This window comes from Salvia splendens, chromosome 18 (genome assembly GCF_004379255.2).
Source record: "Salvia splendens isolate huo1 chromosome 18, SspV2, whole genome shotgun sequence".
Lineage (NCBI taxonomy): Eukaryota > Viridiplantae > Streptophyta > Magnoliopsida > Lamiales > Lamiaceae > Salvia > Salvia splendens.
Genome location: NC_056049.1, coordinates 19,601,748 through 19,654,687, shown reverse-complemented (window position 1 = coordinate 19,654,687; position 52,940 = coordinate 19,601,748). Strand labels below are relative to the sequence as shown.

General features: G+C 35.2%; 6 protein-coding genes across 14 annotated transcripts; all 6 read left to right on the top strand.

Moving 5' to 3' along the window:
• Positions 1 to 6,848: 6,848 nt before the first annotated feature.
• On the top strand, positions 6,849 to 9,256 carry LOC121776411 (protein ZINC INDUCED FACILITATOR-LIKE 1-like). Its single transcript, XM_042173588.1, has 13 exons — positions 6,849 to 6,951; positions 7,041 to 7,143; positions 7,367 to 7,420; positions 7,625 to 7,687; positions 7,773 to 7,822; positions 7,906 to 7,981; positions 8,050 to 8,187; positions 8,254 to 8,427; positions 8,507 to 8,614; positions 8,700 to 8,744; positions 8,858 to 8,946; positions 9,030 to 9,073; positions 9,160 to 9,256. Exons 1-13 carry the CDS (start codon positions 6,860 to 6,862, stop codon positions 9,249 to 9,251), a joined length of 1,128 nt encoding a protein of 375 aa, XP_042029522.1. The 5' UTR covers positions 6,849 to 6,859; the 3' UTR covers positions 9,252 to 9,256.
• A 2,207-nt stretch (positions 9,257 to 11,463) lies between these two features.
• On the top strand, positions 11,464 to 27,056 carry LOC121776542 (exportin-7-like). Of its 5 annotated transcripts, none has more exons than XM_042173720.1 (30): positions 11,464 to 11,660; positions 11,861 to 11,937; positions 12,420 to 12,746; positions 12,989 to 13,149; positions 14,082 to 14,147; positions 14,366 to 14,483; positions 14,583 to 14,692; positions 14,885 to 14,980; positions 15,446 to 15,569; positions 16,892 to 16,959; positions 17,974 to 18,060; positions 18,227 to 18,379; positions 18,462 to 18,557; positions 18,653 to 18,712; positions 18,794 to 18,912; positions 19,005 to 19,092; positions 19,909 to 20,013; positions 20,101 to 20,205; positions 20,284 to 20,336; positions 20,422 to 20,485; positions 20,584 to 20,718; positions 21,621 to 21,733; positions 21,815 to 21,908; positions 23,131 to 23,350; positions 24,118 to 24,248; positions 24,522 to 24,668; positions 25,207 to 25,335; positions 25,934 to 26,032; positions 26,137 to 26,175; positions 26,370 to 27,056. In XM_042173720.1, exons 3-30 carry the CDS (start codon positions 12,506 to 12,508, stop codon positions 26,505 to 26,507), a joined length of 3,159 nt encoding a protein of 1,052 aa, XP_042029654.1. In that variant the 5' UTR covers positions 11,464 to 11,660; positions 11,861 to 11,937; positions 12,420 to 12,505; the 3' UTR covers positions 26,508 to 27,056. The 5 variants fall into 5 exon arrangements, with proteins under 5 accessions (XP_042029654.1, XP_042029653.1, XP_042029655.1 ...); XM_042173719.1 differs by having other exon boundaries at positions 11,464 to 11,672; XM_042173721.1 differs by lacking the exon at positions 11,861 to 11,937.
• A 1,421-nt stretch (positions 27,057 to 28,477) lies between these two features.
• Positions 28,478 to 31,623, top strand: LOC121775793. Of its 4 annotated transcripts, none has more exons than XM_042172849.1 (8): positions 28,478 to 28,726; positions 29,280 to 29,309; positions 29,434 to 29,479; positions 29,840 to 29,935; positions 30,109 to 30,162; positions 30,229 to 30,294; positions 30,544 to 30,622; positions 31,360 to 31,623. In XM_042172849.1, exons 1-8 carry the CDS (start codon positions 28,546 to 28,548, stop codon positions 31,507 to 31,509), a joined length of 702 nt encoding a protein of 233 aa, XP_042028783.1. In that variant the 5' UTR covers positions 28,478 to 28,545; the 3' UTR covers positions 31,510 to 31,623. The 4 variants fall into 4 exon arrangements, with proteins under 4 accessions (XP_042028783.1, XP_042028786.1, XP_042028784.1 ...); XM_042172852.1 differs by lacking the exon at positions 31,360 to 31,623 and adding an exon at positions 30,751 to 31,019; XM_042172850.1 differs by lacking the exon at positions 31,360 to 31,623 and adding an exon at positions 30,693 to 31,019.
• Positions 31,624 to 33,766: 2,143 nt separating this feature from the next.
• On the top strand, positions 33,767 to 34,318 carry LOC121776871 (zinc finger protein 3-like). The gene has a single exon (XM_042174026.1). It carries the CDS (start codon positions 33,767 to 33,769, stop codon positions 34,316 to 34,318), a length of 552 nt encoding a protein of 183 aa, XP_042029960.1.
• A 3,045-nt stretch (positions 34,319 to 37,363) lies between these two features.
• Positions 37,364 to 43,865, top strand: LOC121777714 (dr1-associated corepressor-like). Its single transcript, XM_042175058.1, has 6 exons — positions 37,364 to 37,766; positions 38,939 to 39,011; positions 39,110 to 39,203; positions 42,125 to 42,232; positions 42,314 to 42,371; positions 43,131 to 43,865. The coding sequence occupies exons 1-6, from the start codon at positions 37,734 to 37,736 to the stop codon at positions 43,608 to 43,610; spliced, it is 846 nt and encodes a 281-aa protein (XP_042030992.1). The 5' UTR covers positions 37,364 to 37,733; the 3' UTR covers positions 43,611 to 43,865.
• Positions 43,866 to 46,307: 2,442 nt separating this feature from the next.
• Positions 46,308 to 51,934, top strand: LOC121775939 (protein ANTI-SILENCING 1-like). 2 transcript variants are annotated; one of them, XM_042173039.1, is made up of 13 exons: positions 46,308 to 46,513; positions 47,102 to 47,503; positions 47,637 to 47,805; positions 47,884 to 47,979; positions 48,742 to 48,909; positions 48,983 to 49,599; positions 49,972 to 49,998; positions 50,269 to 50,364; positions 50,866 to 50,944; positions 51,030 to 51,120; positions 51,264 to 51,372; positions 51,463 to 51,579; positions 51,652 to 51,934. In XM_042173039.1, exons 2-13 carry the CDS (start codon positions 47,150 to 47,152, stop codon positions 51,706 to 51,708), a joined length of 1,980 nt encoding a protein of 659 aa, XP_042028973.1. In that variant the 5' UTR covers positions 46,308 to 46,513; positions 47,102 to 47,149; the 3' UTR covers positions 51,709 to 51,934. The 2 variants fall into 2 exon arrangements, with proteins under 2 accessions (XP_042028973.1, XP_042028974.1); XM_042173040.1 differs by lacking the exon at positions 46,308 to 46,513 and adding an exon at positions 46,543 to 46,705.
• Positions 51,935 to 52,940: the final 1,006 nt, after the last annotated feature.

The following is a 52,940-nucleotide window of genomic DNA, read 5'->3' as shown; positions in this document are numbered from 1 at the left end:
TTGAATGGATTAACGATAGTTACATTTTTTTTAAGTGAGTGTAAAATTTTTATTGGAATAGATTAAAAAAGGTGTGACATCCACATGGATCATGTACAAGTTTTGGATTCTTAGAGCATCCACAACTGCGAGCAGGACGGCGTTCGTCTGTCCGTGTCAGCGGTACGGAGACCTCGTCCGCCGCTGGCACAGCGCTACTCGATGCATCGAGCACGTCCGTGCCAGCGAGCAGGTAACGTGGCAGACGCTGATTGGCATTTTTTTTCTACCCACTTTTAATTATATCCGTTTTCTACCCACTTTTATTTTTTTTCCCCCCCCCCAAAAATACACATTTTCATCAATAAATACCATCACTTTCACACCCAAAAATTCACACCACACTACACAATTCTCATCTACATTCTCTCATTTCCATTCTCAATCTTTCTTCCACTCCTACAACATAACAATGTCCGGCCACGGCGATCACCCACCGGGCTCCCAAGGTTGGAACCCCGATTGGTTCGGTTCACAACTGTTTCCTAGTCCGAAAATGGAATATTCGGCCCCTCCTCAAACCCAAAGTTCGGGAGTTCCAGGTGGCTACCGGCCTTACCCGATCGACGACCAAGATGCCCCCGAAGGACTATACGGGTGGACACCCGAGCCTCGAGCGAGGTTGAGCGGCCCCTCCCAAACTCCGACTCCTCCTACTCGCGGTGTCCACACACTATACACTCCGGCTGAGATGGAGCAATTGTTCGAGGCGTTCTTATCAATCTCCGAAGATCCGGAGGTTGGCACGAACCAATCCGGCGACCATTATTGGTGGCGCATCTGTCGCCGGTACAATGAAAATCGGCCGGCGGGAACAATCGAGCGCAACGAGAGTATGGTGCGCAACGCCATATACAGAGCCAATGAAGAAATCTAAAAGTTCCAGGGGTATTACCTCAAGGAAGAGCGGACGGCAGGGAGCGGCCGGAGCGAGGTCGACATCATCAGTTCCGCCTTGTCGACCTACCAATCCATGAACTACAAGCCGTTCAAGTACCTCAACATTTGGCAGGAGACGCGGTCGCATCCGAAGTATAGGGGAGACGTAACATCCTCCTCTAGCGGCTCCTCCAAACGGTCAAGGTCGGTATCCCTATCCGACGCCGGCTTCGAAGACGTGGCTAGCCAACTTGCTGGAGCTAACTTGGGCATCTCCGACGCCGGCCCGAGCAGTTCCCAACGCCGACCGCAAGGAAGGAAGAAGGCGGTGGCCAACCGCCGTCGCGCCGCTACTCCATCCGGCGATGCTCCCGAACCCGCTCCCGTTCATGTTCCCTATGCGCCACCTCCCCCCCCACCAGCTCGTTGTGGGCGATTTTGGCCCAACTCAATATGGTCGATAGGTCAACTATGACCCCCGCGCAACTTCGATCGCATGAGGCCATGATATTGGGTCTCCAAAAACAATTGGGGGTAGTGCCGCCGGATGAATAGTCTTCCACGGGGGTATTTTTAGCCTTTAATTATGTAATTTTTAATTTTTAGGAGTTTAATTATGTAATTTTTAATTTTTAGGAGTTTAATTATGTAATTTTTAATTTGTAGAAGTTTAATTATGTAATTTTTAATTTTTATGATTTTAATTATGTAATTTTTATTTTTTAGGATTTTAATTATGTTATTTTTATTTTATTTGTAATTTGTAATATTATTTCATTTTTTTAATGAATTTTAATATTATGGAAATGTTTTTATTTAAATTGAATAATAGAATGGTGGGACCCTTGTGCTCGTCCTTGCGGAAGAGCACGGCTGTGAATGTTGTGCTCTTGCCTAAGAGCAGGCAGAAAAAATGGGGCCGGGCCCACAACCGTGCTCGTTGGCTAGAGCACGATTGTGGATACTCTTACGCATAGTTAGGCGATGTGCAATTTAATCATCGTTTTTCATCAAAAACACATTTCTAATTTATATCATCGTTTTTCTTTACAAAAACACATTTCCAATTTTTTTTAACTTCCTAACTCCACCAATATTTGATTCATTGCAGTTTTAAGAAATATAATAAAATATATATTTAAAAAAATTAATAGAATGTGGATTTTAATTTTATTTATTAGTTTTATGATAAAATCTGAATGGAATAGATTAGTGAAATGTAAGCTTAATTTCAAAAGTAATACTCCCTCCGTTCCTACAGAATACGCACTTTGGATTCGACACGGGTTTTAATGCAAAATTGATAAAGTAAGAGAGAGGTAGAGAGAAAAAGTAAATAAAGTATTATTAGTGGAGAATGAGTCTCATCTCATTAGAGAGAAAAGAGTTTCCAAAATTAGATAGTGCATATTCTTGTGGGACGGACTAAAAAGAAAAGAGTGCATAATCTTAAGGAACGGAGCGAGTAGTAAAAAGTAAATAACAAATATTGGAGGACGAATTAAAAAGAAAAATTAGTGACAAGTAATAACACATGGAAAAAGTAGCTAACTGACTAAAAAGGAAATTAGATTAGTACTCCCTCCGTCCCTTTAAATATGAAAAGTTTGCTTTTTGGCATGAGATTTTATGCAGCGTTGTTTTTTGAGTTAATGAAGAGAGAATAAAGTAAGAAAGAGGGGAAACAGAGATGATGATATTTCTATTTTATGAAACGTTTCATTTTTAATGGAACATTCGTAACCTTCTGTCAAAGCTTGACATACTTTCTTGTCTGGGCATCAAATCAGCTGACCTTGTAAAAATGATACACTGCCGCCTCTACTTGCTTAACTGCAGAATCAACATTGAGCTGAATGAGCGCCTTGAGTATCTCGAGGATTTGTTTGGATCGAAGGAACCCCAATTTTGTGGAATCCTTCTCTACTGACCTATGACTTCCACAACATGGCGATCAGGGGTGGAGCTAGGATTTCAATTTGACGGGGTAAAAATATATCTAAGAAGAAATTTTAAAAGTTTGAGGTGGGGCATTTATAAAGGAAATAATTTTTTTTAAAATTACTCCATAAAATAATACTACATGAAATATATTGAGGAGGGCAAATGCCCCTTATCTCCTCCTAGTAGATCCGCCCCTGATGGCGATGCACGAGTCGTATAAAGGAAGGCCAACCTCTTCTTATTCTGGTTGGATACTTACAAAAGTTTTCTTTTGAAATTTACTACTTCCTCCGTCCCATTCAAAATGCTCATATTCTTGAGTGGCATATGATTTTAGGAAGAATTTTTAGGTGGAATAAGTAAAGAGAAATAGGTAGTTGAAAATAGTAACCAATGACATATAGTATTGGAAATAACCATATAAAACAAAGTGAATAATGGAGTACTTACTATATAGTAGCCGGATGATCTAAAATATCTTAAAATGATCTCAAATCCGAATTTTATAAAAATGACCTAAAAACTAATTAATCATTACATTTAAGATGCATTTTTATTGACCACCAGATTTGACCTGCGTATATTAACATCAATTTTTATTCTGATAAATATTATATATTAATATAGTCAAACAACATTATATGATTTATGGATGGACAAAAATGATTTTCTATTTATTACTCATTTTTAATTTTTCTTTTATATTTTATTCACATTTTTCATATTTTATCAATACCGTAAAAAATTCGTTTTATTGGATAAGAGAGTACAAATATAACAAAAATTTGTTTGATTTTATATCATGGATTTATGGGCCAATGCACTAATTCTAACAAATGTGAGTAAACAATTCAAATAGCATCGTCAGGCCCAATGTAAATAATAAAAACGAAGAATATTCGAACTGTATAATAATCAAAAGTCTCGGAAAAATAAACAAAAAACACCCAGCTTTTGATTGGGGAAGAAAATATTGGGCTTTTGAAAAACCTTTCATGTTCCAATAAACAAATATTTTCTTCTAAATGACAAAACCACACATCACAAAAAAAATACTACTCCTATTTGTTTCCAAATTCAGTACCCGAAGAAGTGCACAGAATGACTCATTCCCAGAATTTGTAACTTCTCTCTCTAGGCTATGCATGCCAATCTTAATAGTAGTATTGCTTTATAGAATGTTTAACCATATGCTATTTTAATTTACTGTATGAGATATACATATAACCATGGAGTTTAAAACATAATTGAGGCTTTATTTGTTTTTGATTCTGTGATATTTATGACAGAGCTGAAGAAAGTCTACAATTGGAATGTGATAATTTACCAGAGTTCTTCAAGATTTACATGCCTGCTCTATCTTCCAAATTGCTGGTTAGTCCCTTTGTTTTTGCTGCTTTCATAATACTAATAATAATGCTTTGAATAATTCTATTTCTCCTTAATTTGTTTGCATGTATGATAGAGAATCCCTCCAGATTTTGTGGACAAATTTGGTGATGAAATTCCCGCAAAATGCATGATAGAAATGCGAGGGGAAAGAGACATGAGTTGGGAGGTTGATTTGAAGAAAATGAATGGTTGTTGGTTTTTGGAAAAGGGTTGGCCTAATTTTGTACAAGAAAATTCCCTACAAGATGGTGATTTTCTCACATTCTGTTATGTTGCTAAATCCCTCTTTCATGTCCACATTTTCTCACCAAATGGCTGTCCAAAACGAGGTCAAACTACTTCTCAATCTATTTGAAATTAATTTGCCTATTTAATTTATCTGAAAATAAATACAGTAATTAATATATGCAGAAAATTGTGGGATTTATAAAGAGACGAAGCCAGTGGCACATATCACCGGATTCCCTAGTTTTTCAACTGTGATAAACAAGTCACACTTAAAGAAGGGGTATTTGGTGAGCTTTTTGTATTATATTTAGAGCTCTTTAAATGTTAGGGTTATTGATCATTACAAAGCAAAGGTTAATTTTAGTTCTAAACATATGACTAATACGAATTTGGGCAAAAAGATTCACTTTTTGGAAAACGTACGGGTCCATGACAAATCAAAATGTCGCTGAAGTAGTCCTTTTTTTGGACGGTTCCGCCAGTGGCATGACCGTTAGTTTTTTTACGGAACCGTAAAAAAAAAAACTTCTCCGGCAAGGATTTCATTTGTTATGGACTTGTTTTTTAAAAAATTTTATATTTCGGATCAGATTCATATGGTGGCCATATATTTAGGACAAAAATTGACCTTTTATTCTTCATTAAATGGTTGATTAATTGATTGATTATATATGGTGCAATTGCAATGCAGTATTTACCAGCCACCTTTTGCAAGGCACACATGAATATGGAAATAAGAGCACAAATGGAGGTTACTCTTTGGGTGGAAAAGAAAGCATGGAATGTAGGAATAGTGAGATATAGTGATGGAATTCGACTTCTAAAGGGTATGCTTAAGTTTTGGAGAGAGAATTCAGCCAAAGTTGGGAATTCATGCACTGTTTTTCTCATTGATACCAAACACCTCTCTTTCATGGTCACTTTTGATTAAGGAGAGATTGGTAATTGGTTTCATTCCAAAATTTATACTCTACATTTCTTTTGATGATGGCATTAAGTTAGTTATGCAACATAACACTCTCTCTCACTGTATGTACTTTTTCAAGTTGGGATTTTGTGCACTTGTATAAATTGTTGTGGTATTATGTATTTATAATTATAAGTGATGTTAATTTCTGATCTTTCTACTTATACCCATCATGGCTCACAATAATAATTCTTTAATCGTATTGGAATTTGAAAGTTGTGTGATCTATGCTAATTGTGTTAATCAAATTTGCATACGGTATCTTAATTATGTCTTGGTATTGATTTTGCTTAGCATTGGATTATTTGATAGACTGGCGAAATTCATTAAATTTGAAGTATGTTACTATACATTACTAATCAATTTGATACCATGTTTTGTTAAAATTCAATCACCACTAATCCCCTTAATCACTTATATGGGACGTCCACATTGAGTATTGAAGGACAATAAAATCACCTTAAAACAAATTTTCAAATTTGGCAAGACTTTTGAAAGAATAAGAACGTTTCTACATCAATCTTGAGGTGAATTCAATATTTGTGGGAGATTAAAAAGAAGTAGAATGTGAAGTTGTATATAATGAAATGTGAAATAGGGATATTTATATGAGAAATGCTAGTACTAATTTTCAAATTAAAACGCCATATGCAAACATCATATGAAAACAAAGTTACAAAATATATTCAAAATTGTGTAGGAATTGAATGCCTTGGGCTAATTACGTCCAAAAATTCTAAAGGGTACAAATGCAGTGTTCTTTTAGTAATGTTTTGAAAAATTGGAAATAATTTAATCGATTGGGATTGGGAAGCATCAACCAAACAATAAATCTCACTAACTATTGTTTTGAAAGGAAAAAATAAAAAAAATATTGATCACTCACCTTTTCTCTAGGAAATTCAGTAATGGTAGCGGCAGCCTATCATAAATAAATATACTAGAATTATACCTTAATACTAATTTAATTAACCCAATCCCACTTTTCCAGCTATTTTAATACCAGATTAATGCGATTCCACTTCAGCTAATATTCTATTTTTGTATCATAAATGGCCAATTCGTTTTCAGTGAATTTATATGCTTGATTTCAGCTCAAATTCGTTCCATTTTTTTCTAATTAAATGTATGCATACGGAGTACTATTTAATTTTTTATTTTCAACATTCCGACGCTTTATATGGTATATATTCTATACCATGGATGCTCCACTAATTTAATGAATACTCCATATCTACTTGTATTTATTTTGGCAGATAAGGGATTTCCACATTGCAAAAACAGAAGAAGATATTGGTTACTATGCCGGTTTTGTTGGTAGGCTAATAATTAATTATTATTCTCAACTAATTAAGTGAAGCATGGTACTATAATATTAGTAATTAATTTCATGAATTAGGGTCTTCATACATGCTTGGAAGAGCCATGACTTCTGCGTTGTGGGGAATAATTGCTGATAGATATGGTCGAAAACCTGTCATTATAATAGGCTGTGCCACTGTGTTAGTACTACTAAATCATTTTCATTAATTAACTAATGTTAGCTTTATTTATTTCGGCATCCAAATAATTGAATAATAATTACTTGCAGGGTTGTTTTCAACACTCTGTTTGGGCTTAGTATAAATTATTGGATGGCCATTACAACCAGGTTTCTCCTTGGAAGTTTGAATGGCTTACTTGGACCAATAAAGGTACTTCTTTTTCCCCCACAAGCAACTTAACTTATGCACCACTACTACAAAGCAAATGCACAAGCACAACAATATAATCTTGTTTTTGCCCTCTTTTAAAAAAAATATACATTTTCTACATTTTTATTTGGTTACATAGAATTTTCTTATGCAGTATTGAAGAGTCCATTCAATTCAATATATACATATTTTTTTTTCTATTATGTGTATGTATGAGGTGCAGGCATATGCATGTGAAACAGTTTCTGAAGAATACCAATCTCTTGCATTGTCTGTGGTAAGCCCCTTCATTTTAATTCAATGTTAGTACTCCACTTTACTATTGTTATAGGCAGACAATAGTTACAAATTTGTTTTCAAAATCTCCAATAAATACAAAGGCTTATTTTAAGAATTATAATTGGTTAATGTTTGGTTGTAGTTCTATAATTAAATATGTAGTCCAATTCATTGGTGAAAAATGAAGTTAAAATTTTTGTAGGTGAGTGCATCATGGGGCACAGGGTTAGTTATTGGATCAGCTTTGGGAGGCTTTCTTGCTCAGGTATACATACATATGTTTGTTAATTGTTTTCACTTTTCATATATCACCACCACCAATTAATAGCTATTTATTCTTTGGATCTAAGCCTGCAGACAAATACCCTGGAATATTCACACAAGATTCTATTTTTGCAAGGTGTGGTATTACTCTTTCACGTGCATAACTGCATCAGCATACTAGTACTATTAATTAACATGTTTTTATAAACTCTACTACAGATTCCCATATTTGCTGCCCTGTCTCATAATCTCAACATTTGCAGCCATTGTAACCATTGCTTGTTTCTGGATCCCGGTATCTCTCCTTCTCTCTTTTTTATCAAACAAGATGTTGCTAGTTTTCATTTCAAGTATACATGGCAGGAAAGCCTACACACTCACAAGCAAAAGAAAAGTGATGTTTTGGAGGAAAGAAAAAAGAGCCTCTTCAAAAACTGGCCACTTATGTCATCCATCATTGTGTATTGCATTTTCAACCTTCATGATATGGCTTACACTGAGGCAAGTTATGCAGCTCCTTTATTCGCCTTTCAGCTGCGCGGCTAACTCCTTCTCGTGCATCAACAGATATTCTCGCTGTGGGCCGAGAGCCACACAAGAATTGGCGGCCTCGGATACACAACCAAGGATGTTGGAACAGTTCTCACAATCTCAGGCTTAGGCCTTCTCATCTTCCAATCTTCACTCTATCCGGTAGTGGAGCAAATCATGGGCCCCGTCCTGGTTTCCCGAGTTCTAGGAGTATGATCTTTGAAACTTAACCATATATATAGTGAACAAATTAGCAGGCTTATTTACTAAATGTTGAAATCATGTGCAGATGATTTCAATTCCTCTGTTAACAAGTTACCACTACATAGCCATGCTGTCCGGGATCACGCTGGCCGTAGTGTTGAATGCCGCGTCTCTACTGAAGAATGTCCTCTCGGTACGTAATAGTCTAGCTATGTACTATAACATGTGAATGAGCTAGAGTTGGATTTTGATCCTTGTGTTTGTTGAACTCGAAGCAGATCTCAATTGACACGGGGCTTTTCATACTACAGAATAGAGCAGTGGTAATCCTCGATCCATTCGTATTCGTGCTTAGTTTTGCACAAATTGTGTTTGTCTGTGGGGACAGCTGTCAATCTCAGAGTCAGGTCGTTATTAGATCTGATAAATGTGACAGGACCAAGACCAGAGAGGAGCAGCAAATGGTGTAGCCATGACACTCATGTCATTCTTCAAAGCCTTTGGTTCAGCAGGGGGAGGAGCCTTGTGAGTTTCTATTAAAATTACTATAAAAAATAAATGTTTAACTAATTAATTTCTTACATGTGTAACTAATTCTATTAATGCAGATTTTCTTGGGCTGAAAAACGTCAAGGTGCTGTTTTTCTTCCAGGTATATAATAGTACTACATTTGATCTACATTTTAATTATTTGAAGATGAATGGTTAGTGTAAAAAAGGTTAATTATGGTAATGCAGGAGATCAAATGGTATTCTTAATCCTCAATGTGATTGAGGCGATTGCAGTTCTGCTAACATTCAAGCCATTTTTGGTGGAACGGACCAGATGAGAGTCTCCATCGAGTTAATATCCGAATGTGATACATAATAGTTGGCCTGAATTCGAATGGGTTGATCTGATTGACATTAAAAGTAAAATAATATTGATATTTGATCACCAACTTTCCATCTACTTATTCTATTAATTAGAAATTCAAGTAATATTCTATTAATTAGAAATTCAAATAATTGTCATATTACAAAAACTTTTCTGAATGTTCACTCCGATATAAAATTGATAAGAATTTAAAAGCTAAAGAAAATGAGAAAAAAAAGCCGATTTGCCTAATTTTAAGGTGAAATAAAGCTTCCTTCATACTCAACGATAGCCGAAGTTGCCGGCAGCTCCAAACGAGCGATGAATTTCCGAGAACGACAATCATACACAATCCTTTCCGCCACAAAATCAAACCCCATAATCACGCTCCTTGAAAACCTCAAAATCATCACTCCTCCAAATACTCATATTCTCAATCAAACATTGTCTCACATTTATCATAAGAGTCCACTTGCTCACTTCCTTCAACTCTCGACTCATAAACTTTCATCATCCCATTGTATAAACCAAATAAAACAAAAGAGCATTAATCCTTTGCTAGAATCTCATGGTCTTCGAAAAACAAAGCTGCTTGATCACATGTCCGAAACACTTCATTCTTCACATCAAAACTTAGTATAACAAAACACTGAGGGTCTCCGCGCTGCTTGCCAGTGCACAAAGGAGCCTTTCTTGCACAACGACCTTATGGGGCTATAGATGAACAATAATAGTTTATCAATAGCCAACTCTCTCCAAGAATTCATCCTTTTCGAATACAGGTGGGCTTGGAGAATGTGGCGTGCGCTGCAGTCCAGCAAATGCACCACTTTGTAATCTTCGTTGAAACTAACACCGACATGGTGTTTATGAAAGGGTCTGTATTCTCAAGAGTGGATAGGGAGTGGTAGAATCTTGAATTCACGATTGCATATCCATAAGGATGGACAACTTTTATCTGAAAAACTGTTTATGCAAATTAGACCCTTAACCGCCCCAGCTACCTTTAAACCCTCATACGGATTATCCATCAGTATGTGCTCCGGCAACGGCAAGTCACGTGATTCTAATGACTCTCAGTTGTCTAGAAGCTTTGTTGATAGTCTCAACTATGTTCCATTATAAAGAAAAGTTAATTGTAGAGATGTTGCATCAGCTTTTTCGTCGTTGTTGTTTCTGTTATGTAGCTCTGATGAAGAATCGATAACCACACCAGAATTTGTAGACAGTTTTGAATTTCAAGAGGGATCGAACAGGAAGATGCAAGAGTATATCGAACACCACATCGCTGTTCATTGCAAGCAATGCATCTGAATATTGGATGAAGTTGTTGGAATTATGGCTCTTGTTGTAGGTGATCAATCATCAATGTATCAAGAGATATTATAGGGTTAGGGCTACGGTTTTTTTTCAATATTTTAGTTAGGTTTTTATTTATTGTATATGGTTGTTAGAAGTTATGATGAATGTAATTTTGGGTAATTTAATGATCGCTATTTATATCAGATTATTTTTTTCTAGGAGTATTTATTTAAGCAATGCGTATAGTTGACAAAAGATTTTGTCAAAAGAATTTTAATTTTACTTTTATATATCAATCAATTTTATAATAAAATGTGAATGAAATTAGTTAGTGGAATATAAGGTTCATTATAAAAAAAATAATAAAAAGGAAAAATGTCAATTAATTAGGGACGAACTAAAAGGAAATTAGTGTCAATTAATTAGGGTGAAGCTTAAGAGACAAAGAAAACGGTGGGGACAAATGAATTACTAATCTTCTACTAATGCATATATGATGTTATAGTTGAATGCCAAGATTCGATTCAGAGTAAATAGTACCATAATATTATAGAGTAATTAACAACTACAAATATCAACTTAAAAAAATCAAACAATTCAATTTTACGAAAATAAATCTATAAAGTCGATCATTAATATTTCCAATAATTATTTTACACCCGACAAAATTATTCTCCTATATTATTATGCTTTTAATTGATTCTTATTTTGAATCCAATTACATTCTTCAACTCTAGGTATGAAGATCATCAGGAATCTCGATACAGCTACATCTTAATCTATTTTAATTATTTAATTATATTGACAATAGTAAATAGTAAAAAAGTAACTAAGCAGTAATTAGTGAATTTTATATCAATTGGTTTATGGTTTCAACTCGAGTCTGCGTGATTTTGACTCTGATCTGTTTTGCACACCTTTTGTAGGCTTCTCTCTTTCTCACAAATTCAATACAGTTATTCTCTACTTTTTATTTCCCAAAAGATAAATATATTGGAAATAATCGCTTAGGATTCCAAGGATTTATTCGGCTCCGATCGCTGATAAATTCCTTTTCTCCAGTTGAGCTGATAACTTCGAGGTTCTTCCGCAAGTAATTTTTCATTTTTCTTTCGTGTATTATACGAAACTGAAGAATTTACAGTGGGTTTAATCAATTTGTAATCAATTAGTAATATGTATGAGCTGAATGTGCGTCTACGATTGATTTTTGCCTTTACATTGATCAAGCTCCAATTGATTTAATTTTTTTTTGTTATTTGTTGTTGGTTTTGTTGTCAGGGTTTGAGATGCTGAACAGCTATTGGCTGATTTTACTGGAGCTCTTATGATATCTGTGATAGCTGTATTTCATCCTTGTTAGGGGTTTTTTCTTTTTTCTTTTTTTACGGTTTATTATGTAGGGGATTTTTCTCCAAGGGAGAGAGAACATCTTTTGTATCTTTGTTATTGTGGATAAATATGTAACATTTGGATTTGTATTCTTTATGTGGCCTATTTTCATATTCACGTTTTGCATGCCGAACGATTTATTCTGCAATGGTATGCCATTTGATGCAAAGGGTACAGTGGCTCTGTTACTGCAGTTCGATATGCTGTATGAGAGCATTGTTGCGATGCCGTCTTGTGGAACTTAGTTAGATAGCTTTGTTGCATTTCCTGACTTAGTGTTGTATGTGCCTAAGTCGATCTCGTTTCTTATGCATAAGTTCATCTACTGTTTGATCTGTTCTCTTGATTGGTTTCCCCTGTTCATGTGTATCGTTATCTTTCACGACCACCTAACCACTGACAATGTGTATGTATTTTAACGCATTTCTGTATGTGGAACATTTTGTAGACTGATATTGGATTGGATGAGTGCTGGTCCTTGATCTGCTGGGCCTGGGATTTGTAGAAGGGCATTTTGGTGTGGATTTAGTGTCAATGGAGAGCTTAGCGCAGCTGGAACTGTTGTGTGAAAGACTTTATAACTCACAAGACTCAACAGAAAGGACACATGCTGAGAATACTCTGAAATGCTTTTCCACAAATATTGATTATATTTCACAGTGTCAGTATATTCTGGACAATGCTTTGACCCCTTATGCGTTGATGCTGGCCAGTTCAAGCTTGTTGAAGCAAGTGACTGAGCATAGTCTATCGTTGCAGCTTCGCCTTGATATCCGTAAATATATCCAACTTACATATTATGTTTGGCATGTTAAATGAATTTATTCTGTTGCTGTCTGTCTCAATTGGTCTGAAATGTTAGCAAGTCATCGTAACATTATGACAATTTTGACAATCAAGTTCCGAACTACAACTTTTTCATCACAGAATTGATTGCCTCTTTTAGGTATTTGATATTGTTATCACCACCATCTTCATTATGCAATCTAAATTCTTTGGCTTTAACTGTCTATGAAGGAAATTATCTTGTAAACTATCTGGCAAACAGAGGTCCTGAGCTGCAGCCCTTTGTCATCGGATCTTTAGTTCAACTTTTGTGTCGACTTACCAAATTTGGATGGTTCGATGATGATAGATTTAGAGATGTGGCCAAAGAATCAATTAACTTTTTGAGCCAGGTATTTTATTGTGTCCGATAAAATTATGTTATGACTTATGATGATGCAGATTCGTCTTTAGATTTGCTACATGCATCTTTAAGTTCTTGACCTCTGCATCTCCAATATGTGTGTTCTGTTAAGTTTGCAGTAAAGACATTCATTATGAGACAACAAAGTGCTTTAGTAAGTGGTTAAGTTACTTTTGTAGTAATTGATGAATTAACTATTGGTGCCAGTTTATTTCACTAGAACTTGTTTTATTTTTTCATTTAGTTGTTTGAAAGATACTGAAGAGTGTAATATGACCACATTAGTTGAACTTTATGACATTATTTGATCGAGCATATGGTTAATATGAACTGATTAGCTAATTTAAGGCACTGTATTAGAAGCTAAGTACATTACGAAGGTCATAATACAACCTTCATCTTTGCTTATACCTCTCCTAACAAGATATCTGAGAGGATCTTGAGGTGGGGACTTGAGTGTTCTACCCTAATGTTAATCAAACATGACTTTAAAACTAGAAGTGGGAACATTTTCCTAAATAGATTCAGGATTTCTTAGCTAAATGATAATGGTGAAGTACATGTCATGAGATGTATACTATATGAATATGAGTATTATTATATGCAGCTCGTTTTACCATTTTAGTTCTTATCTTGTTTCTCTGTCGTAAGCTCTCTAATTTGTTTTATAACCTCTTTAGTTAATTTTGAAGCACAATCACATATGCATAATTTAGACTCCCCTCTCTTTGTACCAGCTGTCCATTTATATAATTATAATGTCTCCATACCATTGTCCATTTTGAATGTCTCATATTAATCTTTATGGAATATGCAAATTCAACCTTCAGTATATCTTTGTTTTACTCTAGCATGTCACATTTAAAGCACTTGGTTATCCATGTTGTGGGCATTACATCTGATGGATTCTATGTTTGTCAGGCCACATCAGATCATTACGCTATTGGTTTAAAAATATTAAATCAACTTGTTTGTGAGATGAATCAGGTTTGTCTTTCTTAACACTTTTCTTAGTTTTGCGAAGTATATAAAAGTAAAATATGGGAGAAAGGAGTATTACTTGTGCCTCGTTACCCAATATACACATACTGTGTAAATGTTTCTTATTCTGTCAGTATGATAGACCTTCAATGACTTCTTCCTTTTCCTTAAAACTCTTTGCATGCTCGAATCTCATGTGGATCTTATATTCCTTGTACCCTCAGGCCAATCCTGGGTTGCCTTCATCACATCATCGAAGGGTGGCTTGTTCCTTCAGGGATCAATGCCTTTTCCAAATCTTCCAAATATCCTTAACTTCATTACATCAACTTAAAAATGATGGTATAGCACTGGCTGAACAAGCTGTTTCTATAATGTTGGTAATATATTGATTTTCCTCAGCTCGATTGAAACTAATATACTAATTTGTAATACTTGCAGCCAATAACCGGTTGCAAGAGTTGGCTCTCTCACTGTCATTAAAGTGTCTTTCTTTTGATTTTGTTGGGACATCGATTGATGAAAGCTCTGAAGAGTTTGGGACTGTCCAGGTACATGTTTGAAGATAAAAGATAGAACTGATACTTTGCTTGCATGACCTTTAAACCTACTACCATTGTCAAGGATGTGTTATTCAAGTATATGTTTTATTTATATAACATTAGAACAATATATCGTGTAAATATGACACCCAGGGATTGTTTTTGCAAGGTTTATTCTTTTGACTGAGTTTAATTCCACAGATTCCATCTTCTTGGAAACCTATATTAGAGGAATCTTCAACATTACAGATATACTTTGATTACTATGCACTCACAAAGCCCCCCATCTCCAAGGAGGTTAGTTTGCCAATTTCTTCATTTGTGAGCTATACTCTCCTGAAGGCCTCACAATTATATTTCTCCTTTGAGTTCTGTATTCAATGTAATGTTTGGTCAAGATGCGATAACAAGTGTTAAAGTTATACCAGAATAGATTTCCTTTGGTAACCAAAATTGTGTCTATTGTATGTGTTATTGAGCAGGCGCATTTAGATATCTTCTCATACATATGCACATGCACACAACTGTTGTTTTGGAACATTGGATTATTCTTTGTTACTAATATTAACTTGTAGGAATTATTTTGGGCTTCCATTTGTTGGGTTGCCATTCACTTTTCTGCTTTTGCTTATAGTAGTTTATAAATCATGTATTTTTCTTTCTTTCTGATTTGACACCCTGAGCTCAGTTTGTTTCCTCAAAATTTTTGTTTGTTTTTTAGTGTTCATTTTCTACTCATATTTATCTCCTGTTAATTTCCAGTCACTGGAGTGCTTGGTCCGATTAGCTTCTGTTAGACGTTCTCTGTTTACCAATGATGCTGCACGTTCCAAGTTCTTGGACCATCTAATGTCAGGAACCAAAGAAATTTTAAGAACTGGGCAAGGTTTGTAAACTAATGTCATCTTTAAGCGTTTTTCTTATATAATTTTACAGTTCTCTTTCATCTTTGATATTTTGTGCATTTGGTTATTTGATTTGAGTACAGGTAACATTTTTGTAGTTGTACTCAGTTTAAACTATTCTGCTAATATTCCTTTCAAGTTAGTGAACTGTGCTCAGATTTTAAAATGAGGTGTTTATTATAAATTCGTTAAATTGGGAAGGTGAACTCTTAGACCTTTATGCTATCATGTTTACTGCCTACAATGGATTCATTTCATACTATAATGAGGACTTTTGGTATCTTGTCTAGTTTAAGATCTAAAATGGTGACAGCATTTCTATTGTTGTAGCTCTGAATAACTTACGAGGTGAAAAAGTCCTTGATAACCTTTATCATTGTTTGCGGACACATTATACCCGATTTTTCTCTTGTAAGATTGTGAATGTGATTTGTTCTCATTTCAGTATGAAGTGTTGTGATGCATTGGTAATTCCAGCTATTGGCATTGCTAGATGATATTTCTCTAAACATTGGTCTTACATCGTGATGTTATAGAATATGTACTTTCTATTTTACTCACAAGCTAAGTTTTTGTATTCTACTTTAATAACACCTTATATTATGCTGCTTACAAAGAATTTCAATACTGGGCCACTTTTATGTCCAATATTTTTGACTTCTAAGATATTTGTCTGAAATTTATTTTCTGTTGGATTCATTGTGTTGTTCCACATATCAGCCAGCAGGAACTGTCACTTTTCCATGAGACTGGTGCATGCGCCATCCTTATGTCAGACTTAATATCAGAAATGCAAATCTCATGCCATTGTTTAGGATAGATGTGGGTTTGCTCATGTGATTAGAAACTTCATCTAGGTTATTCTGGCGCTAGGAATGTTTTGTTTGAAAGAGTGGAACGACCTTACATATTGGTGAAATACACAGGAATTATACTAGGAAGATTATATTTTGTGCTTACTCTTCTTTATTGTGCGTTTTCCTTCCATGAGATTTTCTAAGTAGGCCATAAGATTTAAGACTTCATCTAGGTAATTCTGGCGCTAGGAATGTTTATTAAGTTTTTTGTTTTGTTTGAAAGGGTGGAACGACCTTCTATATTGGTGAAATACACTTGAATTATGTTAGGAAGAATATATTTTGTGCTTATACCCTTCCTTATTGTGTGCTTTTCTTCCATAACAAATTTTCTTATTGTTACTTCTGCTAGTACTTTGATTCCTATCTTTCTTCATGAAATGCTGTTCAGCATTTCAGATAGCCCTATCGTTCCACATTTGAATGTTTGCTGAATTTGAAATTAGGTCTTGCTGACCATGATAATTACCATGAATTTTGTCGCCTTCTTGGAAGATTCAGAGTTAATTATCAGGTATTGTTATATTTCACCTGATCGTGGCTTAACGCGACTAGTTTTGCTCAGTCATTGAGTTCCTTATGCACATATAGCTAATTGGTTTGTGCTCTCAACTCCCTTTGGTTTAATATCAGACTAAAGTCCAAAATTGGTCATCTACATTTGTCTGAAAAAACTTTTTGGTCCTACATATCAAGTGTGCTAATTAATAGTTTCGTCAAATTTAACTATCAACTGGGTTTTGACCAGATTATTGAGTTAATTATCATTCTAATTAACTATTGTAAATTTAAGTATTTTTATCTTTTTAATTAGAATGGTAATTAACTCATAAATCTGATTAATTAGAATGATATTAAACTCAATAATTTAGTCAAAACGCGATTGACTGTTAATTTTTTTATGGAACTGTTAATTTTTTTACGGAACTGTTAATTATGGATCAAAACATACCGTCTGGGATGATGGGATCAAAAAGCTAACACACTTAATGTGTAGGAGCAAAAAGTTTTTTTGGGCAAATGCAGAAAACCAATTTTGGACTATAGTCTAAAATAATGAATCATATCACTCTCATGCATTTAGCAATAACTTAAGAGCTTTTCATGTTGTTGGTTGATGAATTAAGTTTAAGTTTGACTATCCATTGAAATCGAATCCCATATAACTTTTTTTTTACCTTTAGGGACCAGTTTTTTAGCACACTTAAACAACGTTTAAGAATTAGAATGTTTCTGATTATCACTTCAGGAAAAATTTACAACAAACTGTAAGATCATGTTATTAGTTAACAAGTTTGAGTTCATGAGAAAAATAAACTGTGCAAATTTCATGATTTTAGAAGCAATTAGAACCCTTTCTTTTATTACAAAAGTTTTGGTTTCTTATAAAAGAACGAAGGAGAAAAGAGTGCATCTCACTGGCACATGCAATTGAATATGTACCAAGAGCGTAATTATTTTCGTATGTTGTACTTGGTTTTCTTTTTCTCATCGGAACTTTCTGTTTTCACTCTCTATTCTACTGCAGTTGTCTGAGCTTGTGACAATGGAAGGATATGGAGATTGGATACGCTTAGTTGCAGAGTTTACATCAAAATCTCTGTTGTCCTGGCAGGTCTTGAATGTTGTTCATTAATTTCTTGTAATTTTGTGTTGATAACTTGATTTAACTTAAAACAGAGCTTCTTTGGCTGTTTATCTCTGACTTGTTGCAACTAGGTTATATAACAGAATGGTAGGGATATTGGTGTTAGAAACTTAAATATTTTGTTGCTTTTCAGTGGGCCAGTAGCAGTGTCTACTACCTTTTAGGGCTATGGTCTAGGTTGGTGAGTTCTGTACCCTACTTGAAGGGTGATGCACCAAGTTTGCTTGACGAATTTGTGCCCAAAATTACTGAAGGTTTCATCACTTCACGATTGGATTCTGCTCAGGTTTGGATCTTAACTAAAATCAGTCTGAGTTTCAGAATAGTCTGGTATTGTAGATTTTATGTGTTTCTCCTTGTTATTTTAGACAGGCTTACCTGACGATATTTCAGAGCATCCACTTGACAATGTTGACCTCCTTCAAGATCAGCTTGATTGTTTTCCATATCTCTGCAGATTCCAGGTTGAATGTGATTATTGATTGAGTTATCACGTTCTTTAGTTTTTTAATTACATTGTGTTTTTTTTGTACCTTACCTTGGAAGTTTCTTGTTTCAGTATGAAAACAGCAGCTTGTTCATTATCAAGATCATGGAGCCTGTTTTGCAAATTTATGTGGTATGTTGAATTTGTATTAAATGTTGTATATTGGGCTTTTGGGCACTAACTTACCGGGTGAAAATATTTCCTCTTTAATAGGAAAGAGCGCAGGTACAAGGTGGTGATAATACTGAACTTTCTGTGGTTGAAGCCAAGCTGGCTTGGATTGTACATATAATTGCTGCTATTTTAAAAATAAAGCAATCTGTAGGTTGCAGGTAATCTTGTTTCTTGGCCTCTTACAATATCTTCAGCAGCTTGGTTTCTTTCGTATTGCTGTTAACCATGTAGAGGCGTGTATGACTTACAGTGCTGAATCACAAGAAGTAATCGATGCAGAACTTGCAGCTCATGTTTTGCGATTAGTAAACGTTGCTGACAGTGGATTACATAATCAGGTATGACCAGAAGTGCATTAGTTATCAATTATTCCCTAGATGTATGAGTTCTTTGATGTTTTTTCTGTGTCGCTTTTGTATTGATTTTGACTTGTTAAAGTGAATAAGGTTGGATATCGGTGTGAGTGGAAATTCGTATGAAATTCATCTCCAGAGATCAGTTTTGAAAGCTTTTTATTTATATATTTGGCTTCAAAGTTTCCAATAAATCTGATATAATTCCGAAACACTATATACCTGACATAAAACCCTTGATCTCGTACAATTGAATTAATGAGTGATGGAGAATATTCACCAAAAACACTCCAATACTGCATGAGTGAACATTTAATGGCTTATTAAATAGTGAGGCACTCTTTTAGGTTTGTGTTATAGTACATCTTGATAGAGGGCAGATTATAATGGGTCACTATTTGTGAACCATGTGAGTCATTTGGCTGGAAAGCAACCAATCTTTGAAGACACGGCGTTTGAGGATGTGTAGAATGGGTTGAAGATCTCAGTAACAACATTGGATTTGGGAAAAGAATTAAAGGATTTCTCTGATTGCTAGGGATTGGAGTTTAATGTTTCTTATAAAATGATTTGGTGGACTTTTTATCCCTATTTACTTACAACATCATATTTCTATTCTATAAACTGTTGTTACTTGAAATAGTAATCGAAAAAGTGAAAGCGTAAGTCGAAAACATTATGTTCATTTCAATGTATACTATTGGAAGACCGGAAAGCATAAATCGGTGTCTTCACTTTGTTGAGCCATCTCATTTTTTGGGATGATACTGAAGCACACTTCTGTACTTTTGTATTTGGCAGAGATACAGTGAATTAAGCAAGCAAAGACTAGATCGGGCAATACTCACGTTTTTCCAGAATTTCAGGAAATCATATGTGGGTGATCAAGCTATGCACTCATCAAAGGTAAACAAGTATTTTTTTGCTCGCAAGGAATCATCACTCCTGTCCGGTAATGTTTATAAGTGTCAGAGGCTCTCTGGTTTGTTGCAGCAGTTGTATGCCCGATTGTCTGAACTCATTGGGCTTAATGATCATCTGTTGCTGTTGGACTTTTTTGTTCGAAAAATTGCTACAAACCTCAAGTGTTATACAGAGGTAGTCTTTCGATGTTTGGTCTTGCTTTTGTTTCTGGAATTTTTTTCATTCTACATCTCAGTTATTTTGTCATTACAGAGCGAAGAGGTCATCGATCAAACCTTGAGTCTGTTCTTGGAGCTGGCATCTGGGTATGTTTGCTTGTTCAGGATTTCAAAAATGTGATTAGTTACAAGTTCTTCATATTCTAAGCACATCTATTTTGTTTTGTTGTAGTTATATGACTGGAAAGCTATTACTCAAGCTGGACACAATCAAGTTCATTGTAGCTAATCACACTGTAAGACCTTGTTGTTTTGTTTATTGAAAAGCTTCTAATGTATGCCTTTTTCTGTTATACCCTCACTTACAACATCTTTTGTTCATTTATAAATTTAGAGGGAGCATTTCCCTTTTCTGGAAGAGTACAGATGCTCTAGGAGCAGGACAACGTTCTACTACACTATTGGGTGGTTGATATTCCTGGAAGACAGTACCTCCCTCTTTAAGTCTTCAATGGATCCTCTGCTTCAAGTATACTGAACTACTTCTTCCTCTATCTTATGTTTTACGTAACCCCACTTCCCTGATATGCACTTGGTGATATATGTTTGGTATTTGTGACTCGAGGTCTACCTAACGACTCTAAACATAGTTGTTCCCACACCTTCGTCCTCTATCTTATCCTTGAAGTCTCATATATGTTTATTATGTATTTGTTCAAGTATGTTGGCACGGGTGTTAAGATATTTATATTTGTGAATTCAACTTATAACTTTTTTTATATTATTATACAGAAGGAAATAATTTAAAATATCATGATAAGATAACTTGTCATCTTTCTTGAAAATGACAATATCATTATCAGATAAACAACGTGATAATTAACTATGTTGCACACTATGTATTTACATAACTCTAGTTTATTTCTGTCCTTGAAACAAGTTTGTGGGAGGATGCAACGCTCTATGTATAAGATTAAAGCTATTTTGCCATGTATTATTTTTATTCATACATATACATTTGCAGATTTATTGGTCCGAAGATGTTATATTATTTGAAGAGTGCTGATTTCTTTTTGCAAAAACATGCCTTTAAATACAAAAAACATGACTATAAATACTTTTTTTTAAAAGCATGTAATATTCTACTTTTCCATGCCTAAACCCTTCTTGGTTCATAAACTTCAGTCAATTAAGGCAAATGTAGAAAACAAGCAGACTGATCAGTCGAATTTATTTAAATTAGTCTTCTTTGAGAACAATATTTGATTCACATGAAATAAACTTTGAGGGCATCTGCAGAGAATTACAAGATATATGGAATTCTTGTTATGATTTCTTATCGCATCACTTAGCTTGGCAGATTCAACGCTTTCAAGGTTTTCATAGTATTATTATTGATGGTCACTGATTGATATTTTTAATATCATATAGGTATTTATTAGTTTGGAATCAACCCCGGAGACTATGTTTCGAACCGATTCTGTGAAATATGCTCTAATTGGGTTGATGAGAGATCTGAGGGGGATAGCTATGGCCACAAATAGGTTGGTATAGTTGACTGTAAATAACACATGTTCATGTATTTTACCTTAGCTCTTGTAAACTCCTCTCTGTTTTTCTTTCAGCCGCAGGACTTATGGGCTTCTCTTTGACTGGATTTATCCAGCTCACATGCCAATTCTGTTAAGAGGGATCTCACACTGGGCTGACACACCGGAGGTTGGTTTATAAAGATAGTCCTTCAAAAGTGTTATGTTTCTCACACTCTATATTGAATGGAAGCTGTTGATATTTTTCAATTTGTTTAGCGAACTGGATACTTAGGCATATTAAGTTAGAGGTAGTCTAGCACAGCATGTAGGATAAAAGTATATGACAATGGTAAGAAGTGCATTAACTAGTAGAAAATGCTTTGATGTAGAAAATGAGAAACAATCACTGGAACCTAGTTGAACTATGCTGCAACTGTTTCTGCCTAGTAAGTTTCAATCAGTTGCATTATATGGTCAAAAAATTTTAGAAGGGGACTTAGGGGAGAGAAGTTCATGCAGGTTTGTGGGGGTAGGTCGATGAAAGTACAATTCTGAGACTAACTTTTACTGTTGCAGAGAGCTTCATGCTGAAATTTTCTGAGTGACTCTACAATGTCACTTATACCTGACAATTGGCTTGTTGGTTAATGTATAGGATGTAACAATCTGACATATATTGAAATGTCGAAGCTTGTTGGTTAATGTGTAGGATATAACATGATGCTTAAAGATTGAACAGACACCACATGTTACTGAGATTAATCCCTACAAATGTATATGAAAGGTGATGAAAAGATGTGCCTTTGGATATGGGGGTACTCCTGGTTTTGGGAGCTTGTTTCCCAGGAAACATAGTTATGTTCCGGACATGAACTAGTGACTGTTTTTTTTGGGGGGGAATGGGGAATCAGATTCCTGAAAGTGACATGTGATCGTTAACATGCCCTGCATTCTAGGACATTAGGCCTTTGTGATGCTCGCATGTGAAGCTCTGGTGATGCATTTGTGTTGGGGGTGGTAAGGCTGACACCACCCTTGTGTGACCTAGTTATGACCTTATTGAAAGATCAATTAACAATTCTATAAGCATAATCTGCCAAACAGAGGAAAGTCTACATGTATATTCATTACCCGCAATATCTATTATTTTGGCTACCATAATCAAAGTAATTGCCTTTCAAATTCTTCCTTCAACATTCCTTTTCTTTCCATAAAATGTCAAGTATGTGCCGAGCCATTCGTCCCCCTGCTGAGAGGCTGAGAGGGAAAAGGAAACAACCACAACTGTTTTATCATTGCTTTTCTGATACCATTTTAAAAAAGAAAAGACTGTTTGTGTAATGTTCAATGTTAATTTATTTCATATTTTCATTGCATGTACAAAATTTGACTTGGAAATTTGTGTGTAGGTGACAACACCATTGCTGAAATTCATGGCCGAATTCGTGTTAAACAAAACTCAGCGTTTGACTTTTGATATCTCATCTCCAAATGGTATACTTCTTTTCAGAGAAGTTAGCAAATTGCTTGTTGCATACGGAACAAGAATTTTATCTGTTCCAAGTACTAGTGACATATATGGCTTCAAATACAAGGGAATGTGGATTTCCTTAACGATTCTTTCACGAGGTAAGTCTGTAACTTTATGCTTCGAAATATCAAACTGGAGTTTTGTTCTGTACTCTATCGTCTTTGTGAGCAAGTTATCTTTTTCTTATTATTTTATGAGTTTATTTTATGTTACTAGGGTTCAAAAAATTTAACGAGTCTCGGGTCTCTTGACTGATGGTTTTAAAGTTTATCATTTAAAATAGTAGTATTAGAGTCTATTCCATTTAAAAAGGTTGTGTGTTTAAAAATCAACACGAACTTCTATAAAAAATCTTGGGCTTTAGCTGCATAAGTATTGGAGCTATAACAAATATAAGGCTGTGGATGAATCTCAATACCACCTTGTTGCAAAAAAATGAGGCTTTAATTAAAGCTAAATAAATAATCCATTTGCATGTGAGGATGCATTTTAAACTACTCTGTAAAGTTTCTTTCTACTCTTGAATTATGTTTCTTCATAGTATCGGCCTAAAGCTCTCTGTATGGTTGTTAGATGAGATATCACCAGCAGTTGAAACAACATAATTAAAAAGAACTTAGCTTTTCCTTTTTCACTGGGACTTGAACATGCACGCATGCAACTTAGGACATGCTACTAGAATTAAAATAATCTGCATTCATATGTTCATCCCCTGACGTTTGATTTCGTTGAATGTAACAAATATGGCACATAAGAAAATTTGACGTTCCCAAATGGCTCACATCCTGGATACTGAAATATTCCTATATATGTGATTATGATTTCTATCTTATTTTTCCTTTGAATTTATAAATCAAAATTACAGCGCTTGCTGGGAATTATGTCAACTTTGGGGTGTTTGAACTATATGGTGATAGAGCACTAGCTGACGCACTTGATATTGCTCTCAAGATGACACTGTCAATTCCACTGGCAGACATTTTGGCTTACAGGAAGGTTTGCTAATACTTCACTCTTTTCTGAATAGTCCTTTGCTATGGTTATTTCAGTTTCTTTGTAAGCCCATCAAATATCAATCGTGTGTTGATTTTTTTTTCTTTTTGGTTTCATTATAATGCTAACTCTTCTCGTTATGCATTTAAAAGAGAGTGAAACCAGTGATTGAGTTGAGGTCTCCCCAAAAATGAGAGTTTTTGTCTTGTAGTTTCATACCAGACCTTTTCATGATCATAAAATGAGGATGTTATATTAACTTTCTATGTTTGGCAGTTAACAAGGGCGTACTTTGTATTTGTGGAGGTTCTATTTAACAACCATCTTCTCTTTGTACTGAGTCTTGATACTCACACCTTCATGCACATTGTTGGCTCACTTGAGTCCGGACTCAAAGGTCTAGATGCTGGTATATCATCTCAGGTTCGTGAGATCAACCATCCCTTAATTGTATTTTAACTCATTACTCTACCAAAAAACTGGCTGTCGATCTCTTTTAGCATGCTAAATTTAAACATAGGATGATGCTATTTTCTTCTGCTGTTGCAGTCCACGAATATTGATGTGGCGTTAGTTTTTGAACTTATATTGACCTTGATGGTTAAGTAGATTCATGTTCAGCTTTAAATGCACCTTTACTTTCATGAATTGTTCTCCATAAACACGGGGTAGCTTGTAGATCTAGAATGATAAATCTTAAAAAATCTCTTATTTTATGAGCACTACGCAGGACATGAATAGGTTTTGTACTTAATTGAGTTTGCACTCACTATAACTCACATCATTCCCTCTCTGCGTCATGATTTTTGATACATCCTTGAGTACACTAGCTCCATTTTACTAATGACAATCTGAGGGTAGTAGCCATAGATTATACTGCAGATGCTTCGGTTACAATTTCATGACCTATGATTCTTGCATTGGTCAGGCTGAATGAATGTTTTAACTTTTTTGGTGGCAGTGTGCATCTGCAGTAGATAATTTGGCTGCCTTTTATTTTAATAACATCACCATGGGGGAGGCTCCCACATCACCAGCTGCAGTTAATCTTGCCAGACACATTGTCGAGTGTCCAGCACTGCTCCCTGAAGTAAGTTTTGGATACTTAAATTAGTATACGCTTTTGGTTTAGGTTTAGGTTATGACATTTCCACATCTATTACTACCTTCGCCCATTAAAATAGAAACTTTCTGAACTTTCTATTTTAGGAAGTGGACCCCACAACACTAATTCCACTACTTTTTCTCTTCCTCTCTCTTGCTTTACCCATTTTTCTCTCCCTCTCTCTTACTCTACCAATTCTTCTATCTTACTTTACTAACTGTGCATTAAAACCGTGTTGTTTAAATGTTTCTATTTTTCAACGACAGAGGTAGTATGGATCTAGGTTATCTGCTTCAGTAAATACTTTCTCCTAGTTAATCTTAACTTTACTAACCTAAAGTTGGGGCCAGATGGGTGACTCCCTACTTGACGAAATGGTTGAGACTATCAGAAAAAATTGCAAAATGCCTCAATCAAGTACTATAAAATTGATGTTTTAGTTATACGAGCTTTTAGCAAACGTATTGAGTCTTTGAACTAGTCTATAGTATTCTAACTGTTCTCTGTGAACTGAACTTGTAGGATTTTTCCTTAAACCAGATTTCAATATCTTATCCTAACATCAAAGCTAAATTTTTCCCAGATACTGAAAACTCTCTTTGAGATTGTTCTGTTTGAGGATTGCAGCAACCAGTGGAGTCTCAGTCGGCCAATGTTAAGCTTGATTCTTATAAATGAGCAGGTGGTTTTATTTGGCTTTAATTCTTTAATGTTTAGATTTTTCACTACATAATGTTTCAATATTAACAATACGGCTATTGATTGATGGGCTATGCATGCATGCAGATGTTTACGGACTTGAAAGCTCATATTTTGGCTTCTCAGGTAAGCCCTTTATCTATTTCTTACAACTTAGGGTTATTAAAAGCTTTTCTAGCTCAATTATCTAAATCTTCAGCCACAATTGAAAATATCTTTTGTATTTATTGGCAACATATAGCTTACCTTATGCTCAGTAGATTGCACATCAATTAGATTTGTATGTGTAAGCATGCTGATCTCATTTCCTTCAATTGCAGCCGGCCGATCAGCATCAGCGCCTTGCATCCTGTTTTGATAAACTAATGGTTGATATAACCCGAAGCTTGGATTCAAAGAACAGAGACAAGTTTACGCAGAATTTGACCGTATTTAGGCATGACTTCCGTGTCAAATAGCACCTTTCCTCTGTGGGCAATATCGTTCGTGTTGGAATTAAGACACCTCCATGTGGTGTCCCAACCTCTCTTATCGGGTGTGTTACCAAGCCTTGTTTTTGCGTAAGGGAGGCTTCTGAAGCATGTCATCGGTGAAAGAAGGGGAAGTCCCTCTCTCTACATTAGAATCAGATATTTTTCATGATTGGGGCTTTGCTAAGTAGTAGTAGTAGTTCTTGCCTTTTCTGATCCAGGGTTAAATTTATACAAATACATATAATATGGAGAGAGGCATGTTAGATATGCCGTAGGTGGTGTAATTTTGTGTTGTATAGATAGAGGTTTAATGTCTCAATTTCATCGTTGCATCGTGTGCATGCAATCTGATTCTTTAATTTATGGGGATTAGAAACTATAGGTTATATCGGTTGTATAAAGCTCCTCCCCCTTTTTGTTATATCTATTGCCGGTTTCCTCTATGATTAGAATTTGCAGTTTCAACGTTTCTTGACATCATATTGTATTGATTTCTATTACTACTAATGTATTGCAACAAGAAAATTCAAGCAACACTAAGGTTCTACCACTTATTTTTCATTATTAACTTAATATTTCTTCTTTCTTTTTTTCTTCACACTAGATTTTCGTTTTGCAATAATGCGAGCAAGAGACACTAACATATTTTTAGCACTTCTTGATTCATCCTGGTGTAAAATGTCCCAGATCCATTTTACATTTATACCTCAATTATTTACTCTTCGGCCAAAGTGGCAATATATAGTGTCACAAATTAAAAGGAACTACTATTCTAAAGTTACAAACACTAATCTAAAATTTCCATTTCATCAGAAGTTGCATACGCGTTTATTAAGAGAATCTCTAATTTTATTTAATTATACTCCCTCCGTCACCATTAATTGGTATATCAATTTTTTTTGTCGGTCTCCAATTCATTGATATTCTTACTTTTTATTTATTTGGTAATGGATATTATATTATATTAATTCATTCCAATTATATTTTATTATAAAATTAATATTCCTCAGTCCCAACTAAATTTGAGTCAGTATATTTCTTTTAGGAGGGTCATCTTCTATTAGATTTCAAAATGAGTGGATGAGATTAAATCTTACGAATTTCAATAAATAGTAGTAAGATCGTCATTCTATTATCATATCATAATTTTTGTGTATTTTTTATATCAACATAGTGTATTACAAATATCAACATAAGTACACGAAAATATCAACACAGTTTTATTGAGATTTTACATGCATTATGTTGAGATTTTACATGCATTATATTGAGATTTTACCTACATTATATTGAGATTTTTGGATGTATTTGTTGATAAAAATCTGTTTATCAACATATACCAAAACTGAAATAAAAATCATCAAATTCTATCATCCGAACGTCGTCGGAACATATGCAATTGAGATCTCGTTAGAATCCTAATAAAATTACCTTTAAATTGATATATTTTTTGCGAAAAAATAATTTAAATCTAGCGAGTTACGTAAATTTAAAGTTTTGGGATAATTTTAATAAGAACAAATAGACATTAATACCGTTTAATTTTATTTAATAATTATTTAAATTTAAAATATAATCTACTAGGCATTATATCAACCACTAGATCTCCTAATCCAATGCTTAAAAATTGATCTTAATTTTAGATTGCTAATTAGTTAGTAATTGAGCACATCCCTCTTTGGGATGTTCCAACTAAGTTGAGTCATTTTAAAAAAACAAAACATCCAATAACTTTTTTATCTTTCCTATTTTATTCATTTCTCTTACTTCATTCATATCCGAATAGTAGTCTCATTTCTTTCCGGCATGAGTTTTAAGAAATGTTAACAAAATTTAGTGGAAAAAAGTTTTTAAATAATATGTGAATGGGATAAGATAATGAAATGGGAGCCTTTTTACGTAATATGAATTGGGACTCTATTCACGTAGTAGAATGTATTTTTCTAACACAATTTCTTAATTAATTCATGGTTTCAGTTTCTTCGAAAATGAGCATACATAAAAGCAATTGAACATCTGATTCATGGTTTCAGTTTCTTCAAAAATGAGCATCTCCTTGTCGTTAAATCCTGTTACTTGTGCTGTAGTCCACTTCCGTCCTCCGCCTCAAATGCCGCTCTTCTCCGCCGCTCGATTTGCCGGAATTCCTTTTTCCACCAAAACCTATCTGCTTCGCTTATGCTCTACTACTTCCACCAACGCTGGTATCACTCTATTTATTTTACTTTCGATTCGTTGCAAAATACCTAATCCTAATATTACTCGAAGAATTGCTTTTCTTTTTGAAGAAATTTTACATCGCATTGCAAATTTTGAAAAATTCGAAATTGCAGTTTGGTGTGAACTTTAGCTAACTCTTCTAATTTGATTATTATTTGTCTTTTTCTCGGCATGCAAGGGTTTGCTAAAATTAAATAAATCATTTCCTGGATGGCTTATGTCCAGTTGCAATGATGTTTTTGTGTCAATCTGTTGAACAAAAAGATTTGGTCTAATTTGATTGCTTCTAGTTTGATCTCGGTTAATTTGATTTCCCGAGGTTTACTCCGGTGAGTCCAGTTTTTCTCTGTTAATGAAATAGACTGCAGTATTTTATAATTTATTGTAGGATGTATGGTGCCCTTTTTTATTCATATTGGAATCTGAAGTTCTATAATCTGCTAACTGCTGCTGCTTTATTCTTGGGTATATCTTTATCTTTGCTGCTTGTTTACATATTCATCCTGTTGGTGCATTGATAGAGACCATGCTCTTCAGGTTATGACGGCGGTTCTGTGGAGAAGCAAGGTATTAACAGATGATTGATTATCAACAAACTTTGTACAGCATGTTGTGATATTATAACTGCTTACGATAAGCTACATTACTGCTCAATCTGTTGCTGAGAATTTTCCAATTATGTCTGTTTTAGGTTCGAATGGAAAGGACGATACTTCTCAAGCTGCCTCATCAAATGAGTACTTTCTACCGGCCGTGCAAAGTTTTAGTTCTTATTGATGCCTAAATTCTAATTTTGGACCATGCCAACATACTTGCATCTTTCCTTGAAAATTATATTTTTGCATTTGTTCCTGTATTTTTGCCAATTTCTGTACTACATCGACAAAATTTCCTATTTAATCAATTTAAGTACATCAATGCGCTGGCCGCTGATTTAACATTAAGGAAAGACCCTTGTGGAGATTGTTTACTCTGCCATCAAACCTTGATTTTTTTTCTTGGAGTGGCTCTGTTTGCTACTATGATAAGTTTACTTGGCAAGAATATTATCTTATTTTCTGATGTTGATTTTTTTTTATGTTTGTTGAGCTTTTCAGGATATTAGTCAGATTGAAGAGATATGGTATCTCCGGAATTTTGTCCTATGGCTTGCTAAATACTGCTTACTACCTTACTACTTTCCTGGTCGTCTGGTGAGTTATTTACCTTAACATATAAAATATGAAGTCAACCTTTATTCTTTTATCAGCTGATCATTAAATATCAATTCATATGTTTGGCCTTAATTGATACCATGACCTTACAATTGCTGTTCTTTGATCTGCCACACTGCTCTGAAACTCTGATTTTCTCACCGAACTGACAGGTTTTATGTCGCTCCTGCTCCTGCGAAAATGGGTTATTTGGCAGCTGCGGAAAGGTTAGATAGGCTTTCAATTGTTTGTTTGTGGTTCCTAGTTTATTTAGAATTTACTCTTATTTGCAGGTTTCTTAAGGTGATGGCTATGGTGTGGGCAGGAAGCCAAGTAACCAAGCTCATACGAGCTGGAGGGTGAGCTGCCCAACCATATTTTTAACATCCCTTAGGGGTTAGTTACAGTTTGTCAGAGTTTCATGGTTGTTCTTGCTTTTCTTTGTTCATCCAAATTACATGAATAACCAAGTTATGGCTTCTCCGTTATAGTTATTTCACATTTATGCATTTCTTTATGTCATTGAATGGAGTAGATGTTGGATGAGCTCGTAATGACTAATGAGAATACTCGTGGGCAAGATGTAAACATGAGTCTCTCTGTGGCAGGGCGCTGGCGCTTGCACCATTCGTGGATAGGGGTTTATCGTGGTTCACTAACAAGATGGGATTTGAAACGCAAGGGAAGGTAGGCCAACGAGAATTCTGTTGATGTTATTACCTGCTCTCTGATCCCAATATCGTGATGATTTTTGAAGGCATTTGTGGTGATAGCTGGCTTTTGCTTTGGTTTGGCTTTCTTGATGTTTGTTATAGTGACCTTACTTTGGGCATAAATCTCCTGTCGTGTGGCGGGTGGTTACTACACACAACCGAACAGGAAGCCATTCACGGCGACGCCTTACAACCGTTGCCTGTTAGCATTTTTGCAACTGTTTTCTCGTGCTGTCCCTTTGTTTTGTTAAATTTAGCATTCTTTCTCAGCATTTTCCCCTTCTTCTTGAAGAATTTTTGGTCTGATGGTATAGTTGTTATCTTGTGTAAAAAAAATTTACTTCGATAAACTTACAAATTCAAGTTCAAAATTGTTCTTTGAAATAAACGAAAGAAAAAAAAAAAACTGTTTAGTTGCGTAAGTTGAGCAAAATGTGTCTAGCACAACGAATATTTCGTCATGAGGCAACACCAATTTAAATATCCAAAATGATTCAAAAACTGAATTAAATCGAACTGAAACATCCAAAAATTTAAATATTAAATCGAACTGAACAAAAACAAATGATATGTATAGGGGGCAAATATACACCTTTAACTATGCATTTTCTACGCAGCATATAAATTTGCTAGGAAAATTGTATGAATAAAAGTTGAAAATTTTGTTTATCTTCGCAATTTCAACAAGAGATGAACCTACCACCTCGCCAGGTAGCTTGGGCACAGTGTCACGGGGCAGGAGCTCTCACCCGACCAAGTGATTCGAGCCACCTGATCGTGTACAAGGCGCATGAGGTGAAATCTTATCCATTTTTATGTATTTTTCGTCTCTCTTTATTGAGTTTTCTCTCTATCTTTTAGAACAATTCACTTGGTTGGTTGGTTCATGGTTGTATATATTATGTTCATCGATGAATGTAAATGTATGCTTTTTAGCTTGTTATGTTGCTACCATAGTGGAACCTATTTAGGTTATCTCCTTGGTGAAAGTTGATTTTGGGTCAAAGGTTTCAAGTGGGTATCCTTTTTAGAGTCGGTGTGCTGAAAATACATATTTTCAAGTCGCACGGTTGTTTATATATGATAAACTCCAAACTCACTTGAACCCGGTTTGAGAATTGAAGAAGTAGTATAAGTGTATTATTTCTGCTCATTCATTAAATGCCAAGAATTTATGTCTTGGAGTTTGGCCTGCAAATTTAATCCGCGGGTTTCGGGTATATCCAACCCCGGCCCAATACCCGAAGGGTTTTGGGTACCCGACACCCGAAATTATGGGTTCGGGTACGAGTTTGGGTAGTTAATGTTAGAATTTTTCGGATTTAGGGTACCCGAAACCCGTATTAGGGTACCTAATTAATACCCGATTAATTATGTATTTGTGATAAATATTTTTATTTAGTATATGTTGCTTTGACATTTTATTGTTCTATTATTTCGACTTTAATACTTCTTTACATTCGTGTTATGTTCATGTTGCATTATTTATATTCTTACTTGTTATCTTTTGAAAATATATAGTTATGCTTTCTCCATTTTATTTGCATGTTCATTTAATGTCTTAAAAAATTATTTTAATATCTTTTATGTTTCAAGTTATACCAAAAGTTTTTTTATTTTGAAATTAAGTAGTGTCTATTTGTCTAATTCTATTTTATATAGAGAAAGCTAAAACATTAGAAATTTAGAATTGAAGTTTAGACTTTTAATAATAGTCAATAAATAGTAGTATTGTGTTATTTTTAATAATTTCTATTCGCATCACAATATAATTTATATAAAAGAAAATTTTGAAATATAATAATTTCGGGTTTATGGGTACCGATTAGTTGGGTTCGGGTACCCGCATCGAGTATTAGGGTACCCGAATTCACATACGAGTTAGGTATTGGGTATGATATTTTTGAGATTTCGGGTTCGGGTACCCGAATTTTCCGATTTGGGTACCCGCGGGTACCCGAATTTGCAGGGCTACTTGGAGTAAAGAAGTCTAGATCTTCTGCATTGCATTCTTTACTTTTTCTCCACATCTCTCTTAATATACCTATTTTTTCTTACTTTGTCAATTTCTCATTAAAACATGTGCCGTTCATAAATGAGACTATTTTTTATGGACGGAGGGAGTATTATAGTCTCACGTCTATAATCAATTAGTACTATATTTTTTTCCAATTTTTTTATCAGTCTACAAAATTGAGTATGTTCTACTTTTTAGTAATTCAATTTAATTAATAATATTCCAACTATTTTTTTCCTTAATTCTAATCTATCTATTTTTATATTTAAATTTGTATCATATACTAATAAAACTATTGCTGATGAACGAATGAATATAATCATAACATAATATATCAATATTATTAGAAAACAAAAGGTTATGAGAGGATAATTGTACCGCGTACCTTATTACAACGCGGCTCATCACTGATAAAAATCTTAATTTTATCATTAATTAAAACTGGCTGTCATAATTTCATTCTTAGTATAAAATAATTGACTAAATTACAAAAATCTTTACCAATATGCTCACTTTCTCGATAAACTTGTTTCTGAGTCCCTTTGGCGTCATAGGTTTTGGATGAGATTATGAATTTCAAAGTTTAAAATCATCTCAAGCAATTAGGTCAAGTAATGAATTAGGATATTTTTGTGTAAAGAAGAAAAACGCGTGTTTCCATGTTGGAATTGAGAGATATCTAGCCATGAGATATAGGTACATTTTATGAAAATCTACAACATTATATATAAACTTGTTAATTAAGAATTTCCCTTTAAAATAATCTTCTACTGTCCAAATTTAAATTTGTTGACGTGTAACACTACGCATTGAAGGATATTTGCGATCTTTTTTCCTTTATTATGAGATTCATAATTAATTTCTATAATTGTCCATGCAAAAGTTGTACTATAAAATGTAGCTTAATTCTCTCTTCAATCATACTTTCAAAAAATTCATCACCAAAAAGAGTTTCTTGCTTGAGACGACGACGTAGCCCTCTCTCTTACTTCTCCAATGGAAACGGTCGAGCCATCGTACCGATCGGAGGCCTATGACGTCTCGGTAACATCAGACAAACCTCCAACATCGTTGACCAGAAGTAGTACGCTAGATGCCACAATGTGCATGCTTAACGCACCTTGTGGTGTGGTAGGTCTCAGGCTTACGGGTGTCGATGAAATTCTCAAATATCTCAACAATAGAGAATCCAATGAGGAGGGCAGTCCTCAGCAGTCCTCCCCATTGGAGTTGAAAACTTTGGCTTGCAATTATTGCAGGAGGAAGTTTTCGACTTTGAAAGCACCGGGGGGCCACCAGAACGCCCACAAACAAGAGAGGGCACAAGGCAAGCACCATCGCGACATGGTGGAGATGACGAGCGGCGGCCCCCCACCTCCGTGTGGGTACCCCTACTACCCATACCCTAACAATAGGACTTTGCTTGGGGTTAGGTCAAAATCAATGATTCAAAAACCCTACTCCTACCATAAAATGGGGGAGAATCTAGGTGGATTTCTTAGTTTAGGAGGATATCATAATCCTATCATTATTGATGATGGAGAGACCAAGGAAGGTGAAAGTTGCGGTGATCAATGGCTGGGATTGGGAGTTGGTGATGGCGGCGGCGATCAACATGATGCTTCAGGAATTGATTTGGAGCTTAAGCTTTGATTTCGTTTATTTTGGGTTAATTATATTCTTGTTTTTTTTTTGTTATAGTAATTTATGACATTGTTTATTTTTCAATTTTGTTCTAGGATTTTCTAGTAATTCATGACATTGTTTATTTTTGGATTTTGTTATAGGATTTTCTAGTAATTCATGACATTGTTTATTTTTGGATTTCAAGGTTTTAGTGCTACCTACTTAGTATTGTAATGTCTGTGTGTGTGTGTGTGTTTTGTTCAAATGCAAATTGGATTTAAGTTTAGCACATCGAACTATTCTTTTAATGCGTAATTGGAATGCGTAAGTGTGTTTTATATAATTAATTAATTTTAATGTGGGTAATTTAGAAATTCAAACTTTATGATTTAATGTTTTTATTTGTGACTAATATACCAATTGTGTGATGCACATAATAATATTCATGTGCAATGGATATGTAATATTGAATGTAATAAAATAATTTTGTTTGTAATTTCAATATTTATTTTAAAGACACTTAAACAATAGCACATACTATATTAATTATTCAACCACTACTTTTAACTCATAAAGATAATTGGTGTTTTTTTCTAAGAAAGACATCCATTACAAACTAGTACTAATAAGTTTTGCTAGTCGATGGCAAATATGATGCTATCATATTTTTGCAAATGGTTTATGATATATGTGTATGTGTTAAAGTTTGATGTTGAAAGTAGAGAGGACCGAAAATGTTGAAAGTAGAGAGGACCGAAAACGTGTACTAATACTGAGCTGTTATGTTCCACTACAAAAAAACTCGCCATTGAGTGACGGAAATTTCCGCCACTAAGTATCGAATTTTCGACACTAAACGCTGTTAGTGACAGATTACCGACGAATAGACAGTGGCGGACGCATGATTTTGATACTGGGGAGTCCAAACTAACGTTAATAATTGTTGCGTATTTTTAGTATCAATAACGCCAAAAATAATCATGACATGAATACTACACATAATGTAAGATAAATAATTGAAAACGAGCAATATAAATTAAAGTACATTAGATGACAGTGTCAACATCGAAATAAAGGAAGAATATATATTTATATAAAGCATAACATTATAATTAAATTTACTAATATGATATGCATATGCATATAATGTAACTAAATAATTATATTTTATTCTTAGACTATAAAAATGAGTAGTATTATTTTGTGATATTACAATAACAATATTTACATAAATAAGAAATAAACAAAATTATATAAAGTTACTAGTTTGAAAAAAGAGGAATGAGTAGAATATTAATGAAGTAACTATAAGAATGGGAGAAATGAATTAATTAGTAGGCAAATGAATCAATATAGCTGAAAAGCTTAGAGAAAATCCAAAAAATAGCAAATATTGGCAATTGGATACTAGACCAACCACACGACCAACTGGGCTATAGTAAGCGTTGAATGAATAACATATACGTACTCCAGGAAATTCTAAAATGGGTTGAGGTTCCATAGGTCCCCCATGCCCATGCCCATGCCTCTGAGTAATTTTGTCGGAGGTCAGATGATAACACTCAGAAACATCACTGCCTATATACTTTTGTGCCAACCCAACGGCAGATTAGTGGGCAGGGTTCGTATGGATACAAAAAGTCTTGGGCTATCCCTTGAATCGAACCGAACCGAACCGAACGGGACCCAAAACTCAATGAAATATAGTTCATGTCTATGAGTCATAGATATTACCGCGTCCATTTAACCTTTTTATATATTTATTCGCAACATTTTCTTCTTTGGAGACTCTAAGTTTCGTTATAAATACTCAATAATTTTACGTATTTCTTTGTGATTATCTACGAAATTAACAGGCAAATTATGCATTCAAATGAAAAAATCAATCAGGTATACGGCGAAGGTACATTGTGCTGCATCAGTTGTACCCCCCCCCCCCAAATTGTCATATGCATAAAAAGAGAGATTTCGAAAAAAAAATGGGTTAAATTCGATGACCTTTCGAAATTTGACATTCAATTCGCTGTCCTTTCAGAATATGGGATCGGGCATGCGAATTTTTTAGAATAAGGGATTTTTGTATTTTTCTCTTTTTTCTATGCTTTTATCTTATTATATCTCTTTTAACATTTATGAATTGGCCAAATTGCCCATATGAAAATTGAATCTCATTGGGAAACTCCTTGGGAAATTTGTCGCGCCGCCACAAACGATCCCCCTTCTCCTCCTCTTTCAACCATTGCTCCTCCGCTCCTCCGTCTTCACTCGATTATCAAATCCTCGATAAAATATCCTCCAATCCGAACTCGAAACCAGCTTCAACTTATTCCAATTAGACTTCAAATATTCGAATCACGATACAGTGACACTCAATGCAGAGCTAGCTGGATTAACCGATCCCGATTCTTGAGCAATTAGCTATCAAGAAAAATGGAGATGGCTTCGTTAGGATCAAGATCTACAATACACCAATCGAAGGACAGTAATGAATTAAAAAAACCTCTGCAGTTAATTGACATTATGCGCCTGAATATTACATATTATGAGGAATGTTGATATTCTCGTGATTGTATCGGCTTCTTCAGGCCTTCAGATATAATCGCACTCAGGTCACCCTCCCACTCTCTATATATATGTAGTATATCGAAAACTATGTGAGTAACTGAGTGCTCTAATTCTGTATAAGTATATTCCTTTAGATTTATCTCTTTAACTGGAGAATCTGGCCTTCTGCTGGTGTAGTTTCGGTTGAGTTTGGTGGTGGCCTGCGTGTCTGCTATAAGAGAGAGGGTGGAGAGAGATGAATTATTTTTCGAAATTTGGATCTTGCATTTAGAATTTGGAATTTAAATTTTACGTGGGCAATTTGGCCAATTCATAAATGTTATAAGAGATATAATAAGATAAAAACATAGAAAAAAGATAAAAATACAAAAATCTCTTATTCTAAAAAATTCGCATGCCCCGATCCCATATTCTGAAAGGGCAGCGAATTGAATGTCAAATTTCGAAAGCTCAGCGAATTTAACCCATTTTTCCGAAATTTTTCGCATAAAGAAGTTCTCCCACGCAGACACTCACTTAGCTAATAGTAAAAAATTGGCCCTTTTTTCCCTTCCGAATCCACCATTGTACGGACTCGTCGAGGAAGAATTCGTTAATTCTGCTGCTGTATCTGAGTTTCGGATCTGATTCCAAAAGCCCGTTTCTCACTCCTTTCATCATTTCATCAATCGTTTTTCTTCTTTTTCTCCTCATTTTTCTTCCTCTTGGAATTTCGGTGAACCCTTTTTTATTCTCTTTTAACAAATTCATGGGTCACCACTCATGGTTGAATAGGTAAAGTAAATTAGGTAATTTCATTGGCTTGGGGTTTTCTTTCCTGTCAGTCCATCTCTATTATCAGTTGAATTTCTGCTATGGCTCCCCAAATCTGACTGCCATGAAGAAGAAGCTCGATACCCGTTTTCCCGCTGTAAGTGTCTCTTTCTTCTTCGACGTTTTCGCATGCAACTTTGTGCGATTTCTTACTCCTGTTTGTTGTTTTTTTGGGTTTCTGAATGAGAGTATTTACCTACCTGAATAAAAATTTGAACTTTTCTTTTTCTTTGCATTTCACTAGTAGAAATCCGGGTAAGGCGTTAAATGGAGTTCACATAGTCTCCAATAGCTGTCCAATTTCCAATTTATATTCATGCATCATGACTAAGTTTTATTAGTTTTTACATCTCAAGGTAGGTGTGCAAATGGCAGTAGGCCTTTTAGTATATAAATGATGTGAAATTATCTGGTAACAAAGTCAATTTTGGTGTATTTTCATTTCTGAGTTTAACAAAAGTACTCAAATGACAGTGCTGTACTTTCTGATGAAAATAGCAGGGCGAATAATATTTTAGGATTTTTTTTAGTAAAAGAAGGTAAGATGACATTTGTAAGCGAATACAAGCCAGTCATGTATGCTTTGATGGTGCTATGTTTTTCAATGCCCGATTTCATCCGCATTTGTTTTTCATTTTGGAAGAACTTTTAAGCCCCTATTGGAGTTGGCTATATATTATTGAAAATCAGATGAAGCCAGGTGATCCAACCTGTTTAGTTGGAAATTACATAATGAGATGAGCTGGTTGTGTCACTCAGATGGATCATGTGAAACACACTCATAATTTCTAAAAAGAACATTTGAAATTAGATTGCACGGTAAACCAAATCTTGGCACTTCTCAATGTTTTTCAGAGGAAGGAAATTAGAAACTGGAGAAGAATGATTAAGGAATGAGATTAATGATTCTTAATTGCCTGACGATTAACCATGCTTCCAACTTTACCATGTATGCAGCAGGATTGGTGGCATAGGAATTTATTATTTGGGGAAGTTGTTAAGTGGGTCTGGAAATGCTGTTATTGTGTGAGAAGTGTAAAGATGCGTATCTTTTATGTGCATAGATAAGTGTGAGTCTAAGAAGGTTCTGATGTTTGTCTTTTCCCGTCTCCAGATTCCAGTTTCGCTGGGTGTTAGAATCATTATCTTTTCTATTGTTTAACTTTCCGCATTTCAGAGAGCAGTATATCAGTATCTACTTGTCTCCCCCTGATGACAAAGGAATCATAATGATTTTTATAAATTCTGACATGGACATGTTTTTCTCAGGCTCGAATTAAAAAGATCATGCAAGCTGATGAAGATGTCGGGAAGATTGCGATGGCGGTTCCTGTATTAGTCTGTATGTACTAATTGGATTTGGTGTTTGCATGTCAAGTGTCAACTCCCATTTTGTTTAGAGACTCTAATATTATTTGCTCTTCTGACATGAAAATGCAGCTAAAGCTTTGGAGTTGTTTCTCCAAGATCTTTGTGACCGTACATATGACATTACTGTGCAAAGAGGAGCTAAGACTGTTAATTCATTGCATCTGTGAGTACCAAATTCCCTTTCTACCCATTCTCTTTTAGTTACTGCGTCGTGTCATCCGTTGATGCTAGACCCTGATATGACCTTGACTTATGGGGTTCCTATGATATCAAGTAGCAAATGCATTATAGGCCTGATTTGAATGCACTTTTAGCGTTTTTGGAATAAAATCCTCTTTAGGAGTTGATCAGGGCAACCATCGGGTTATAGTTTTGGATTCCTCATTTTGGGTCAGTTTGTCCCTACTCCCCTTTGCTTAATTTATTCTATTTCGTGTCGGGTGTGGTTCCTCGGTCTATATTTGGCTGATTTCTTCAGTTAGTTTCTGTGGTAAAAAAACTCTCATATATTTATCGTGTCTCCCGTAGGTGCTTTTGAAGAAAATTAAAGTCTGACTGCATTTTCCTATTAGTTATTGTGTCTGCTCAACAGGATTGCTGCAATGCAATCCATTGTTTTCACGTAGGATAAAAATATGCTTGTTAGTCGGACATACTATATTATTTCCCAGTTATTAAGATCAAAACCAGTCATATTTTTGTCATGTTATGGTGGAATAACTTAGTTAGAAAAATGTTAGAGGCTAGCAAAAGAATGTCGTGGAATTCTCTTCTACCTGTATTTATGGATTTTCTTGTGAGAATCAGTTTGTGAAGGGTGCAACAATTCACTAAATTCCTGATTTTTCAGATTATTTTCTTTTGGTGCGTTGGTTGAATCTCTAAATGACAATGTACAGATAGTTTTACACCATGGCTCCGAAATTTTTAGTTACTTTAAACACGTTTATATGAATTAAGATGTAATGCTCATACACGTTGATGTATGCACTTGGGAGTTGGGAAATGTGTTTCCGTGTTGCAAATTGCTATCAGAGAAGTTGGCCAACATACCTGGAGGAGGTTCACAAGCTACCTGAACTTTGGAGTTGATGCAAATGCAAAACATAGCTTCTAGACTGCTATGATTAATTTATGTACTTTTAATAGATGTTTTAGGCGGATTAGTACAGTTGGAACTAAATTAATTTCTACCTAGAAAAATATTCTCCACGCAGTTGTATAGAAGATGTGGATTCAAAAAAGAAAGGAGAAAAGGACCCCAAGTAATCTCTTCTTCTGTCTTAACTGTGTTTCCCCTAATCAATGCACCCAAAGTAGATGCCTCATACAATGATACAAAAAACCAATAACATTGTAAAACCAAGAGGTGGGAATTTGACACAACGAGCAAGCGTTAGCAGGAGTTATGGGGAGGGAATGAAAAAGTCAAATCCTGAAAATTCCACCCTGCAATTGAGAAGAGGTGACACAGTGTGTTGGTCAGATGACAACAACTGAAGCAAGGGTGACTTTTGTGATGGGAAAATAAAGAAAATAAGTAGCTAAGTCGGCTATTAAGTCGAAGAACAGACAAGCAGTTGTTCAAGATGCAGTCATGTACAAAAACGCTTACAACAGCTCCGGTACAGACCTTAATGAAGACTAGGGCTCAGTTATGGCATCTTAGAGGCTACGCTGGACTGGACAGAAAACGGCGATCTCAGTTCATCAATTGGTGTGCAATGCGGCGCTAGGATGCAGATGGAAAACAAGGGGAGTGAATGGTTCTAGCGTTTTTTTTAAAATTTTTTTATGATCTATAATGAACATGCTGTAAAATTCACAAAATTGTAGCCACTTGGGTCATTTTACCGCTGTTGTTTCCCGGATTGCAAAATTTGACGGAGGAAAATTTGCTCTCTCCCTTTTTCGATAAAAATAGATTAATTAGTAAAAATGTCAATGTTTTACCTGGCCGAAACTATGCTCTCGCGTATGTCTTACAGGATGTGTTAGATCTGTTGGCTCCCATTATATTTTTTCGTGTTTTAATTGCAAAACTTACTTAGTTTATGTTGCAACTGAGATGGTTTAAAATTTTTTTCTTAAACCAAATTAGTATTTAAGTCATAGTAATTGTAAAGAAAATGAACAAATTAACCTTTCACTATTCTTTTTTTTTATTTTCTGTTTCCTATTAAGAAAATCAATGTGTATTCTTAGAACAATGCTAGATGCTTATGATGGTGATGATGATTTCAATTTAAATTCATGGTTTTTGTGCGTACGAAGAATTCTCCCTGACCTGCAAAGCTATTGGGGCTGGGAACCTGATTGCACGCAGTCGAGAAGACAAACTCTTTGTCTCTCCTTATCAAAACTACATTACGGGTGAATCTGTTTATGTTAATCTCTTTCCAATGCTCGCAAGAAAGTAAATTGACGTTACCGGAGAAGCCATTTATTTCACTGTTCAATGTCTGTAAGAAAGATGATTTCCTTACTTAGAAATTTCTTCTTTACAATTTGCTAATTGCTTACCATGGGATGATGTGACTATCCTTTTAGGAAATAAGTTTATCATTGTTGGAAGTTTCTGTATGAACCATGGGATGATGTGAGTGTTCACCAAAAAATGTCCTTTTAGGAAAGTGATTACATGTATGGATTTCATAATAATAGCTTCACCATTCAAGCAACTTTTTGTGCCTCTTTTGCTTCATTTGCCATCTATGCATATATGCTTTATCGGCTTGCTGAAATTTGCATGCTGAATTGCTGATATCGTTTTTGGCTGAGTAATCAGTATCAACTATCAACATGCAAATTGTAGAATGAATGAGATTAATCTTTCGCTGTTTCGCATGATTTAACTACTCCTGATGTCACACCTTATATGTTCTTGTTGCTCACACTATACTTTTGAAGAAAAGCTGGAGAAAAGAAAAGTGAACTCTCTACATATTGTGTTTCAAGTTAGGTTTAGTTTAGTTCATTTGGACTGAGCTCGACTCTGTTTATACTAAGTAATACATGTTTTAGTTACCGAATTTCAATTATTTTTATTTGGTACAGCTTCTAAGTTTCTCTTCCTGCCTGCAGGAAACATTGTGTACATAGTTATAATGTGTTTGACTTTCTCAAGGAAGTAGTCAGTAAAGTTCCTGATTACGGTCACTCAGATTCTGCTGCTGATGTGTCAAAGAGAAGGTCTGTGGTATTTCGTTAATGTTTCGTATTGATATCCCCAAAGTGATGGCTGAAATTAATATATGTTAATTGTTTTACCAGGAGAATTGTTGCCAGTGAATCTCATGACTGCGATGAAGAGCCCAAAAGGAACATCATGGTAAGATTTGCTTTATTATGACTAGGAAGAAAGTATACTTTTTGCTCTCTAATTTAGTTTAACTTGACTTGATTTTTAATTGGATTTGATGTATTTCTTATAATTTCATTTTTATTTTTGAATTTAATCCATGTATTTCCAGTCATGTACTTCATCTTCTATTTTCATCTACTAAAAGGACCAAATTTTAACATGCTTTGTAGTGCCAAGGGCAAATTTAACATAAATCAGACTACAAGGACCCAAATTGTTGGTAGAATAAATCCTCAAAAGAGGTTATTTGTGGTGCAATCTGTTTTTTTCTTGAAAATGATAATTCTATTGTTATATCACCAGTTTCGTGTTGCCCTTATTTTGTACATGTAAGATGACCAAATCAATAACATCAAAATGACATGGTTGTTTTTCTTTCAGTCTAAGGTATGCTTTGGTGTGACTTTCCCTAAATTTGTTTGTGTGAGTCTGCTAATTTTGCTTACATTGGTATATCTGTACAAACACTGGTATAATGAGAATTCGTTAACCACCCAATCGATACATTGATTAGTTCTGAGCAGTTAAACTGAGTGGTCTTGTATTGTGTTGCTTTATGATGTTAAACCAATGTTTTGTCTAATTCCCAAGGTGATAGACGACAGTCTGCTTTCACTCTTAGCAACCAACCCCCTTTGTTGATAAGATGGAATGAATTTGCAAGGTGTTATTTTGCAAGATTGAAGTCCACTTTTATTCACTTGAAATTGCATGTTCTACTTGCAGCCTGAAACATGCCAGCCAAGTAGCACTGGCAGGGGGAGAGGAAGGGGTAGAGGAAGAGGGAGGGGACGGGGCAGAGCCGGAGCGGCAGAGAGAGACCTCCCTCGACTTGAGGTTGAACCCGGTGGCCCTACTAACACACCACAAAGCGTCAAACAAGAACAAGTCCCAAGTCCAGGAAGGCCAACAATGGAAGATGGCTCTGAGTTGAAGGAATCACCAAAAGAGCACAAAGTTACCGACGGTGTCAGCTCAGACTCGAGGAATTTTGACCTGAATGCTGGAGTTATTATCACTGACGACAACTCCGAGAAACCAGCTTCAGCAGCAACCTCTACATCAACAGAACCTACCCCTGTTGTGAAAAATGAGGAGTATCCTGGCCTTTCTGAAATGGATAGGATGGCTATAGATCCCGTTCATCTTGCGCAGCTCGGTTCTACACGGGATGAAGAGGAGGAAGATTATGATGCAGAAGGTTAGAGTAGTTTGAATTGGAAGAAGGAAGAAGAAGAAGGGCTTGTTTCTAATCCACTAGGATCAGATTTAGGTAAATGCTAAACTTGATAAGACAAAACATGAATGCTAAGGTAAGGGGTTTAATTTGTTAGCTTTCTTCTATGTTTGCTCCACATGTATCATTATGTGTTTACTGTCACAGATCAAACACTTAGTTTTGTATTAATACAATCCCCTCGGACTAGCTTATCCTAAATCCTAAAATACTTGGCGTGGAAATACTTTTATTTTGTGGTGATGTTTAAATAGCCTTTTTTACGTTAAAAGTCAGTAATGGTTTTGAATTTTTGCATATATGTTTTTGATATTTAAGCAATGGATAAATAAATTATATTTTGGGAAGAGCTTTGGAAGTAGCATTCTTGATTATTCTTTTTATAACTCATAGTTAACGCACCCTGGTCCCTCATTGTATACAAAAGTTCATGGGAAAACTAGTTTTTCACTGATCTTCTTTTATTTGTAAAAATGAGGCTACAACATTTGAATCTTGAAAAAAGATTAAAACCAAAAGAAAATTGTTTTGAAATGAATATCTCTGTTGCTATTACCACATGTAGTGTATGCGCTTGAGCGCGCGATGCTTCTCAATAATCTATTGCGATTACCACGTGTAGTGTATGCGCTCAATCCCATGTGTCTTCCTCATCGCATTTGTGCACTCGTCGTTGTCCTTCTCATCCTTCCACTCGCACTGGTACTTCGCCCTATCAAGGGCTCAAACCGTATGTTAAATTGATTTCTCTTGATATAACACTAAAGTTTGTTACCAAAGTTTGTGAACTGGAAATATTAAGCAGCTGATGTGAGGCAAAATCTGTGTGTTGTGTTTTGTATGTTAGCCCTAAGCAGTCCCTGTTGTGTCCATTCATGACTGTTTGAAGATGATGATTGTTTTTGCTTCATCACTCCATTCATTGCCTTCTCATTCTCCAAGTTTTCAACAACATATTGCATTATTCTGTTTCTCTTAATTGTTCAATTTCTATTTACAACCTATTCTTTCCTTTTTATTTTCTTTTTCAACTATAACTATAAATACTTAAAACTGGTGAAATAATTCTCTCTTATCTCAATTTCATTTTCATTCATTATCAACATTACGAATGAAATTCAGTTTATATATTTACTTTTGTTTATAATTTTCACCACCTAAATTCATGCATTACTGCCATTTCAATTTTAGAAATCCGCCAACCAATATTAAAATAATCAAAATACAAAATAAAATAACTGAAGATAAATGGAAAAATATTAATACCCTTATTTAATTTTAATATATACTTTAATTATTAAAAATACTACCACATCCACATAAAATAGTACAATTACATTTCCATTAAAAACTATTCTACATCTATTTATGATAAGTTTTTTTCTCTAATAAAATACTGTATGTTGCATTTCTTACTAATGAACCTTCAATTCCTTTCTTTGCATTTCTCTCTTACTATAATTCACATTGTCTACCATCAAGATTACTTTTTATTATCTTTAAGAAAATTCTATTCCCATAAACCACTAAAAATACTTTTATTTTTTCATTTTAGTTCATCTAGAAGATTAGTTCCATTTCTATTCAAGGAATTTTTTTTATTACTCCATCCATCCACTAATTGTTCACTTTTGCCATTTTTATTAGTCCCCATTAATTATTCACTATTGTTATTTTCATTCATCTCTCATTAATTATTCACTTTGACTTTTTACCATAAATAGTAAGTATGTTCCACATTCTATTAACTCATTTCATTCACATTTTGTTATAAAATTAATATATAAAAGTAAGACTCATACACTACTAATTTTTCAACTCACTTATCTTTATATTTCCTAAAACTCGTGTCTAAACTAAAGTAGACAATTATTAGAAGACGGATGGAATAATTCTTTTTTCCAGTCTCTATCCATTTTACCTACTTTTTTACTTTTTCTTTCACAGTTTATTAGTAGTATAGTCTCCCTCCCATCCTCTAAAAATCAAAATTCTTACTTTTTAGTTCATCCTCTAAAAATAGAACTTTCAATTTTAGATAATTTTTTTATCTCTAATGAAGTAAGACCTATTTTTCACTCACACTTTTCCTCCTATCTATCTTACTTCACTAAGTTTGCATTAAAATCATACAATTTCAAAGATTCATATGTTTAGGGACATAGAGATATTAAAAATCGTTTCATAGTAAAATACTCCCTCCGTCCCGCACTACTCGCACTTATTTCCTTTTTGGGCGTCCCAAGTTACTTGCACTCTTTCCATTTTTAGTAAAAATTTTCACCTACAGCCGTAATTTTTGACTTTCCTATACACTCATTCCTTAATCTCCGTGCCGAAAAGGAAAGGAGCGAGTAGCCCGGGACGGAGGGAGTAATATTGATTTTCTATTTTATTTTGTTTTCCTTTATCCACATTATTTTTAGTCCAATTAACTGTATTATGTTAGTTTGAAACAATTTATGTTTAAAAACAACATTTTCGCCTTTTATCCATTACTGCCATCGGTCACTTCACGATGATATATGTTAGTCAATTGACCCTAGAAGAAATGACAAAGACGTAAAAATCTGTACAAAGTAGTGCAAACCACGCGCGACTGAAGCGCGTGTAGGCGCTTGCTCCTTCCCTGCATGGCTACTCCTCCCCTCCCCTGCCTGCCTGATACTGGCTGGCCGTACATCTCCCGGCGCACGATAGTATTAATTTATCACCCCGCGCATTCTAGCCTCCATTACCAATATTAGACCGCTTGAGTATTTCAAATTCCCAAGCTAATAAACACCAGCGTTTCCCCCTTAAATAGCACACGTTCCTTCCGAAAAAAACAACCCACAATCCAACTCGTTACTTTTCTTACCACCTCTCCAACGTAATTCCTCTCCCAACCTCCACTATTTCTCCGCGCATTATCTCCGTCTTCCTCTAAATTTGTTGCACCACGATGTTTCTGTTTGTTCTTCCCTTCACGAGGGTTTTCGCACTGTGATTTCTGCATTCTAGTGTGTTATCTTCGCTAGTTTTGTTTTTTTTATTGCTTTGGAAGATTGAAGAAGGAAGATAGGTGCAGGAATTTCTAATAGTACTCATTTTTCTTTTATCACACACACTTTCTCTGTGATTCTGTACAAAATAACATCCCCAGCTTCAATAGAGTACTTGCTTATCACAAAACCTAGGGCGTGAACAGAGGATTACGATTCTCTCTCTTTTTTTACATGACTGCAAAACCAGAGAATCAGGCATTTCCAGCATTTGAGACTAGAGTTTGAGTTGTTAATTTTGTTTTTTCATTTCTCTACGTGGCTTTGCTGTTATCTAATTAAGCTCACATGTAAATCTGATGGTGCTTTGAGTGAAATTTGTTGAGTTCTTTCCTATGGTTTGTGTTTCTATTGGTAGTTTGAGTGTGATTCTTCGATTCTATCAATTGAGGTCATATGCATTGATTTAATTTCAGGTTATTGAAGATTTGAGTGCGAGCTTTTTAAGATACGTGTATGATAGTATGTCTCAACCTATGGAACATAATGAGAAAACATTTCCGGAGCCGAAACGAGAGCATGTTGTTCCATTTTCTTGGGGTGTCAGAAGGGGGAGTATCAATCTGTATGAGTCTTTCACTCTAGAGGGTGTTAAGTATTCCCTCTATGATACTGTGTGTTTGCGGCGCAATGATCAGATCGACATTGGTAAGCTCATAAGAATTTTGGAGATTGACAATCGTGAGAAGAGGGTAGAAGTTGTGTGGTTTTTTAAACCGAGGGACATAGCTAGCTTTTTAGGAGATGTCAAGCCGCTTGAACGAGAGCTTTTCCTAGCTTGCGGTGAAGGCAGAGGTCTTTCAAACATTAACCCATTGGTAACTTGTTTTTTTTAATTATCTATCTGATATCATCAATTCATCATATACCAGAGTGTGCTTTTCTTTAATTTTTTTACATTCTGCTATGCCCTTGATTGCATTATTCGTTGCTTTCCCAATGGTTGCATAGGAAGCAATTATGGGAAAATGCGATATGGTTTGCTCATCGAAGGACCAAAGAAACCCTCAACCAACTGAAAAAGAATTGGGGTCAGCTGATTTCCTTTTTTATCGGACTTTTGATGTCGGCAGGCGCAAAGTATTAGAGAACTTTCCTAGCTCAATTGCTGGAATCAAAGGTTTGTGAAATGATCCCTTGTAATAAGTTATTGCGTGTGTGTGTGGTCTGTTTCTTAGATGACTAAATATCTATGCAGTTGATCATTTTTTAAACAGGAGGAGTTCTCAAACTTTAGGTGATGGTTCCGAATGTAAAGAACCTTTGAAGGCCGAGAGTCCAAAATGTGACTTCAGTAAGCACTTGGTCCTCTGCCTACTTAGGTGCAAAATAGGATTGTTAAATAATGCACACAATTTGTGAATGAAAAAGAAATAACGTTTCTTAGATAAACACATGCTGATGGGCCTGACCTATGAAGCAATTAGAAGTTAGAACTGCATTGCTCGTTAAACTACTGATGCCATGGTTGACTAGGTCACAAGTACTATGCTGGATTGCTGGTTAATAGTAAATTATGTTTACAGCATGTATGCACACATATATATTGATATATATGTATATCTTCATTAGTGTATGACAGATTTGGAGAACATGTCACATTATTTATATCCTAAGTTTTAAATCTGCCTTTGTAGCCTGCTTTTATAGGGAGTGGAGTAGTTGTCAGAGTAGATTTGGCTGGAAAATGTTACTTAAATTTTTTCTTGTGCCAATATCGTCCTTAAATACACATAACCATTTCATTATCTATCTGTTTTCTTTAAATGGTACATTAGGTTATATTAATGCTCCACATACTTGGATTTATCAATAGATAATGGTGAAGTAACTGTTTTACGTGTCTGTCAAGTTGTTTCCTTGCAAAGGAAGAGAATCTTAATCTGATATAATCTCATTCTCCAATGAATTGCAAACTTTATGTGCTAAAGCAGGTTAGAAGACAGACCTCCAATCTATCATACCATGATAAAATTGTGCATACTATCAGGTTGCCTGTAAGACTAATTAATCAAGCACTTAAGAGAGGAATTTTGATTATTTGCTATGCATGCAGGACTCGATGCACGAGGTTATACTTCTAGCACTAGCAGTAGGCAGATAAAAAGTTCTATAACAGATAGGCCTCTTGCTAGAGATAATATCAAGAGGTCTGTGCAGTTCCTCCCAGCAAGTCCATCTGATATAGGTCCTACAAAGAAAAGAAAACTTCTACCTTCTTCAGGTATCCTTTGGTTTATCGTTTTGAACAGACACCTACTCTTGGATTTTGATTCTAATTTGTGCTGTGTCTAAAGGTAATCGAAGTGGTGATGCATTGTTTAATCCTCCAACCACAGCTTCAGGAGAAGAGAATCATGTGAAGCTTTCTTGCATAGAAAACACAGATCTCTCTGCCAAGAAAAGTAGTTATTTAGAAACAAGAGAGTTTACTGGGAAAGGACTTGTTAATAAGCAACATGTAGGCACATGTGTCAGTCACAAGTTTACAGAAGTCAGGAATCAAACCGTTGATGCATTGCCTAATCCTCCAACCACGGCTTCAGGAGAAGAGAAACATGTGAAGCTTTCTTGCACAGAAAACACAGATCTCTCTGCCAGGAAGAGTAGTTATTTAGAAATAAGAGAGTTTACTGGGAAAGGACCTGTTAATGAGAAACATGTAGGCACAGTAATCAGTCAAAAGTTCTCAGTAGTCAGGAATCGAACTGATGATGCATTGTCTAATCCTCCAACCACAGCTTCAAGGGAAGACAAAAAGGTTAAGCTTTCTTTCCGAAAAAACACAGATCTCTCTGGAAGGAAGAGTAGTTACTCAAAAACAAGAGAGTTTACTGGGAAAGGACCTATAAATAAACAAGTAAGCATGGGCATCAGTCACAAGTTCTCGGAAGTCACAAGAAAGCCTGGTATGGTGAGTCATTCTACCTTAGTCGCAGAGATATAATATAAATTTTCTTGCAACTTTTGCAATCTTAGTTAAACAAGGGCTTTTAAGAGTTGGCCTCGCTTGTTGCATAGTTATTTGGATATTTCCCTCTCATTTGCAAAGTATCCTTATTTCAAAAGGAACTAATTCTTAGTTATTCATCGAAGGACTTTAGAGATAATTCATTATCAATTTTGGAATATGTGAATAATTGAGCTGTCTTTTACCAGAAATGATTCCTTGAAATAGCTTTCTATATATCTATAGCCTAAATTTTGAAGAATTGTTTCAATGAGAAATTAAGATTGTGGATTCAATTGGTATGATCATTTTCATATTTGCATATGTTGATTGCAGGACACCAGCAAATGGTTGAAGCTTGAGGTGAGTGTTTTCCTGATCTTCCTATATGCTATAGTTATTCTGGTTTGCGAGAGCAGGACAGAAATATTCCAATGTATGTATAAAAATTTGCAAGTGACAATGTTATTCTATTGAATCTCTAGAACTCGTAATTGTGCATTTGAGTTGACAAGGGAATATCTTTATGAAATGGTCATGGCTCCTCTTGTATGGTCATGGATCGAACACGTGACCTTGCAATAGAGGTACAATTATTTTATAGCCTTTATTTACCCCGTTGTTATTTCCCAGGTTTGGGCAGAGGAAAGGTTAAATGAAGCAAATGCCAAAGGGACGATACTAGTATTAGAAAACCTTGACCCTTCATTTGCGGCTTCAGAAGTTGAGGTATTTCATTGATAGGTGTTGATTTTAACTATTTTTACTTGTTGGGTTTATTTGAAATTTTAGCTTTATTTTACTGCATATGAAGTATATATCATCATGGATGTAATGCATGTCAGCGTACTCAACATATGGAAGAGCTTCCATCCTTTGCTGTATTTAATAATTTATATAAAGCTGATATCTTATAGTACATGTACCGGTAGCAATTATTTGAATGTCATTGTATAAGTTAGAAAAGTTTGAAGCATTTCAAAATTTGTAACTAGGAAACAATATCACACTTGTGGATATGTAGAGTAACTAGTTGCAGCGCTAAATGTAAGTTACGTCTGCAGTTGATTGACTGCTAGTTTGTCTTCTGGGGTCAATTTTTGTTGCAGTTGTTAGTTGATTGAGAAATTTAATCTTCTGAGCAGTCATACACATCGAATGCTTATAATGCGTCATTGTTAGAATCTGGATCGACAAGACTTCATAAACTACTTTTTTTGCCTATCTCAGGATATTGTTTGGCATGTTTTTAGAGAAAATGTTAAGGCAAAGATGGTACCAACCACTGCCTTTTCCAGCGTACGCTCTGGTATAGTATTGTGGCATCATTTCACGCAATTGTATTATACACCCTTGATTGATCCATTTGTGTCCCTAAATAATGGTTTTTATAGGACAAGCACTTGTAATGTTCAAAACAAAGGAAGCAGCAGACAAGGTCATGTCAGAGTTGCTCAATGGTTGTCTTGTGCTTGGTGACGGAAGGTACGTTTATCTTTTAAGGCTTTAGCATATGGTTATTCAAGCTCCTCCCCGCGCAACAAAGGGTAGAATCTGTATCTGGGATCTCTTTCTTCTGCTTGTAACTTAGATATTTCGATAATAGCATGCAGCTACTTTCTTTACAGGCCTATTATTGGTCGAAGAAGATTCATCAGAAAAGTTGCTGCTGCTGAAAGGTTTGTTGGCCATCTTAGCGTCGACAGAGGCAGAGCTTACAAGCAACGCAAAGAAACGGTAATTTCTCCTACTTATCCTCTCGTTTTTTTCCCACTCTAGGTTTATGCTAATATTCAGTGAAGTTACTAAAATAATCGTCCTCTACAGAGGGATGCAGTGGCGACGTCACACTTCTCACAGAATAATACAGTCGAGTTTGAGATGGCCATTCTGTGGCGTGAACTTGATGAAAAATCACGGAGATGGTGGGCAGCGTTGCATGAGGTATACCATCGAAGCTTATTACTTGGAGTATTTATTTTTTTCCTGCATTCATATGGAAATCTGTATTTGCAGCAACAAGGCAAAGAAATTGAACCTTTGATGAACAGGTTGAAGATCCAAAACATGTGAGGTGCTTCTCATCTTGGAAGATGAGCTTATTTTGGTAGTCTAATGTAAATTTTTGAAGAGAGAACAAATTAAGGTAGGAGACATAGTATCACTCTAACATGCATGTAGTAATAGTTACTATTGTCAATTCTCTTTGGTATATAGAAGAGACTAGTTGTCTTGATTCTTGCCAGCCTAAATCCACAGGCTTGGTCGTATTTTGAATTTTCAGTAATTAAATGTTGGTTACTTACTCAACCTTTTAATTTTGATCTCAATTCCACCATTTGTGGTTAGCTGAAAAAATTATACTGCATCGATAAAGCTAAAGCATAATTCAATTAAAATATAAATGTGTTTCTTTAAGACAAACGAATAACGCTTCAGCTGAATATAATATATTAATCAAACATGAATCTAAATACTTGACTATAGCATACAAAATTGTTGTAGAGAAAAGGCGTAAATTAAATTGAATTACAGCTGCCAAACATTGTCCATGAATAAGTGAATCTCCTGAATAAGCAACCCTTGAATAATTAAATCGGTTGGATTTGTTTATCAGGGATAGGGGTGGGGATTCAGTTGGTTCGGTTCCAATCGAACCGATTAGTCGGTTAACTGAATCCCATTTTTTCCAAAATCTAGAACCGGAACCGCACCCTTTGTTGGTTCAGTTCCTTGAGGAACCGATCGGTCCTAACCGACAGGTTCTTCGGTTCCACCAAAGGAACCGAATGAGAGAACATCGGCGTGGAGAGTTGGACGGCAGCCTCGTCGGAGAGAGCAGCAGTGTGGAGAGGGCAGCAGCCTCATCGTCCCCAGCGCGAGAGAGAGCAGCGCAACGAGGAGAAAGCAGCAGCCTCGTCGTCGCCGATGTGGGAGAGAGCAACGGTGTCGGCGTGCTACGAGAATTTAGATGAGAGAGGAAGATAAGTCAATGTACCTATATCATTATGGGATATTTAAGTTATTTGCTAATGCTCCATATTTATCTAATACGTTAAGTTCTAAATTTTAATAAACAAAGTAGCTGTCATGAGATTGGTTATCTCTCTTATTTGTGTATTCTCTTGTCTAAAATGCATACAAAATATAGGGACATAGAGTTTGATTTCTATCAAGTTCTTTGAAACTTGAAAGATAGAGTTTATGAAATTAAAATGAATCTATAAAAAATTAAAATTAAATACACTAATCGGTTCTTCGCTTCTCCTTTCGGTTTTCGGTTAGAACCGAGAACCGTCTAAATC

What these genes read in the sequence shown, in the direction of transcription:
- LOC121776411 (XM_042173588.1), top strand. Translation starts at nt 6,860, where the DNA reads ATGCTTGGAAGAGCCATGACTTCTGCGTTGTGGGGAATAATTGCTGAT. An exon ending in CAAGATTCTATTTTTGCAAG is followed by an intron (nt 7,823 to 7,905) that starts GTGTGGTATTAC and finishes ACTCTACTACAG; the next exon opens with ATTCCCATATTTGCTGCCCT. An exon ending in TCAGCAGGGGGAGGAGCCTT is followed by an intron (nt 8,947 to 9,029) that starts GTGAGTTTCTAT and finishes CTATTAATGCAG; the next exon opens with ATTTTCTTGGGCTGAAAAAC.
- LOC121776542 (XM_042173721.1), top strand. Translation starts at nt 12,506, where the DNA reads ATGGAGAGCTTAGCGCAGCTGGAACTGTTGTGTGAAAGACTTTATAAC. An exon ending in AAGCTATGCACTCATCAAAG is followed by an intron (nt 20,014 to 20,100) that starts GTAAACAAGTAT and finishes GGTTTGTTGCAG; the next exon opens with CAGTTGTATGCCCGATTGTC. An exon ending in ACTGGGCTGACACACCGGAG is followed by an intron (nt 21,909 to 23,130) that starts GTTGGTTTATAA and finishes ATTTGTGTGTAG; the next exon opens with GTGACAACACCATTGCTGAA.
- LOC121775793 (XM_042172849.1), top strand. Translation starts at nt 28,546, where the DNA reads ATGGTTTCAGTTTCTTCAAAAATGAGCATCTCCTTGTCGTTAAATCCT. An exon ending in TATTTGGCAGCTGCGGAAAG is followed by an intron (nt 30,163 to 30,228) that starts GTTAGATAGGCT and finishes TCTTATTTGCAG; the next exon opens with GTTTCTTAAGGTGATGGCTA. An exon ending in GATTTGAAACGCAAGGGAAG is followed by an intron (nt 30,623 to 31,359) that starts GTAGGCCAACGA and finishes CCACCTCGCCAG; the next exon opens with GTAGCTTGGGCACAGTGTCA.
- LOC121776871 (XM_042174026.1), top strand. Translation starts at nt 33,767, where the DNA reads ATGTGCATGCTTAACGCACCTTGTGGTGTGGTAGGTCTCAGGCTTACG.
- LOC121777714 (XM_042175058.1), top strand. Translation starts at nt 37,734, where the DNA reads ATGAAGAAGAAGCTCGATACCCGTTTTCCCGCT. An exon ending in TCGATACCCGTTTTCCCGCT is followed by an intron (nt 37,767 to 38,938) that starts GTAAGTGTCTCT and finishes TGTTTTTCTCAG; the next exon opens with GCTCGAATTAAAAAGATCAT. An exon ending in AGCCCAAAAGGAACATCATG is followed by an intron (nt 42,372 to 43,130) that starts GTAAGATTTGCT and finishes TTCTACTTGCAG; the next exon opens with CCTGAAACATGCCAGCCAAG.
- LOC121775939 (XM_042173039.1), top strand. Translation starts at nt 47,150, where the DNA reads ATGTCTCAACCTATGGAACATAATGAGAAAACATTTCCGGAGCCGAAA. An exon ending in TCACAAGAAAGCCTGGTATG is followed by an intron (nt 49,600 to 49,971) that starts GTGAGTCATTCT and finishes TGTTGATTGCAG; the next exon opens with GACACCAGCAAATGGTTGAA. An exon ending in TTGCGGCTTCAGAAGTTGAG is followed by an intron (nt 50,365 to 50,865) that starts GTATTTCATTGA and finishes TGCCTATCTCAG; the next exon opens with GATATTGTTTGGCATGTTTT.